We start from the raw sequence: 72,089 nt of genomic DNA on the forward strand, positions 1-72,089 counted from the left end.
CCTACATTTATCACTTGTTTTATGCTTTTATGTCCATCTAGTTTATCGGTTTACCCTTACTCTAGTTTTCCTTTATCGGAATGACATTCCTTGCATGCTGACATACTTTTACTGCCGACCTATAAACGGTTGAATATTTTCATTGCAATTGGACAGAGAAAGTTGGATCTCTACTAGTAATCACTCCAGTTAATTTGTGAAATAAATGTGCGTATATAAATTTCCTATATAGCTTAGTGAACGATTCAACTATATTTTATTTGAAACAGGACGTTTATATGTTTTACTCTTGTTTACACTTAGGTGTAACCCTGAAGATGTGGCTCTAACGCCATGAAACTAGTTGCTTCCTTAATAAACATTTATCATACTGAAGAAGCGATTTTTTGATCATAATACAGTTCTACTGTTGCGGACGCCCACAATATAAATTTTTCTCCTAGTACAACTGTTAGTTTTGCTAGGAGATGTGGGGGAAAGAAAAGTGTCAAACTGGCGTCTTTGTGTCACAATGTAATACAATTCTCCCGTGACAGTTTTCCATTCACTTGTCATAAATTGTCAAGTACAATTGAGCATATGCACCTTTACCACATGTAACATGCACTGCAGATACAAACAGAATCTCATTACGTTGATCTGAAATTGTTTTCACAATGAAACATTTTACTCTGCAGTGGAGTGTGCGCTGTTGCTAATAACATCATATGCAACATTACGTATAATGCTGAAGAGCGAAACTCACAACGAAAATGGCTACATACTTTCCCAAAGATGCTATACCAACAAGCTACACATGAAAACTTGATGAATCTAATAAAGCAGAAAAGAAAAATTAGCAAGAACAGCGCGTCTGTGTTCGACTCCACACTTTTATTAGCAGGTGAAGTTTCGTCCAAGAATACTGCGTTCCTTGATAGCAAACAGATAGTTGTGCTATTAAACTTTGAACAGTAACATAATAGTAGAACTGTAATCGGTCAGCTTTGATTCTTCTTATCTTAAAAATACGATCCTGAGGTACCAATTTCTGCCAAAAAGTAAAAAGTGTGTTCCGATTCCCTTCAGTACTTGATGACACTTACTGACTGAAATTTTTTCGTCAAAAGATAGTAGGAAGCCTGAAGAAGTCAGTGACTGATGCCACGAGAACTACGGAAATAAAAAATTTGACTGTGATTCGCGAAATTTTGGAATACAGCTGTTCGACACAACTGGCTCATCTGTGCAAAGCTGCAGGCCACCTGACAAAGCTGCAATAAAGTTTGGGAAATTCCGTCCGCCATTTATGGCATATGCGAGATATTTGTGAAAATGTCAACCGCACAGTTTCGCTTAACGAGACAACGGGCTGCCTTGCAATTGGCCCACTACACGCTTGTTGAGAGTTTACCATCTGGCATCGACATATCCACAGCAGAAAAGTGCCAACTTTCTGTTGGGAACAGTAACAGCTACACAACGCTCTGCTGTTTCAGTTTGAGAAAAAAAGTAGATAATGGACTTTTATCTTACAGCTCGAAATATTACTAACATTTCCATGGACGTTATGAAGTAATTTGTCGAGAGCTACAGAAATGAATTTGTTACCGACATACCAAAAGTCGTTTATATGAAGCCAACTACTATGAGATTCAGTATTTAATTATTGTTTGTACTATGCGAGATTTACATTATTGCAAACGATTTATATTAATGACTTACGATTTTTCTCATTGATACCACGAAACTAGTGCTACTTTGTACCCCGTTCTGCGGTTGAGTAACTGGATGACTTCCGTCAAAAACGCAGGGACGAAGTTATGTAACACTGACGAATGGCACGTGTCTATTATTAGTATATGAACAACAATCGCACGTCTTAGTCTGTGCAATTATTCAGGAAGGGCAAAACTATCATTCGCGCATCTTACTTTAGGAAAAGCAATATTTTTATCGTATAAATAGAAACTCTACATCATTATTGGCTGTTAGTTTCGTAACAGTATTGGACATAGAAATATCTGGAAGTGAATTCTAAAAAAATGCACATACTGAAGCTTCGTTTGTGAACCTGAGTTCTTACAGACAGAGAGTAAATTTTGTAACTACAGTCAATCGAAACACCTTACGATGAATGCTACCTTCGATAGAAGCAGATAGAGCTCCTGGGCTTAAAAAATTGTGAATAAAGATGGTAACCATGTTTTAGCAATACATCTTAATTGCCAAACGGTGTGCAGATTATGTTTTATTTCCGAACACGAACATCATCTTCAGTTTGTGTAATGAATGGTGTTCTCACTATAGAAACTGCCTATATTTATTACCAGAATGAGTGAAATATACAGTTTTTCTTGGGGTAGCAACGCCACTGCTTACGGAACGTATTATAATAGATATGGCGGAATGTGAACCATCTGTGTTAGTACAAATAGGCGCAAAACTATAGCGTTTGACATTGCGAGTACATGCTGTACAATTACGTAACAAACAAGCCATTGGATCAAGTGGCCGGAAACCGACAGAAACTGGTGTGTAATTATAAAGCGTGCATCAATGATTGGTTATGACGGCTGCCCTACCCCTCAGCGTCTTCAGGGCACCGTGCATCTCGTACTTACAATAAAACGTGGGGCGTGTTGTGGAGAATTCAGTTTAATGAACACTCACTAAATTGACTGTACGATTTACTTTTACCTGAAACAGAATGAACCTGCATAACCTCGTCCTTTTCTTCTCCCACCCCATTTCCATGGCGAATCAGCTCTGCTTAAGACAATTCGCTGAAAACATAAAAGCACAGGTGACTGGAAATGGAGTGAGAGAGTGTGCTCTCTACTACATGCGGGATGTAACACTGCGGTCAAGGAATACCACGCGTTCCACGTGGCGGGATCTAAACCATGAGAATTGCCTCGAAGCTTTTGAAATTTATGTTTTCAGTATACAATCTGAGAAATAACTGAGGTAGAGTTAAAAATGTTTTTAGAGAATCAAGGTGACTGTTACCACCCAAAGAAAATCTGAGTTCCTCGAAAGCTAGCTATGTCAGGCAAGACACTGAGAATCTGCGCAAAACAAAATGTTAATTGTTGAAGAAAAGTAAAATCATCCCGGGCCGATCGTAGAGCAGGATCTGAGTGCAGAAGTGATATGCAATTCATCTGATGCTTAATTTCTAACCACAAGTTACTGATGAATGAATCTAACACAGCCGCAACACCCTATGTCTCAGCAGAATAAACGCACAGGCTGGAGGAAGTATAGTATTACAGCATTAATAGGCTCTAAGTGTGGATCTGCTTACATTGTACTGCGACATAGTAAAGCTGTACCAGTATGATTAAGTGGGCTGCTTCTCTCTATCGTTAGTGAAATACCTCCTCAGAAAGAACTGGAATAAATAAACAAATGGTCGTGGATGAAAGCTGCGTTATAGTAATCATTTTTTTTTTAATTTTAATGACGACATCGCTCTACACAGCCTGACATTTCTAACGTGTGGCACTTCGCTGCCTAATTTCTGAAGATGCTCACGCTGGCCTAGTGAAACACGTCAAAATAAAAGTTACGTGCGACTTGTGGCTGCTTTAAAATTTCAGTGTAAATAAGTTACGTGTTTCATAAACTCCAAATTACTTGTTATATGGAGACAAATTATCTGCTTGAACCGTTGTCATAAATATACTGGAATCTAGAGAAGGTCGACGACCTTCAGTTTTAATGCCGTACTTTTCTGTCACGTAATAGGTCGAATAAAGGATTGTAGTTTATTTGAGCTTCTCCGTAAACACATTTGCCTGGATCATGATAGCGTACGTAGTATACTGTACTGGTCTGGTATGTTATAAAAAACAGCGAAGAGAACAGAAACGTAAATATGATGCATGTGCGAAAATAGCGGAAACAAAATATATGTTCGAGTCATTGAGGAAATCTTGTTGAAATCTACAAAAGGTTAGTGACCCTATGGCACAGAATCATTGTCGTAACATTTAATCATACTTTGAAACTGGCAAAAAGTAGTTTATTTAAGCTTGTGCACTGCATACCTCTGACTGGATGCTCCCACACAGTGCCCACAATGTACGTTAAGCGCCTAAAGGCTTACGAAAAATATCGAAAAGCGCGGAAACTTAAGTATGTGACGATTATTTCAAAGTTGCTTGTTGGAATAGAGGCGAATTATCTGTTGTAATAGTTGCGAAAAATTTGTGTGAGACAGCGAAAAATTTAGTGAGCTTACATCACAATATCATCGTCGTACCATTTAATCGGACATTTAACTTCAGAAAAAGATTGTAAGTCATGTGAGTCTGTATCGTACGTATGAGGATTACATGGAAAACTGATGTTCAGCGAGAAATAAATGTCTTGCGAAAAACTATTAATAACATGACGTTTCTTTTGACATTTTGACGATACTACTATATTTTCAGATTTATTAGTGATTTCTTTGTTAATATTTATGTCTTAAAATAGAAGAAATGCCTATATTGAACAAGTTTCCCGCCTTTCTTTAAAATTTTATCAGCCCTCAGAAAAGAAAAGTACCATTGTTCGCAAAGTGTTCCGTCAAAGGAAAAGTTAAGACACCCATGCTCTAGAGGGAATGTGTTAGTTGCGGCACGACTAGCTGACGAAAGCACGTGCCGCGGGTTGCCTACGCAACAGGAAGTGCGGCTTCCGAAGAGGGAGCGCTGCCGGTAGACCGAGCTTACTCACCGTCTCAGAGTAGCGTCTGGCGGCGGCGCCGGTGGCGGCGGCGGCGGCAGCTCCGTCGGCCTGTGGAGGCGGCGTCCGCTGGGGTCGCGGCCGCCGGACCGACTGAGGCGGCGGCGGCGGAGGCGTCGGCGTCTGTGTGAGACGCGCGCGCAGTGACAGCCCCGCGCCGCACTGCCACGCCCCTGGCGGCGTGCGCGCGCAACCCCCGCGTCTGCGCCGCTGCCGGCGCCTCCACCCCCGCCGCCCCCGGCGTCGGCGCCGCCGCCCTCCGTCTCCGTCGCGTCCTCCGTCCACGTCCCTGCCGCCGCGCCGTACGGCTAATTGGTCGCAGCTTTATGCAAGTCGTCCGCTCTTGTCTGCCACTATCGGCTCCTGCCACCACTGCGCGACCTGTTTTGCTCCTCTTTAGTTTAAGCGAGGCGTGTCGTATCACGTGACGGCTTAGTGGCTTAGTCCTTGCAAATAAAAGAACGAATTTTGTTCAGATATGTCAGCGGAATTCGATGAGAAACAATCACACTAAATGCAGTAGGTCAATAGAATGAATACAAACCAGAAGGTTTTCTCTTTTGTTATTCATAACATAGGAGATACGAAATGTCAGGTAAATAGATTCATCATAGTGCTGAAGGATGTGCGAGTGAATTAATAAAAAAAAACTATCAAATGACAAGTCCGGGCAGTTCAAACACTGCATTGTTAACAAAAGTAATTAAGAAAAGAATAGATTAGTTGAAGTGGGTTAGTGTGGTATCAGAAAATTTGAAGAGCCAACAGATACAATAAAATTTATAGAGTAGAGTGTATTGATCTGAAAATTCTGCCAGATAATGCTTGTGTTCCAGACCTGGACGCAACCGTAAACATTTGCTTTTCGCGAACAAGTTCTTCTGTAAATATTGGAAGAAAGGAGTTGTGGCGGAAATACATCCGTGAGGGTGATTCGTTGAGTCGTGCTCTTCAGTGGAGCACTCACTCGTGAAAGGCAAAGGTCAAAGATTCGAGCCCCGATATGGCATCCGGTTTTAATCTGTCACGGGTTTTCAAGTAGAGCAAAGGCAAACAAACAAAAGTGAGATACCTTACGCACTGCTGCGGCCAAGAAAACCTTTGAGAAGGTAAATTTGAATAAGACGTTCCAAATCGTAATGGAGAGCACGTTGAACACCTAATCTGCAGTATCTAGAAAGCTAAGTGGAAGGTCAAGGAAGATGCGTTCATGTTAGAAAGAGCGTAAGTCAGAGTTGCAGACTGTAGTTAGTGTTCGTTGAAGTGATAGGTTGAAGAGAAGATGAAAGAACGAAGGAAAATTCCATAACAGCAATGGATAGTGCAATGGATAAAATGCAAGTGTTACGTCCCTTGAAGGAATCATTTCAGTTACAAAAAAAATTATTTTCCACACTTGGCCAATATCGATATAAACACCATTTTCAAATGTGAACTGCAATCAGATATAAAAAATGTAGAGCTACTGTGGCACCCTGCAATAGCAAATTAATAAGCAAATGATAAGTTTTCCACAGACATTCTGGCTGAAATTAAGGAACAGTTGTAACCTGTATAATGGTTTTAGCAGACCATTTACCACAGCAATTTCTTTCGACAAATCTAAACCTAAGGCTACGAAGAGTGGATCGTCAAATGAAGACAACAGCAAGTTGCCTATCATTGGAAATTAAAACGATACAGCATTGGAATGAACGACTTTTCCAGTCGAGAAAATATAATGATCGTAACAAGTGAAATGTCTCTTGCCAGGCAGATTTATGACTAGTAGAATATGTGCTGAAGATCCTTCTTATAATAATAGAGAGGTAAAATCCCAAAAACATTCAAATATCGGAACATATAAAACAAATTAAACGAGATATTGGGAGCATCAATTACTCGTACATACATACGAAGCGATCAGCACAAGATTGATATAAATTTGTATCAGACCAAGTATAAATCAGAGATTCATTGAAATTTCATACTGTCTTCATCTCTGCCAGCATCATCTGTATTATAAACCTACTCCTGATATTTTCTCAAATTAATCGCCACGATTAATCTACTTCTCTAAATAGGAGAAACCTTCGACGCCTCTGCTGCTCCGGGATTCCCAGTTTTGATATTAAGCAAGTTGCTGTTCACCATTTTACCAGTCTTTATTGTCTTTACTATTGAGCTTAGTCTGTGTCCATTCTATTCAAAATTTCGGTTATGTCTCCATTACTTTCAGTCAAGGGAGATACATCGCCTGTGAAACTTTTCTAAGGATTTCGTAATCGATGTCCCTGCCAGTAAACTATCTAGAAGCAGACGCTAGCCGGTGAGCCTTACCTTCGAGAACTTTCTGCAGCCTTCTGCTTTTTCCGGCGGGCCGGGCAGTGTCGTGTCGCGACAACAATGCGAGTAAGTTGCATGTGTGAGAGAGCAGTAGTCGGGCAGACTCGGTCGAGTGACCATATCAAAGAGTTGTGAGACAGAAATACGTGAGGTTGGATTATGACGTGTTTAATGAAGCATTGAGGAAATATTTCGTTGGAACTGTCATGTTAGGTCGCCTGAGGCTTCTTTTAGAGTTCAAGAACTTTAAAATTTGTCAGTGTTGTCAAAGTGAATGATTGCGCAGTAGTTAGACGTATTTTGCATTGTATGAAGAGGAGGTTATCTTTTACTCCAGAGGAAGCTGACTTTATTTCCTCTCTAATTTGGTAGTAAACAATTACAGAAATGTCAAGTAGAGTCAGCGTGTAGACACTTTTTTCTGCGATCGCGGCTGAAGTAAGTCTCTCGACCCACAGTCCCATTGTAAACTATTAGGAACACGATCAGAAAGCTTGACGTTACATGGGAGGAGAGTTTACACTTTGCATTGGTGTACCTACTGTTGCTCACTTATTCTCAAATTTTCTTCCATTTTCTTCATTTCGAAAGTTAAATAACAGAAGTGATAAGCCGTATCTCTTCTACAAAACTATCTTTATTCATGATCACTAGTATTACTCCCAATTGCAACAATTGTCGCCTGTCGATTGCTGGGTCCCAATTAATCTCAATATCTTGAAAATATTATTCGAACAACCATTGTTAAATGCTTCTGCACATGCACAAAGGCTATGATCATATCCTGTTTCTTCTTTCTTCGATTACTAGGAGAAAATTCAGAACTTCTTCTCTTTTCTGAAACCAAACTTCGTTCCGAATTTGTTTTTCGTGCTGCGTTTTTGTTATTACTCTGATCAGCAGGTTAAAAGTATTTTGAGAAATTCCGAAACATGTCGTCGGCTCTGTCTTTATTTAATGCCAATCTGTGAGCGATGCACCATCAATTCTGTGGATCATCAGTTTTCCCTAATCAATCACCTCTTTTTCTATCGAGCGGCAGGAGAGGTCTACACTGTCGCCAACACCTAGAGCTGCAATTTACCTATAAGACGAATTTCTCATGTCAGCCCCGTAAACTTGCTTCTGCACATTCGAACTTACCTTTTTTTAACACCTCTACTATTTTTCCTGTGAATATGGTACTCTCAAAAATTGCAAGTGTTCCTGTCATCCTTTCTTCTTCAATCTTCACTTCATTTTGTTTCATTGAAAGAACATAGTTGGCTTGCGATCCTATATCTTCTTCTTCCACAGATAAGCAGGGATGTTCCCTGAATCTAACGTGGCCTCTTCTATCTCAATTATTTTCTAACTTTAATTTTATTGCATTCCATTAGGCTCTTCTGGAGCTTTCATTTAGGCCCTTGGATACTGTCTGTGTCAATTTCCACTTGATTTCCTCTTAAATTCCGCGTACAGTACTTCGTACAATCCTATTAATTTAGTCTTACATTACAGCCTGAAATATCATTGAAGAAATCTAATTTATAACTTCAGCTTACTCTACTTCTCTTACAAGAGCCTTCTTCTGGTATGGTTTTAGAAATGTGTTTGCAACAAACAGAAAAATCCTGCCATACTCCCTCCTCTCTCTTTATATTAGTGATGCTGGTATTCTCCAGCAATTTAATTTTCATTCTTTCGCCTACTGTAGTATGTCAGTCACAAATGGTTATAATCTTTCATAGCATTTCAGATCTGGAGCACCTGGTGAGGGGCAGAAGGGTGCAACTGTCTCACAAGTGAACAACGCAATTTAGCTATGACTTTCTATCTCATAGAGCGCAGTATAGTATCTATTTTCGCCTGTCATAGGTGGAACAGCCCATAAATGCGATGTTGTTACGTGATGTAATAACAAAAAATGGTTCAAATGGCTCTGAGCACTATGGGAATTACCATCTGAGGTCATCAGTCCCCTACACTTAGAACTACTTAAACCTAACTAACCTAAGGAGAGCACACACTTTATTTACGGTGCAAAAATCCGCGACGACACTTGAGTATCATACACCCACTCACTCTCTCTGAAGATGTTTGTTAACTTACGGGCCGGCCGGTGTGGCCGTGCGGTTCTAGGCACTTCAGTCTGGAACCGCGTGGCCGCTACGGTCGCAGGTTTGAATCCTGCCTCGGGCATGGATGTGTGTGATGTCCTTAGGTTAGTTACATTTAAGTAGTTCTAAGTTCTAGGGGACTGATGACCACAGATGTTAAGTCCCATAGTGCTCAGAGCCATTTGAACCATTTTTTTAACTTACGGTATAAAATAAATGCCAAACCACCAGACGAACAATACGATGGATTAACTATTTCTTGTACGTCAATATGTAACTATGTGACGTAATACCATGCTGTGAGGTTGATGCCCACTACGTATGACATGGAGCTACTGGACAGACTTTCACTAGAATTTAATAGTAGAACGCCACCATGGTAATTTAGAAACTGAACTGATATGACTCTTACATTGCTGTGACATTTAGAATAAGACGTTACCCCGATTAATAATAAGGTTTTGACTTTATTTCTGGCTCAAAAACCCGCGACGACACTGCAGTATCATACACACAGACTCTCACTGAAAGTGTTCGGGAATTTAGGGTACAAATGCCAACACCATCAGATGAACAACACTTTAGAGTAACTATTTCTTGTCCATCACTATTTCAGTGTTTTATAGCGGATATTCTAATAAAATATTCGCCAGCTAACGAATAGGAACTCAAATGCTGTTTATTTTTAATTCCATAATGCAAGCAGAAAGTTCCGCACTGGAGCATATCCAGACGTCGGGAAGGTTAAGAGACCCGTCGAAAGTTAAAGTATTGTAAGGGCCGTTCACCACCCAGAATCAACCACTTACATGACAGAGTAACAAACGTTGAGACATTCACGTCTACTCTAACCTAAAACTGTGAAGAATCGATGCCTTGGACGCACCACTCAGTCTCCACTTGACACCAGCAATGTTCCGCCACTGTCTGACTCTCATTGGCTGAAGCCCAGCCCCACCAAAACCACAACGTTCTTGTATTCTACAGACACTAAAGTAATATATAATAAAAATATGAAAATAAAAGAAATTTCATTGACATTGTATCGCACTCAGACCAGTTACAATAAATATAAGTAACAGTTTCTCATAAATAAATAAGCTAGCATTCATGCATAGGGACACTCACGTTAAATGTCAACAAAATGTCGTTAAATAATGTTTAAACACTTGTTTGTGTCCGCCTGACAGAAGAGTCTTTTGGCACTGTTTTCAGTAGTGGTGTCAGCTAAAACAAGCAATTGACCGCAATTATATATGTCTGCCTGACAGATGAGTCTTTTGGCACTGTTTCCAATAGTGATGTCACATAACACATGCTATTGAGCACTTCTTAAATTATCATGGTTTTTTTTGTATCGACTGTAATCATAATTAAATAACGTTTTCTTACAATAGTAACGTTGTTGTTGTTGTTGTTGTGGTCTTCAGTCCTGAGACTGGTTTGATGCAGCTCCCCATGCTACTCTATCCTGTGCAAGCTTCTTCATCTCCCAGTACCTACTGCAACCTACATCCTTCTGAATCTGTTTAGTGAATTCATCTCTCGGTCTCCCTCTACGATTTCTACCCTCCACGCTGCCCTCCAATATTAAATTGGTGATCCCTTGATGCCTCAGAACATGTCCTACCAACCGATCCCTTTTTCTAGTCAAGTTGTCTCACATATTTCTCTTCTCCCCAATCCTATTCAATACCTATCAATCTACCCATCTAATCTTCAGCATTCTTCTGTAGCACCACATTTCGAAAGCTGCTATTCTCTTCTTGTCCAAACAATTTATCGTCCATGTTTCACTTCCATACATGGCTGAAACCAATACAAATACTTTCAGAAACGACTTCAAAAAATGGCTCTGAGCACTATGGGACTTAACATCTGTGGTCATCAGTCCCCTAGAACTTAGAACTACTTAAACCTAACTAACCTAAGGACATCACACACATCCATGCCCGAGGCAGGATTCGAACCTGCGACCGTAGCAGTCGCGCGGTTCCGGACTGAGCGCCTAGAACCGCTAGACCACCGCGGCCGGCAGAAACGACTTCCTCACTTAAATCTGTGCTCGATATTAACAAATTTCTCTTCTTCAGAAACGCTTTCTTTGACATTGCCAGTCTACATTTTATATCCTCTCTACTTCGACCATCATCAGTTAATTTGCTCCCCAAATAGCAAAACTCCTTTACTACTTTAAGTGTCTCATTTCCTAATCTAATTCCCTCAGCATCACCCAACTTAATTCGACTACATTCAATTATCCTCGTTTTGCTTTTGTTGGTGTTCATTCTTTGAATAACGTAGAAGTATAAGAGGAATTCATACTGCATTCAGTTGCTGCGTTATTGAGGAGGATGCAATGTCCTGACGAACATTTATACGAAGAAGAGGATATAAAGCATAACAAATCTAGAGGAGATAATCCAGGAAAATGCTTGGAAAAATCTGCAATAGAGGAAAGGTTACATAAAATAGGGAGAGCATATGATATCACCAAAGACCTCTACAATAAAAAGTGTCTATCCAAAAATGCAAAAATAAGGCATTATAACATAGTAGTGAAGCCAGAACGCCAGTATGCAAGCGAGTGTCTGGCATTCAACTACAACTTCGATACATTATATGTACTAGAAAGGTGAATTATAAGGAAAATCTTAGGACAAAAAAAGAAGGTTGGAAACTAGGAAGTAATACTGAAGTATACCAGAATATAAAAAATATTTCAAACGTAATGAGAAAAAGAATACTGATGTTTTTTGGACATTTATTTCGAATGAAAGACAGTAGTTTAATTAATATCATTTTCAATTATTGGTCGGGTAAGATGTCCTCAACAAGCTGGGTCAACGAAGTAAAAAACGATTTAGAAAGAAACAATATGGAAACAGAAGATATAAATGACAGAGAAGCCTTTCGTGAAAAGGTATAGAAAATGGAAGCATTCCAAGGCAGGGTAGCTAAAAAGACTGGTTCAAAATTGTCTGAAGACAGAAAGCAACATAGTGAACAGATGAAAGCATACTGGAGGAAAAAAAAATAGTGAAGAACAAAGAACTGAAATTGGAACGTAGTCCTCAGATGGCCTATTCGTAAAAAAAAAATAAAAATAAAAAAATTATAGTTTTTAAGTTACAGGAAATATTATTGAATAGAATGTTCTCGGGTTTCCAACCGCGTCAATTGCGTCTGCATTCATACATTGGAAATATTATTGTTTCACTGTATGTGCCTCTGTCCTCCGAGATCATAAAACTATTCAGATTTGCTTTATTATGTAACTAATTTATTATGCAATGTCTAAGAATTTTAAGAAGACACATTTCAGACTGACATTTTGCGAATTCTGTTGCATTTTCTGTCCTCTGGATAAGCGAGCCCTCCTGTCCAAACTTTCCCTGTTCTGTGTTTTTCCCGTTTCCGGTCTAGCACTGCAAGTATTCGTACCTGGGCTACGAGGAACGGTGGCTCGGCTTGCACTGGCCATTCCGCGCCGTGGGGCCGCCATCTAGCTTTCCGCCACACAACAAAGTGACCTCACCACAGTCTAAGCGACCGGATCGTTTGCCCTCATACGTGTAACCCTGCACTATATGAAACTGTAATTTGAAATATGGGCGCCGTGCACGCCTTCCAGTTTCATAATTCATACATTCCACACAAGTACACGCTGCGCGAGTCACTTCTTTATGAAGTTAACGTGCTAGGTTTGATATAAAAGCGGCGATGATTTTTATGCTCGCCGTGCTTGTCATATCTTAGTGAGCTCTGATGTTTGGACCGTCGCGAGCCAATTAAAGGGCAGGCCGCTAAATCTTGTTTTTACGGTGCGGTCTGAACATGGAAGTCTTGCTCTTGCTGCTAGGTCCTTTTCAGTGCAGTCATCGTGATGTTTCGGTGTTCTGGCACATTGCTTGAGTAATGACCACAACATAAATCTTCGCGCCACGACCACTAGTGCCTCTTATGATGCACCTCCAAATATTCGACATTGTGCAACCATAGTGACCATGACCTTAAGGCGATGGTTTGTTTAGTGAAGTACGTTTTCGTAAAGGTAAACTTCAAATCAGACTGTCGTGCTGGGCACAAAGCTGTAGCGCATACCAACATAGTAAGACAGGCTGTCAGGCACGGGCCTCAATTTAGATTCTTTATCATCTCAAAGACTTCATACTCGCATGTCGACATCGTCGAACCCTTGCCGAAGTCAAAAGGCTTTAGATTCCTCTTGTCTGAGACTGACAGGACATGGGTAGAAGCCGTATGCACACATCACATCACAGCCAAAATAACCACACATGCCCACGTCGAGATGTGGATTGCCTACTTCAGCACTCCCGAACTGGCTACCACCGCTCAGGCCACCAATTTGAATTGGTCCCGTGTCGTCTCTATGAGATCACACACACGCAGACTCCTGCGTACCACCCGCCTCGTTGAGAGGTGGCACAGGGTCATGAAGGTGGCCCTGATGTGGCACTGCGTTTCCTGGATGGAGGAGCTCCTGTGTGTCTTGCTAGCCATCTGTTCAGTGGACAATATCTGCCTACGGGAGAGCCTGGCAACGGTAGTCTACAGTGATTTCCTTCTCGTACCTGCGGACTTCGCTCTGCCTACAGTCGACACAAAACAGGCGAACTTACCTACACTAGTGCACTGTGTTTAGGGACAGCCGGAACGTGCACATTCTGTCCCCCTTAACTTATTCGATCTCAAAAGTGTTTAAACACAAGGACTTCGTCATGTTGCGATACAACGATGCACGATTAGCTCTGCACTCCGCCCTCCTTATTCAGACCGTGCAGAGTTACAGGAGAATATGGGGTTGCTAGTAAAAATGAGATAGGAGAAAGACTAATTGAGTTCTGCAATAAATTTCAGCAAGTAATAGCGAATACTCAGTTCATGAATCACAAGAGGGGGAGGTATACTTGGAAAAGGCAGGGAGACAAAGGAATATTTCACATAGATTACACCGTGGTGGGGCAGAGATTCCGAAATCAGTTACTGGATTCTAAGGAGCATCCAGGAGCAGGTGTAGACTCAGATCACAATAGTGATGAAGAGTAAACTGAAGTTCAAGAGATTAGTCAGGGCCGGCCGTTGTGGCCGCGCGGTTCTAGGCGCTTCAGTCTGGAACCGCGCGACCGCTACTGTCGCAGGTTCGAATCCTGCCTCCGGCATGGATGTGTGTGATGTCCTTAGGTTAGTTAGGTTTAAGTAGTTCTAAGTTCTAGGGGACTGATGACCTCAGATGTTAAGTCCCTTAGTCCTCAGAGCCATTTGAACCATTTGAAGATTAGTCAGGAAGAATCAACGTGCAAAGAAATGGGATACGGAATATCTAAGGAACGAAGACATATGATTGAAGTTATAGTAACAGTTATTCTCCCGGGGGCAGGTTGGTTGGTTGATTCGGAGGAGGGGACCAAACAGCGAGGTCATCGGTCCCATCGGATTACGGAAAGACGGGGAAGGAAGTCGGTGGTGCCCTTTCAAAGGAACCATCCCGGAATTTGCCTCAAGCTAGTCAGGGAAATCACGGAGAACCTAAATCAGGATGGCCGGACGTGGGTTTGAACAGTCGTCCTCCCGAAAGCGAGTCCAGTGTGCTAACCATTGCGCCACCTCGCTCGGTCGAATTGAAGTTCTCTGGGGCTATAATGCTGATATAATGAATAGCTCAGTAGGCAGTTTAGATGAAGAGTAATGCATATCTCTAAAAAGAGCAATCACATAAGTTGGAAAGAAAAAAATAACGTAAGTGCAAAGAAGGTAATTGCAAAGAAACATTGGGTAAAAGAAGAAGTACTTGAGTTGATCGTTCAAAGAAGGAAGTACTAAGATGTCCAGGAAAATTCGGGAATGCAGAAATACAAGTTGCTTAGGAATTAGTTAAATAGGAAATTCAGGGAATCTGTGGCGAAACGGCTGCATGAAATATGTGAAGAAACAGAAAAGTCAAAAGAACATTCGGTGAAATTAAAGGCAAGAGTGGTAAAATTAAGAGTGCAAGGTGAATTCCATTGTTCAGTACTCCGTATAAATGTAATGTTCCAATGAGTATACTGAAGACATCTATGGAGGAGGAGAGGACGTGTCTAATGACTCAATAGAATAAGAAACAGGAATCGATATAGAAGAAATAGGGGATCCAGTACTAGAATTGGAATTTGGAAGAACTTTGGAGGTCTTAATATCGAATAAGGCAGAAGGGATATATAACATTCCACCAGAATTTCTACAACCGTTGGCGAAAGTGGCAACAAAATGACTTTTCACGTCGCTGTGTAGAGTGTATGAACCTGGCGATATACCATCTAACTTTCGGAGGAAACATCGTTCTCCCAATTCCGAAGTTTGCAAGAACCGGTAAGTGCAAGGACTGTCGCACAATCAGCTTAACAGCTCATGCATCCAAGTTGCTGAGAAGAATAATATACAGATGAATGGAAAAGAAAACTGAGGATGTGTTAGATGACGATCAGTTTGGCTTTAGGAAAGGTCAAGGCACTCGAAAGGCAGTTCTCACGTTGATAATGGAGGTAAGACTGAAGAGAAATCAAGACACGTTCATAGGATTGGTCGACATGGAAGAAGCGCTCGACAGTGGCAAAGATGCAAGATGTTCGAAATTCTTAGAAAAATGGAGAGAAGCTATAGGGAAAGACGCGTAAGGAACAGTATGTACGAGAACAAAGAGGGAACAACAAAGCAGGAAAAATAAGTACGAAATGCTCTGGTTAAAAGGGGTGTAAGACGAGGCTGTAGCCTTGTGCCTCCACTGTACAATCTGTACGTCGAAGAAGCAATGACGGAAATAAAAGAAAGCATCAAGAGTGGAATTAAAATTCAAGGTGAAGGGTTTGCTAATAACATCGCTAACCTCAGTGAATGTCAAGAAGAATTATAGGATCTCTGAATGGAATGAACATTCTAAGGAGTACAGAATATGGGTTGAGAATAAATCGAAGAGGAGAAATAATGAGAAGTGGCAGAAACAAGAACAGTGAGAAATTTAACATCAGATTGGAGATTATGAAGTAGTTGCTGTTAAGGAATTCTGCTACCTATGCAGTAAAATAACACCTGATAGACGGAGGAAGGAGAACGTAAAAAGCAGACTAGCACTGGCAAAAAGAGCATTTCTGGCCAAGAGAAGTCTACTAGTATCAAAAATTGGCCTCAATTTGAAGAAGAAATTTCTGAGAATGTAGGTTTGGAGCACAGCATTGCATGGTAAATAAAAATACGGACTTTGGAAGGACAGGAAAAGAAGAGAATCGAAGCACTTGAGATGTGGTGATCGAGCGATGTGGAACAGAGGTTACCGCAGTGGACTCGCATTCAGGAGGACGTCAGTTCGAAGCCGCGTCCTGTCATCCTGAATTAGGTTTTCCATGGTTTCCCTAAATCGCTCCAGACAAATCCTGAGATGGTTCCTTTGAAACGGCACGGTCGATTTCCCCATCCTTCCTTAAGCCGAGCTTGTGCCCCGCCTCTAGTGACCTCGATGTAGATGGGACGTTTAACTCAATCTTCTTTCCCTCCTACAGAAGAATGTTGAAAATTAAGAGGAATGAGGAAGTTTTCCGGAGAATCGGCAAGAAGAGGAATATGTGGAAAACACTGACAAGAAGAAAGGGCCCGCATCTCGTGGTCGTGCGGTAGCGTTCTCGCTTCCCACGCCCGGGTTCCCGGGTTCGATTCCCGGCGGGGTCAGGGATTTTCTCTGCCTCGTGATGGCTGGGTGTTGTGTGCTGTCCTTAGGTTAGTTAGGTTTAAGTAGTTCTAAGTTCTAGGGGACTTATGACCACAGCAGTTGAGTCCCATAGTGCTCAGAGCCATTACAAGAAGAAAGGATAGGATGGTAGGACATCCGTTAAGACATAACTGAATAACTTTCATGGTACTAGAGGGAACGGTAGAGAGTAAAAACTGTAGAAGAAGACAGAGATTGGAATACACCCAGAAAATATTTGAGGACGTAGGTTGCAGTTGCTACTCTGTTTGCACAGGAGAGGAAATCGTGGCGGGCTGCATCAAACCAGTCAGGAGACTGATGACAGAAAGAAAGAAAAAAAAAGAAACTGTGAGGATGACAAGCATAGAACGCCTACGGATTCGGCGTGAGTTGTGCAGGGCTTCAACGAACTTCCGCCGCCACCTCCTCCACCCGTCGGACCGTCTGAGAAGCGAAAACGCCCTGTCACTCAACCTCCCCAGCGTCTGGCACAGTACTGTATGTTCAGCATCACCACATCACACAGCACCACGAGAAATGGTCCAATCGCGCCCAGCACAGCGCCAGCCGTGACAACAACGGATTTTTTCGTCGAAGTCACTGTGTCCAATATTGTATGTGATAGGTAGTTCCCCCATACATTAACAATTTGATCGCCCTCTATGATACAGAAACATCATACTTTCATCGCTTTTGACCAGTAGTATGTTACTTCCAGAATGAATTTCCCCTCTACGGCGGAATGAGCTGCGATTTGAATCTTAGTCGCAGATTAAAACTGCGCCCGAGCAAGACTCGGACCAGAGACCTGTTGCCTTTCACGGACAAGTGCTCTACCGACTGGGCTATCCAAGCACGACCCACGAATTTCGTCAGTACCTCCTCTCCTCCCTTCCAAATTTCACGGACATGCTCCTGCGTACCTTGCGTGACTAGCACTTCTAGAAGAAAGAATAGGGCCGAAATGTCTTAGCCATTGCCTAGACATTGTTCTCAGGATGAGTTTTCACTCTGGCGCAGATTTTAAACTTCTTGTCATATTAAAACCAACTGCCGAACCGGGATTTAAACTGCCAGGATGCTTCAAATCATCACTCACTCCGCTGCATTAATTCTGAGAACAATCCTCCAGGCTTTGTCTACGTTATTACTCCGCACACCCTTTCTTCCAGGATTACGAGTCCCACAAGTTTGGAAAGTAGGAGAGAGGTAATGGCGCAAGTGGAGCTGAGAGGCAAGAGAGGTGGGCGGGGCGGGTGGTGGAAAGACTAAGCCGTTTTGGATATCTGAGACTGTGGAGGCAACAGGTCTCTGGTTCGAGTCCTGTTCCGCCACACAGTTTTAATTTGCCAAGAAATTTCAGCACGTTTCTCGATCAAGAGATTAACATATTAATTCGGCGTCCCACAGGATCGATCGAGGAAATAATAATTACGAGAAACGCCATAATAGGACTGGAAACGGACGGTCTGTAAAGCACGAAAACTACATTCATAAGAGGTGCAGCCTACTTCTTGGCGTATCGGAAGCTTGCTTATTTGGAATCGAAACAGATTATAAAATAAGAGTTTATCAGTAAGATTTAGATAGTTTTAAACTTCATGTAAGCAATTCAGTTGGAGATATTACCTTTCCAGTAGATGAAGTATAGTCAAGCATAGTCAGTTCACTTTCAAACAACTCTCCGAGAAAACGCCACGGCTGCGCTACAGCAAAGCGCATTGTGTGTCCGGGCACGTTTGTCGTACACATACGTCGACAGCACTCTCTATCAGATAACGTTCCTAACAAAGTACCACTTTGCGAACACAGAGTTGCAAAATTCTCTGACACACAAGTACCTACTGGTAGTACAACGTCAGAGGTTTATACGCTTCGCCGCTTCATGCACCTTGCAGCGAAGCTCTGTAGAACAGCATTAAGCCAAATGTCCCGAACTTTGAAATCAAAGGCACTGGAATCAGTTATTGGAATTACTCAGGCAGTCAGTAGTTTATGGCATCATAAGTGCATTCATTATCGAACTCTTCATCTCTGCGTAACTACCACAGCCTTCAGTCCATTCGAATCTGCTTACTGCATTCAAGCCATGGTCTCCTTCCACGATTTTAACCCCTGCCCCCCCTCCCCTTGCGCCAGCCCCCTCACCTGCAAACACTTTCTTCCGGAACCATACTGGCAATTCCTTGAGATCAACTGATGGCTTGCTTTTAGTCAAGTTTTGCCATAAATTTCTTTCTTCCTTCCACCTTCCCCCTAGCCCCCGCCACCGTCCCACTTTGATTCAGTGCCTCATCTTTAATTATTCGCTCTATCCGTCTTCAGCATTCATCAGTACAATACTCCAAAAGCTCTAATGTCTTGTTGTCTCAACTGTTTACTGTTCATGTTCCCCATCCAAGCAAGACTACACTTCAAAAAAATATCTTCATAAAAAAACTGTCTCTTAAATTTTTATTCGTTGTTAAATTCGTCTTTTTCAGAAATTTTGGCCAGTCTATATTTAAATCCTATCTACTTCAGCTGCCATCAGTTATTTTGCTGCCCAGATAACCGATCTACTACTTTTAGCGTTTCGTTTTGTTACCTAATTCCCTCTCTACCATTTGATTTAATTCGACTATACCCTCTCCCCCATGTTTTACTGTTACTAATGTTCATCTTTCAACCTGTTTTCCAGACACTACCGGTTCCGTTCAACTGCTCTCCCAATTCCTTTACTGTCTCTGGCAAATCTATATTGTAGTCGCCGAACCTCAAAGCTTTAGTTTGTTCCTTAATTCCCTTTAAAAATTTCTCCGTAGTTTCTTTAACAGTTAGCTGAGGGTACAGACTGAATAACATGGGGGACAGCTGCAGCCTTATATAACTCCCTGCTCAACTATTCACAATTCCTAGTAATTAATGGAAAGTTAACGAGTAAAACAAGAGCGATACCTGGCGTTCCGTAGGAAGTATATAGGCCTCTTGTTGTTCCTAATCTACGTAAACGATTTAGGAGCCAGTTTCAGCAGACCTCTTAAATTGTTTGTAGATGATGCCGTCGAATAACGTCTCGTAAAGCCAAAAAACGATCAAATATACTGAAAAATAATTTAGAGAAATGATCTGTAAGGTGCGAAAAGAGGCAAGTGAATCTAAATAACGAAAAACCTAAAGTCATCGACTTGAGTATTTAATCTGCTAAATTTCGGTTACACAATAAATCACACAAATCGTAGTGCTGTCAATTCAGCTAAGTACTTAGAGCTTACAATTTCGAAAAACTTACACTGGAACGATCTCATAGATAATGTCATGTTAAAAGCGAACCAAAAAGTGCGTTTTATTACTAGAACACTTAGAAGCTGCAACAGGCCTACTAAAGAGACTGCCTAAACTACACTTGCCAGTCCTCTTTTAGAGTATTGCTGCGCGGAATAGGATTAGAATCTGACTGGATTGACGGAAAACATCGAAATAGTTCAAAGAAGTGCACGTCCTTTTGTATTGTTTGTAACCTCCCCACAAAATAGTATAAATAATAATAATAATAATAATATGAGTATGTTTCTAATTTTAGTGCAATCCCAGAACAAAATCGGTTCCCATTTATAATCTCCGTACAGAAATGCATTCACATTTAATGTACCCACAAAATTCTTTTCTCATTTAATGTAAGCTCTAAACAGAAAAATTCTTAAACCTCATAATAAAAAATAAATTCAGTAACCTGGTAAGTTTTGGACGACAGCAGTGCTGCGTCACGGCCCTGAAAGATCATTCTGAATAGAAAAAGGAAAAATTTTTACCTCAATAAAGTCGCCAAATATCTGCTCTTCCAATAAATTTTTCCGACACAGCTCTGTGCAATGCTGGCCGATAGATTTGTCAGCCGGCCGGAGTGGCCGAGCGGTTAAAGGCGTTACAGTCTGGAATCGCACGACCGCTACGGTCGCAGGTTCGAATCCTGCCTCGGGCATGGATGTGTGTGATGTCCTTAGGTTAGTTAGGTTTAAGTAGTTCTAAGTTCTAGGGGACTTATGACCACAGCAGTTGAGTCCCATAGTGCTCAGAGCCATTTTTGATAGATTTGTCATTTATGAAAGGAAGCAACTGATTTTTCTTTTGCAACAATCGTAATGATCATGGATTGGAGAAATTAGTAAATTCTTTAAATTGAAATGAATGCTTGTTAAAAATTACTTTATATCACAAAGATTAGTATTAGGACATTTTTTTAAAACATTTACATGGGAGTTCAGATACATTACTAGATATGCGCGAGGCTGCTTTTTACCTTATACAATAATACTCAGGCTCCGGCAACGCTGCACCGCGACCGGCCCAGTCAACACGATACACTATACCCGACCAGACAAGCGCAGACTAGCCACTACTTACTGCTACAGCTACACAGTTCGTACTGCAGTCAACACTGCTCACTGATCAGAGATTCTCTTATACCTTGCCTACTGCAGGCAGCGCATGAGCAATACATCGAAATTACATCTGCTCGGACCTCTTACATAAAATTACATCTGCTCGGACCTCTTACATGTTGTGTCACAGAAAGAATATGCGAGTTGGGGTGGTAATCATTAGAACAAAGGCGTTTCTTGTTCCAGCAGGATTTTTACACGAAATTTCAATCATCACCTTTCTCCTCGAAATGAGAAAATGTTTTGTTGGCGACCGCCTATATAGGTATAAATGGTTCAAATGGCTCTGAGCACTATGGGACTTAACATCTGAGGTCATCAGTCCCCTAGAACTTAGAACTACTTAACCTAACTAACCTAAGGACATCACACACATCCATGCCCGAGGCAGGATTCGAACCTGCGACCGTAGCAGTCGCGCGGTTCCAGCCTGAAGCGTCTAGAACCGCTCGCCCACACGCCGGCTAGGTATAAATCCTCAGCGCATTAAAATAAGATAAATCAGAGCTCAGACGGAAAGATCTGACTTCTTGCTTTTCCCACGTGCTGTTGGAGAGTGAAACTGTGGAAAAATAGTGTGAAAGTGGTTCGATGAGCCGTCTGCCAGGAACTTAATTACACATTGAAGAGTAGTCAGGTAGACTTAGTTGAAGATGTACAAGTCTTGCTTCCCTTTGAAGACCTTCATCTTTTATAAGTGCATTCTGGTTCGTGTATAAGTTGCGAATGATCTTTCACTTCCTGTATTTTGTTCCTCCTTTGATCAGAATTACAAAAAGTCTATTCCAGCCAACGTTCTCAAAAGCTTTCTCTAAAGGTACAAAATTTATAAACATACGTTTGTCTTTCTTTAAAGTATCTTCTTAGTTTAGGGTGAATTTTACTATACGTGTTCCTACATTTCTCCGGAACCCGAACTGATCTTCCCAGTCTTTTCAAGCATTTGGCAACCACGTCGTATTAAACTGATGGTTTGGTAATTCGTGGTATCTTTCCAAAGGATCTTTATAATTTTGAGGGAAGTTAGTCTACTCAAGAGGCCTTGTTCCCACTGAGATCTTTGAGCACGCTGTCGGATTCTACTCGCTGCATCATGTCACCATCTGATCGTCATTTACTCTCTCTTTCCTGTCTGTAATATTCGAGTTTGTTTATTACGGAAACAGCTTCTTTTGACAGAGAATATTCCTGGGTGTTTATGGAACGCAGCCATAGCGGAGGGAAACAGACGAGCAATCTCCCGGCAGAATTTTTGTCGCTGCACATACGCGGTTTGTGTCTGACAAGAGACTGTCGCCGCAGCTCGTGCGTGCGCAAAAGACAACCTGACGAAGGAAGCACTCGTGATGCGTTCGTCAGGTGAACTGGCCGGAAAATGCATTTCTCTTGCTCTCAAGACACAAGTCTTCTTGTTCCGTTGGAATGACGTCTTGATCTGGAGGTAGGGTAACGGTATCTTTAAAGCTGCCCGCGAGTCAGTAGCAGAGGAGCGAGATCAGGAGATGTTAACATTCTAACATTAAAGAGGAAGGTCACACATTCCCCTCCAGCCATACTAATTTCATCGGTTTCTTTACATTACATCAGATGAATGGACAGGGGCGATTCCCTTTACAAGCTCATAGCGAAACAAACTAATATTTTGTCTCTAACGACACTGATGTCGACAGGCTGCGGATGCTCGGTATATTCGCTTTCAGACACTTTAGCGAATCCACCCGCTTAGCATTTGTATTCCGCAGCTCTGTTTTTCATGAGACACAAACAGAGTGCGAGGCAGCAGCTAGTGCGCCCCAGCTTCCAGGGGCTCTCTTTTCGCTACAACGCTAGTGTCTCACAGTTTCCGCCATCAGCGAGCTCCAAAATTCGTTCCATCTATCTTCAAAAGCATGAAATACCAGAAGTTGAACACGTGTCTAAAGAGAAACGAAAGTGAGAGAGCAAAGATGCTTTAAGTTTCGATGAGACTCCCTTGCGTTGCGGTACCGACAACCACGCGAGAGGGAGAGTGTTGACTGCAAATGCCGTCGTCAAACCCATTCCAGATTCTTTTAACAACTCCTTGCACAGATCGTCTGTTTCCTAGGTATGTTGCTGCTGGTGAATCAGCCGTCATTTTAGTCTACACAAAATTTATTTCAATGGTGATAAAGACATGAATGTCGCAGACTACGGATATCTACACTCCTGGAAATAGAAAAAAGAACACATTGACACCGGTGTGTCAGACCCACCATACTTGCTCCGGACACTGCGAGAGGGCTGTACAAGCAATGATCACACGCACGGCACAGCGGACACACCAGGAACCGCGGTGTTGGCCGTCGAATGGCGCTAGCTGCGCAGCATTTGTGCACCGCCGCCGTCAGTGTCAGCCAGTTTGCCGTGGCATACGGAGCTCCATCGCAGTCTTTAACACTGGTAGCATGCCGCGACAGCGTGGACGTGAACCGTATGTGCAGTTGACGGACTTTGAGCGAGGGCGTATAGTGGGCATGCGGGAGGCCGGGTGGACGTACCGCCGAATTACTCAACACGTGGGGCGTGAGGTCTCCACAGTACATCGATGTTGTCGCCAGTGGTCGACGGAAGGTGCACGTGCCCGTCGACCTGGGACCGGACCGCAGCGACGCACGGATGCACGCCAAGACCGTAGGATCCTACGCAGTGCCGTAGGGGACCGCACCGCCACTTCCCAGCAAATTAGGGACACTGTTGCTCCTGGGGTATCGGCGAGGACCATTCGCAACCGTCTCCATGAAGCTGGGCTACGGTCCCGCACACCGTTAGGCCGTCTTCCGCTCACGCCCCAACATCGTGCAGCCCGCCTCCAGTGGTGTCGCGACAGGTGTGAATGGAGGGACGAATGGAGACGTGTCGTCTTCAGCGATGAGAGTCGCTTCTGCCTTGGTGCCAATGATGGTCGTATGCGTGTTTGGCGCCGTGCAGGTGAGCGCCACAATCAGGACTGCATACGACCGAGGCACACAGGGCCAACACCCGGCATCATGGTGTGGGGAGCGATCTCCTACACTGGCTGTACACCACTTGTGATCGTCGAGGGGACACTGAATAGTGCACGGTACATCCAAACCGTCATCGAACCCATCGTTCTACCATTCCTAGACCGGCAAGGGAACTTGCTGTTCCAACAGGACAATGCACGTCCGTATGTATCCCGTGCCACCCAACGTGCTCTAGAAGGTGTAAGTCAACTACCCTGGCCAGCAAGATCTCCGGATCTGTCCCCCATTGAGCATGTTTGGGACTGGATGAAGCGTCGTCTCACGCGGTCTGCACGTCCAGCACGAACGCTGGTCCAACTGAGGCGCCAGGTGGAAATGGCATGGCAAGCCGTTCCACAGGACTACATCCAGCATCTCTACGATCGTCTCCATGGGAGAATAGCAGCCTGCATTGCTGCGAAAGGTGGATATACACTGTACTAGTGCCGACATTGTGCATGCTCTGTTGCCTGTGTCTATGTGCCTGTGGTTCTGTCAGTGTGATCATGTGATGTATCTGACCCCAGGAATGTGTCAATAAAGTTTCCCCTTCCTGGGACAATGAATTCACGGTGTTCTTATTTCAATTTCCAGGAGTGTATATACAATTCGGAGCATCGCTTGGACGATATGCATATTGGCGTATTGGATAGAAGAATCCGTCGGGACAGCGGCGACGAACACGCGAAAAAAGGAGGAGGTGGACGATAGCGACTTCTCACCGCATCTGGAGCCGGAAGAGATCTCGAAGGTCATTATAAACTATTCAGCCAGGACATTGTGACTACCTACCTAATAGCCGGTATTTCCAACTTTGGCTCGGATAACAGCGGCGACTGCCGTGACATGGAAGCAAAGAGGCCTTAGTGCGTCGCTGGAGGGCGTTGGCATCACATCTGCACACACAAGTCACCCGATACCTGTAAATTTCGTGGGGTGGGGGGATGGGTGAGGGGGCGTAAGCTCTGAAGCCACATTCAATAACATCCTAGATGTGTTCGATTTGGTTCAGATCTGGTGATTTGGGGGGCCAGCACATCAACTGGAACTCGCCGCTGTGTTCCTCGAATCACTCCGTCACACTCCTGGCCTTATGACATGGCACATTACCTTGTCGATAAATGCTACTGCCGTCGGAAAACAAGATCGTCACAAAGAGGTTTACGTCGTCTGCTGCCAGTGTGCGATATTCATTGGTCGTCATTATGAGTTGCAAAAGCACCACTGGATCCATCGATTCGCACTTGAATGTTCCCCAGAGCCACAACCAGCTTTTCTCCGTCCCGCAGTATAGGTGTCAAGTAGCCGCTGCCCTGGAAGGCGACACATTGGCGCCCTCCCATCGACATGATGAAGAAAGCAGAGGGATTCGCCAGAGCACGCAGCATTCTGCCACTACGCCAAAGTCCAGTGCGGATGGTCACATACCTATTTCGGTCGGGTTCTCCGATGTCGCGGTGTTAACATTGTCACACGCACGGATCGTCGGCTGCGGAAGTCCGTCGTTAGGACTGTTCAAATACACTTGTACTCTGCCCAGTATTAAAATCTGATGTTACTTACGACACAGTTTGCCGCCTGTCCTGTGTTACCAGTCTGCCTAGCCTACGACGTGCCGCATCTGTAGTGAGGAGTTGCCGCCTAAGCCCACGACATCTGGACGTAGTTTGACCTTGGTTTCGCCACGTGTTGAAAACACTCACCACAGCTCTCCTCGAACACTCGACAAGTCGTGTAGACGGGCCATCACAATCTACCCTCGGTCAAACTCAGTCACATCGCGCGCCTTCCCCATTCTACACACAAACAGCACGCTCACTGATGCTACATGGACCGTGCATGTGTCTCGCGAGCAGTCACCCCTCGCCAGGTGACGCTGCTATCGCCTGGACGGCTTTATATCGATAGCAGGTGGGTGGTTATAAAGTTCTGGCTGATTAATGTATTTGGTCTCAGAGTTGTATAGTGCTACGTAGCGGTTCTGGATTGTTTAGCATTCTGTTATGAAGGTAAAGCCTCCTGCAACCACCTTCATAGCAACAGTCATGATAGGACTCCTTGCACAAGAATACTGTCCAGGAAAGGTTTGTTCTTTGACGGTAAAAGAACATATCGGCGAAGGACATGGTACAAGGAAGCCGTGTATGTGTCGATACACAGTTTCTAGGAACCGCTGTGCAAGTACATCTACTACATAATCTGTCTGGCTGAGGCACCACTACAGCTGTTGTGACCCCATAGATACAGTGATCGGCCCCTCTCCCTATTACGTTAAGGAGAAAACTTGGTCCTCTCTTTGATCTTTAGTCTGAAGAGTGGTCGGAAACATCTCTCCACGCTGGTCTATCCCCTGCAGGTCCCTTCATCCCTGCATGACTACAACAACCTGCACCTTTCTGAACCAGCTTATAGCATTTGAGCCTTCGTCTTTCTCTACAGTTTTTAACTTCCACACTTCCCCTGTACACAATCGGACCAATCCTTGATGCCTCAGGGTATTCCTAACAACCGAGCCCTTATTTTACTCAAGCTGTGCCATCAAACTCTCTCCTCGGAAACTCGCTTCCGTACTACTTAATTACTTATGCGACACAGACATCTCTCTTCAGCATTCTTTTCTAGCTTGTGTTCTCTCTTTTCTAAACCGTTTATCGTCTACTTCTCAATTCCGTACAAGAGACACCTATTTATTTATCTGCTATTTCCTTTTGGTCTGTTATCTATATAAAAGAACAGACCGAATGTTGCACATAAATAAATCATACAATATTTTAACATGATTTCAAATGTGTTAGTGTAACTAAACATTAGGATCAGCTCCAAGCAAATACCTTCATAAATCTTAACACTGGAATTTATTTTCTCACAGATCTCTTTTTTTCAGAACTGCTTTTTCTTCTACCGCCAATCTGCATTTTACATTTTTCCTGTATTGGCCATCATTAGTTATTTTTCCGTCAAAATAGTAAACTCCGTCGACTGCTTTGTCTCATTTCCTAACCTAAGTGCCTCACAATCTCCAAACTTAACTGGATTACGTTCTGTTACTTTTGTTTCACTTTTATTGATATGTCACATGTAGCTCAATAACTAGCATTCTAAATTATAAATGGTGCTGTGGGAGTTAGATTCTCATAGTCATCAAATTACACTTTCTATTATAATCCTTTTATCTTCAATTGCTAAACGCAAGCCGGCCGCGGTGGTCGAGCGGTTCTAGGCGCTTCAGTCCGGAACCGCGCGACCGCTACGGACGCAGGTTCGAAAATTGCCTCAGGCATGGATGTGTGTGATGTCCTTAGATTAGTTAGGTTTAAGTAGTTCTACGTTCTAGGGGACTGATGACCTCAGATGTTAAGTCCCATAGTGCTCAGAGTCATTTGAACCATTTTTTGAACTAATAGAAAGAAAACGAGAGAATCCATTATAACAGAAGTTTCGTTTTCGAAAATCAACTACTGAAAAATTGTCGTACCATGCGTTCATTCTTTAGCGTCCCTAAACATCGTTACAGAAGTATGTCTTGTGGATTTTTCCAGTATAAGACAATTTCTATATCCACAATGATATCACCTAAAATACACTAACTGGGAAAGAAATACCATATAAAGCTTAGAGGCTAATAACTTCAACAATGACTATCCAAGCATAAGACTCTGAAATCGCTTCAGAGCGTCTAAAATAACGCAAATGAAAATCTTTTTCTTGTGGTCGATTCCCATGTAACCTCCCCCTCACTTATCGACCTTAATGACAGAGAAAGATTAAACCGCGTGTACCTAATGGAAATTTGGGAAAAGCAATCGTCACCGAAGTTAATTTGTCGGTAAAGAGGGAGGAAAGGGTTACATCTAAATGAAAGGAAAAATGCAAATGAAACTGGTGGAAATTAATTTTGAAAAGGGGTAAAGTTAATAAAGAAAGTAAATGTGCGGCCGTTACGTTAACAATTAACTAGCGGTAATTATATATTTGAGATTTGGGGGAAATAACGGTCGCCAGTCCTAAGGACAATTACTATAGTAACTGAAAAAGAAAGGTTATTACACATATAATTAGCACTAGAAGCGTGGCAACAGAAGGTTGACACGTGTAGTGTGAAAACTGAAAGTTTGTCACAAGTAATAAATTTCGCTACACTCTGACTTAATTTAGCAAAAGAATTAATAAAACCGGAAAATCGAAAGTTAATTTAGTGACTGAAGTTAAAAGTGAGCTTTCTTTCTGAAGCACATGGAAATTCAGTAAAATACGGTTAGCCTTGGACTACCTCAACAATCATTTCAAAAGCTACTTGAATCTACGCAATTTAGAAATAAGAGATTTAACTTTGAACTTGAATTAAATGAGTCTGAACAATTAACAATAGTACAATTTAGTACGTACCAAGCTGAGCTGCAGTCACAGGTAAGCTAAAATACGGTAACAAAACTCGCACTCTTAATTTGTGCTTGTGTAATCTAAATATTGTAGCCAGCTATGAATACCTTAACTGAACTTTGAAATTAAAGCAGTGAAATCGAATGATGCTGGCGTTTGAATTTCAACGACACTCGGGTTCATTCCGGAAAAGGAAGGGACCCTGCTTGGTAATGCAAATGGGACAATGAGCAACAAAGGTTCATGCTACGTTGCTGTAATTTTGTGATTTGAACAGTTTTAAAAGCTGAGGTCTGCCATACAGTTCTAAAACTTTACGTGCTTCCAGTTTTCCTTGTTGGTTGATTGAAGGTTTGAAGCCGTCGATCGCGGAGGTGGCGACAGTCACTCATTGTCGGCCGTCGCTGTTGCAAAAGCTGGATGTTGGTGCGCCTCCTTCTCGACACGGTCACCAGGCGAAACGGGCTCTTGATGTGCGCCAGCTAATGCTTCCCGTCCGCGACACCATGTCAGAAACTATGATCGCAAGTCAAGCGCAATTACATGCTGCCAAACCCCGAAAGCGCGGCAACTCGCGGGAGCTTCACACAACACACCTGCTCCACTGCACAACCCCAGCCAGACCCCTCTGCTCTGCCCGCGCTCCACGCGGCAGATTTAACACTACCAAAGATCCTATACACTTTGGATCTCCACACGACCTATCGATGTATTCGTTCGACAGCATAGTTTTCCCTAGACAAGACCCAGCGTAAAATACAAATAATATTTACAAAACAAACCAATTATACATCGACATAGATGCATAAATGTATATACAGATAGTAAAACAATTACAATATATAAAGGCACAGAAATGTCATATATTCAGGTAACAAAGTAAGGAAAAAATTTGTAGTACAATAGATGGAAATAGGAGGATATGCATTTCCGGCGTTACACGTGCTCCACATTGTCTGAGGATGTTCGTGTAACCTAAACAGACTCAGAAAATGTCACAAAAAAGAAACAGCGGAAATGTATATGCTCAAAACTTCAACAAAATTTAGCATTCGTCTAATCAACCATAAATCATTTTTTAGACCATAATAATTGAGTGGAGACACTCCTACTCTTATTCCAGTCTGTCATCTTACACAAAAGAAAACAGGTTGACAACATATTAAAATTCATAGAAAACATAGAAAATGGCTTACCTATTCTAAAATCATCAAAATTCCTAACAGTATCAAGAAATGGAATTCTATTTACAAAATTAACCAGAGTACATTGTCATAAAAAACAGGTATATCAAAATACGCAAATTAATAATTAATTACATAGAATACACATTTTATATAACCTTTTCATAATTAATATTCTCGTCATGAGAGTCCACTTAACGCTAAACAAGAAAATAATATACAGTAGATCGACAAAAACATAAATATTGACAACAGAATTCTTTCACATAGGCTGTTCGGGAAGAAAAACAACTCCGCCTTCCGTACCCGCAAGTACAAAGAATGCCGACAGCGGTACAAGAGCGGACAGCGACCCAAGAGCCGACAGCGGCTCCGCCTCACCAGTATTGTTGCGCCCGCCTGTGCGGCACGCTTGATCTCACTCGCCCTTGTAACGGCATTTCCAGAACGTCCGTTTCACTGAATTCTTTCGGAAAAACTCACTCCCGAGTAATCTCAAGGAGTCCATTAACACTATCGCAGTGGATAACTCGACACTGTCCATCATCACACGCATGTACTAGCCTGAAACTTAAAACTGCGTCTAAGTACATCGGCAATGACTAGTAAATTACATGTTTATGAAATCTTACAGCTAGTTACAAAATCATATTTACATTCCTTAATCTACTGTGACTCAGCTGAAAACTTAAACTACCAGCTTGGATTTTTCAATTGGTTACTAATCAGTTACTCTTAAATAATTTAATAAAAATTAATTACTAATTAATGACAACTTATTTAACGACCTCTAGGTCAGGCAAAAGCATCGCAACATGGCACATCCTTAAATCTTACACTCTATATTTACATACTGTACAAATTACCCTTTCTGTGGTATTAATCAATCCTTGGTTGGTACAATTTCAGGTCTACAATGTTCTGTATACCTAATAGCTTTCCAGAGCTTGGATACTCTAAGCAATAAGCATTTGTGTGATGTATACAAATGACTTTATATGGTCCATTATAAACAAATTTAAATTTAGAGATTTCATTGTCTATCTCGCTCGATTTCTCATCAGCTTTTACAAGTACTAAGTCTCCGATTGCAAACTTAGCAAAACGTGCTTTAGCGTCATGACGACGTATGCGTACATCGGCTCTTAGCTTCATTACTTCTCGCAAACGAACTTTTTTCACACCAATATTAATGTCAATCTGTGGAGGGAATTTGATTATCTCTTCCACAAGTCCCGGTTTGTCTGAAAACACACTCTTATTCCTCATTATTACTTCATACAGGCCTCGTCTTTGTTTGTGTGTTACGTTTGATACACTGTCTACAATACTTCCCAATTCACTTTCTACATTATTGTCAATGCCGAGATTCCTCACGTTACAGTAGTTCAAATTCATACCTACGTCAATACCATCCGGCCACTTAACAATGTGTATAGGCTGGTATTGACTATGCACACCGTCTCCTGCCTCGTCAAAACTAAGTACTATTGTTTTATCTTGTGACACACATGTCAAAGTTTTGCTTTCGCAATTAATCACCGCACGGTACTTTAGTAGCCAATCTAACCCGATAATTACTGCTGTAGTTAAGTCTGGCACGACGACAAACTCTTGCTCAAATCGTGCCCCACATATCTCGAAGTTGACAAAAACCTGTTTTGTGACCGGTTTACTGGCCTTCCCAGTAGCACCGATAATTTTAACTCCTGTTACTGGCATAACTACGATACCAGGTCTGTCTTTCAGCAACTCAAATATTTTCCCAGATACAGCACTCAATTCTGCACCGGTGTCAATCAACACGTTTAGTTGTAGGTCGTGCATATTAACAGACACTACTATCTGTCTACTCTTGTCCTCGACTGTTTCTTTATTTTCCCATAATAAATCCTCGTCTATATCCAGGTCATTCCAGAAACAACCATCCGGCTTTGATCCTAAATCCGGCTTATCTGGCGGCTTTTTCAGCCTCTGTTCACATACAGTGTTAATTTCAACACGTTTGTCCTGAGGCTTAGTCTGTAGCTCCGCCTCCAATACCGAAACCTTTTCCTGTAACTCGTCAACTAGTGAGTGTTGCTTTGCTATCAATTCACTAATTGTCACCTTCGTCGATTCCTCTTTGGTCAGATTGATCTCATCCGCCAATCTACCTGGAGGAATGTGCCCAGTAGTATCTGCAATTACTTCCTCTGGATCTGCGCAACCCACGCTGCTACCGTTTGACCGTATAACGTCAGCTCTAACCTCATACACGCTGTAATCTACGTGCTTTTCTACCAATCGTGTCCGGCTATCACTAAAATTCTCGTAATCTTTCTCCTCAATACTTTCGCAATGTTTAAACTGGAGTTTTGCGTCGGATGGGTCGGCCACCTCTAACACTATAACTTTCGGTAAAGTCTGCCGGTCAGGGCCAGAACTTTCCGTTACTACTTCAACATCCAACTCTTGCGGTATGAAACACGACGAATCTTGCTCGTGCTCCCCATTAACATCAACTATTTCTGGTAAAGTCTGCCGGTTAAGGCCAGAACTTTATATCATTTCACAAACACTATCTTCCTGCGGGACGAGACGCGGAAAATCCTGCACGCGCTCCTCGTAAACACTTCTCCCATACAGGCCCCTATAATCTCTTAGTTCGTCGTATAAGCGACCGAACTGCCTTAACCAGACCTCATCCCTCTCTGCATCCCCTCGCTCGATGACGGACGTTTTATCCGACATCTGATCTTCTCTCAACACTTGCGAATCATTCTTAAACTCAATCTCCAGTTCCGCTGTCGGTGTTACAGCTGCCGATTTCCGGAACACTGCTTAAATTGTTCTCACTGACAGTGAATGTATTTTCTGCTGCCGTGTCTACAGCGTATCTACTACTTGTGGGCGCACTCCTTTCTCCTAACACTGGCACACTCTCCCGCCGTTGATTATTCCATACGGAATTTTCATAACGACGACACCTCTGTTTTCTACTGTTATTGGGCCGCCAAAATTTCTCCACGCCCGGTCAGCCCCTCACCGACGCGATTAATGGTTTCCCTGTCTCGTCCCAGCAGATACGCTCCCCGGATGCTGCTGAGGCGGCTGATCACACCCTCTGGCGTTATTACTATTCTGCGAAGCCCGTATCACGGTAGTATGGTACTGGTTTCCGTCATTCCTGTTATTATTTGCATTGTACCGATTGCCATTACGGCCCGAACCACTATTGTTATTGCTGCCAAGATTGCGGTATGCATTATTCCCATAGTTATCATTGTTGTGGCTCCTGTGGCACCCGTTGTTGTTACCACGGCCTCTACCAGTATCGCGATTATTGCGCTAATTGTCCTCGTCCTCAACTCTTTCCAGGAAATCATTGATTGTCCTGTAATTGCTTCCTACGTAGCGTTTTGTATCATCTGGAAGCTTCTTGTAGAGTTCCCAGACTATTTCGGATTCCGTGCGGCGATCACGTAAATATTCCAACTTGCGCATCCAGCCCTCACAAAACTCCTTCATCGAGCCGCGCGAATTCGCATCGAAAGGCCTCGATACGACAAATTCGCGCCAGACACTTTGTTGTTTTTGCTCTGACCAGTATTCAACTAGAAACAAATTTATAAACTCGCCAAAAGTCAGGTTCGTAATGTTGAGGTTTAAGCCCCAACGTTTGGCATCACCAGCCAACACATCAATAACCGCATTAATTTTTTTCTCATTAGTCCATGATCTGGGTAAAACTCTTTCACAATTTTTAATGAAATCCGTCGCATGTATACCGCCTTTTTTCAAGGGGTCGAACCGCTCCTCTTTCGTCAACAGTTCCGAACTATGTGCGCAGTTTGGCACAAAGCTCTGTTTTTCGTCAAGTTTCTTCTCTAATTCGGACACTCCCGTAATTACTTGGCAAGTGGTTGTCGCAAGCGTTTCTACTTCCCTTTTTTTCTCTTCGCAGGTATTAGCCTGCTTCGTCACTTTAGTATCTACTTCGGAGACTAAAGCCTTTAAAGTTTCCAGCTTCTGTTGATCCTCTTTTTTCACTAATTGAATTTGTTCCGTCACCTTATTCTCGATGATCGGAGCAACTGCTTCTCCTACACTTTTCTCGACTCTGCTAATTTCGGAATCAAAACGAGTATTTATGCTCGCAATTTCCGCCTGAACTCCTATCATTTCCTGTTTAAGGTTACCGATTTCGGTATTAATCATAACAATATCTTCTTTGATTTATCAACTTTTGTGTTAACAACTCCAACATTGTTGTTAACAACATTAATAGCTTTGTTCTGGTTGTCTAGCTTCCTGTCAATTTTTTCAGACTGAGCTATAATTTCTGCCAATTGGCTCTTGATTTCATTAATCAAAACATTCAATAAATCAGTTAAATTCACGGACACTACCGGTTTTACTTCTGTAGCTGGTTCCTCTATATATGTTCCCCCGTATTCGTCATCAAGGGGTACAGATTTGATTTTCGCTCCGATTCCGAAACATTTTCTAAAGTTTGGAATTCCATTTCTGCTCTTTGTTGCGTTTCGGCGGTCGCGTCTTTCATGCTAGCCCCCTGCCCCTGAACAATGGGTTCCGCGGTACGTGTTTCCCACTGTTCGACCGATTGTTCCATATCCAAGTCTACCAAATTTTGGTAATTGTTGCCTTCACTCATTTTAATAATTTTCAGTATAAATGCCAAATCTCAAGTATAATTAGGGTTACTCCCACTACTTATTCTCGCTGACGTGTCGACCATTTCGTAACCAGTACTTTATTACGAGATTTGCACAATGCAAAATTCGTGTCCAGAACAACCTCACATTTGAAGATTGTCCTGTCACCAGGTCGCCACGTGTAACCTCCCCCTCACTTATCGACCTTAATGACAGAGAAAGATTAAACCGCGTGTACCTAATGGAAATTTGGGAAAAGCAATCGTCACCGAAGTTAATTTGTCGGTAAAGAGGGAGGAAAGGGTTACATCTAAATGAAAGGAAAAATGCAAATGAAACTGGTGGAAATTAATTTTGAAAAGGGGTAAAGTTAATAAAGAAAGTAAATGTGCGGCCGTTACGTTAACAATTAACTAGCGGTAATTATATATTTGAGATTTGGGGGAAATTACGGTCGCCAGTCCTAAGGACAATTACTATAGTAACTGAAAAAGAAAGGTTATTACACATATAATTAGCACTAGAAGTGTGGCAACTGAAGGTTGACACGTGTAGTGTGAAAACTGAAAGTTTGTCTCAAGTAATAAATTTCGCTACACTCTGACTTAATTTAGCAAAAGAATTAATAAAACCGGAAAATCGAAAGTTAATTTAGTGACTGAAGTTAAAAGTGAGCTTTCTTTCTGAAGCACATGGAAATTCAGTAAAATACGGGTAGCCTTGGACTACCTCAACAATCATTTCAAAAGCTACTTGAATCTACGCAATTTAGAAATAAGAGATTTAACTTTGAACTTGAATTAAATGATTCTGAACAATTAACAATAGTACAATTTAGTACATACCAAGCTGAGCTGCAGTCACAGGTAAGCTAAAATACGGTAACAAAACTCGCACTCTTAATTTGTGCTTGTGTAATCTAAATACTGTAGCCAGCTATGAATACCTTAACTGAACTATGAAATTGAAGCAGTGAAATCGAATGATGCTGGCGTTTGAATTTCAACGACACTCGGGTTCATTCCGGAAAAGGAAGGGACCCTGCTTGGTAATGCAATTGGGACAATGAGCAACAAAGTTTCATGCTAAGTTGCTGTAATTTTGTGATTTGAACAGTTTTAAAAGCTGAGGTCTGCCATACAGTTCTAAAACTTTACGTGCTTCCAGTCTTCCTTGTTGGTTGATTGAAGGTTTGAAGCCGTCGATCGCGGAGGTGGCGACAGTCTCTCATTGTCGGCCGTCGCTGTTGCAAAAGCTGGATGTTGGCGCGCCTCCTTCTCGACACGGTCACCAGGCGAAACGGGCTCTTGATGTGCGCCAGCTAATGCTTCCCGTCCGCGACACCATGTCAGAAACTATGATCGCAAGTCAAGCGCAATTACATGCTGCCAAATCCCGAAAGCGTGGCAACTCGCGGGAGCTTCACACAACACACCTACTCCACTGCACAATCCCAGCCAGACCCCTCTGCTCTGCCCGCGCTCCACGCGGCAGAGTTAACACTACCAAAGATCCTAAACACTTTGGATCTCCACACGACCTATCGATGTATTCGTTCGACTGCATAGTTTTCCCTAGGCAAGACCCAGCGTAAAATACAAATAATATTTACTATACAAACCAATTATACATCGACAAGGATGCATAAATATATATACAAATAGTAAAACAATTACAATATATAAAGGCACAGAAATGTCATATATTCAGGTAACAAAATAAGGAAAAAATTTGTAGTACAATAGATGGAAATAGGAGGATATGCATTTCCGGCGTTATACCCATTTTTCCGGAAGGTTGTAATAAATGGTTAATAATCCGCATTACGCCACTCTTTAATTGACTCCACGTTGAAAGTATAGTAGTCAAGTACAAAATAGGCTAGAATTTCTGTTACACTGCTACAGTCAAATCCATGTCGTGTAATATTCAATGGCAACAGTACTCTTCGCACGAGTTCTGGCAAAAAAAAAAAAAAGAAAAAATCACGGCCATATATGAATACTATGTATGGCCTAACGAGGATTGGCCATTTTCTATATGTATGTAGCCTCTCTAATGTCCTAATGTCACCATACCACCAGTGCCGGCCCCTAACGCCAAGTAATCGCACTAACACTACTAATAACGTAAATCCCGCAGTGCAGTACCTATACGGTAAACAGTTTTCTGTCTACACTGGCTCACTTAGTGAAAGTTTAATTGTAACCATCTTGTATGAAAATCTTTCTTTGGCTTTATTAATAGAGTAAATATCCAAGCAGTAACAAATTTTAAATGCTCTTCTGGGCGGCACTTCTTATAATGTTTTGAAACAAACCATCTTGTGAATGTTCGAGATTAGGCTTAATCAGAAGCTTAAATGAGGCCGTGTACGTCATGAGCAAGCCCGTGACCACTTGCACTAATAATTTACTGCCCATCTCAAGAAACGGTTACACCCAGACCAAAACAGATCCACTAACCAATTCAGTCTCTGCACTACTTCGTATTAAGTACTCGCTCAGGCGACTAGTCAGAAGAAAACACCACATTCAAAGAAGCAGCTCCAAAGGTTCTTGACGTATTCAATGCCTGGGTAATAATTCAGTAGCAATATAAGTCAGAAAAAATTCAATAGTAGAAAATCTGTGATAGATTGAAGTGTACTGGAACGCCCTGCTAAACCAGCAGGACAGGACAGGTAGTTTAAATTGTGGAAAGGGGCCAAAATAAGAGGCTGTCAGTTACACTTGAACATACAACTTTATTATTTGTTCAAACATTACAAGAGAACAAAAAAAATTACTTTAAACACACAGATTTAGTCTTTGGGACTTAATTACTGGATGAAAGATACTTTAATTTAAAAACGGCTGAACGGCAATAACTTAAAACGCAAGCAAGATCAGAAATTTAAAAGGTGAGCCTTATCTTACAACAGTTCTTTATTTAGGCTGAAGGCCCAAAGAATCTGAAATTTTCAGAGCAAATAATTTGAATTCAAAATCGTCTGAAAGCCCAACACTTTAGGCTAAGCAAAACTAATTTTTTTCAAAAAAACAAAGGCCTTACGTAAAACGGTTCTTAACTAGGCAAAACTCAGCCGGAACAGAAATTTAAAATGCAAAGCCCTATCATAAAACAGTTCTTTAGTTAGACTGAAGACCCAAAGAATCAGACACTTCAAGAACAAACAAGTTAAATTCAAATCGGCTGAAGGCCTAACACTTAAAACTCCATAACATTATTCTTTTTAAATACCAAATGTCTTACGTGAAACAGTTCTTTAATTTAAGCTGAAGGCCTTAAGAGCAAAAAACTCAAACTCAAATCGGCTCAAGGCTCAACACTAAAAATTCAACAACATTAAAATTTTTAAAATGCCAAAGGCCTTACGTGAAACAGTTCTTTGAACTAGGCTGAAGGCCTTAAGAGCAAAACAACTCAAACTCAAAATCGGCTGAAGGCCTGACACTTAAAATTCAACAACATTAAAACCTTTAAAAAGCCAAAAGGTCTTACCTGAAACAGTTCTTTAAATTAGGCTGAAGACCTAAAGAGTCTTACGACTTAAGGGTAAAACAAATTTTTAAAAAAGACGGCTAGAAGCCATACAAGTACAAACAACAAGAACAAAAAATAAATTAAAAGAAGGCAGTACACCCAAGGGCGCTCAGATGTTCGAGGGTCGACCTGGAATTGAAACACCAACGCACACTTAGGTGAGACAGGCAGTCAGGCCAACCATCCACGATCCAATGACAACCCAACTGACCGACAGTCAACAGGCCCACCGACAAGATAACTTCCACTTCACCTGACCAGGGCACAACAGGGAGTTCAACGGAACAACGTAGAAGATATTGGTGCCCACAACCAATCATACATGGAGCTGTCAAACTACACACCGTGCTGGACAGCAACAACAAGATAATGAAACTACACTGCCTGAAATTTACGTCAACGGCCAGGGCAGGTAACCGGAACGATAACGGCCACAAGGCGGGAGATTCCGATGGTGCACTTCAATTCAAATAACCAAATACAGTGAAACTCCACCGGAGGTGGCTAGAAATTTCCAACTTGAAAACCACCTTGTTGCTCGCGGGAATATCCCAACAGCCCACGACGAACTCCAAACAACACAATGTGAACGGCCTTGACTTGCTGGTAGATTAAATCAAAACTCAACTTTCATGTCCAGGGTCGGTGAGCCACAGACCTCGTAGCAATGTGAATAGCCCCCACACACTCCAACACCACATAGAGACATGCCAGCGGGCCCGGCCAAACTACGTCCCGCGGAGAATTCCTCGCTGCTCCACGCCAAACGACCAACCGAACGATCAACCAACGGTCTTCCTGCTCCAATCTCCCTCCGTCGGACAGTTCATGTGTGTCGCCAGCGGTCGGCGAGCAATGGCTGTCCGCGCCTCACCGGCGCTGCGTCCCGACTGCTCTGCTGGTCCGTCCAGAACTGGTTGTCAGACACACGACCCGGAAATACTATCGGTCGCTCCAGAGATGATAAGACAGTGCACTTATCAATACGCGCTGCTGCTGCCGCTCACGGGCAAGTGAGGCAGGAAGTTAGTGATACCAGTAAATGGAATAAGAAAACAAGGAGGCAGTACCGTAATAGAAGGTGACAAACAATAAATGGGATAAGCGCCAGCCGTGCACGGCTTTTGTACCAAAGCTTTTTTCTAGCCCCAGCACAATAAAGAAAACAAAGAAAGCGAAAGGACATTTCAAAATACGATACAAATTACAAGCGGTATGATATTGTACTATATCTGCATCTAGGAAAGAGCTTTAACTTTCTTTAACCTGAATTGAAACCTACGAGGCACATAACGGGGTAATCGACTTGAGGACGAAAACAGGAGACTGTGACCGAGAGAGAGACAGAACACGAAACAAATTAATCGTTTCACCTCTATTGTTTTGAAATATTTCCTTCTATATCTCGTCGTGTCGACGTTCGTAATCACCTGCATTGCACATTCTAGCCTTGGACATCTTCTGCACGTGTTATCCTCCAATGTTTTTCTCCATTGCCAGATGAAGGAGCCTTGAATGGCCTATAGCGAACTCCACAAGCCGCTTTTCACATATCGACTCAACGGTTCAAACCCTGTTAGGTCTCTCGTACTTTGCAAACTGCACAGGGACACTCCAACATACTTTTACCGCGATAAGACTCCTGACAGAATGTATACTGTGGAAAACGTATTAACCACAATGTAAGAGTTGTATCAGTCTCGTGTTTCACCCTAGAACAGAGAATACGATATAATTAAACGCCGTGGTAGACAAAATCGTGTTCCGAATCTGAAAGCTGCGGAAAGACAAATCTGTGTTTAAAGTCCTTGTCAGGAAATTTCATTTTTGTAACTTCTTATTTCGGTCGGTAGGGTAGTGTCGCTAGCAGTCCAATTATTAATACGTTATTCTTGCATTTATACTGCGGATGTCAATTTGCTTTCCGCTTACTTTATTTCCACCTAGAGACGTACGTTACGCACCATTGCTAGTGAACTTGCATCCTTCTTAATAAGATTCTATCTTTATAGATTTCTCACTCTTTCTGCGCCCGCTTAGTTTTCATACGCAGATACACGCTACATATACGAAACGTCATGCACAAGGAAGCCGTATTAAATGGGAGTGATTTCATATGTAAATTTTCAGATATTCATTTTGCGCCGTATTTAAATTAAAAGTGAGCATAATTATCTTTCTGTGACTGAACTGTAGCAGCAAATGAAATCTGCATCCTAAATGTTAGCTTTATCTTGAATTTCAGCTCCAGGAGAAAGGCGAGAGATGACCGTTATTTCACTGAATATTACAGTGAATTAATATCTTTTATACCCTGTCCTTAGTCTCTGGGCGAGATTCAGTCATCTTGTTGCACTTTCATAGATTGAATTCGTTTTAGAATTCATGGCACAGTGTCACGAATATTTCTTACAGAGTATGCATTAAATCCCATAGTAACTCAATTAGGTCACTACACTCATTCTCCACACAGCAGTTCTTCTATTCATTTCTTTCTTAACGGACATGACTTTTTAATATGTTTATTCACCTAAACAAACTCAATAACCTTTTATTTCACAACCGTTTCCAAATAAGAAACCGTATGATGCCACATAGTGGTCGAGCCTCCGGATTTGCATTGGCGAAGAATCTAAATCTACATCTACATCTGTATCTACAAACATACTCCGCAAGCCAGCTTACCGTGTGTGACGGAGGGTACCCGTACCACTACTAGTTCTTCCCTTTTCAGTTCTCGCAAATAGAGTGAGGCAAAAGCGGCTATCTGTATCCATCCCTATGAACACTAATTTCTCGTATCTTATCTTCGTGCTCCTTACGCGCAACGTGTGTTGGTGGCAGTAGAATCGTTCGTCAGTCAGCTTCATATGCCGGGTTTCTAAATTTTCTCGAAAAGAACGTCGCCTTCCATCCAGGGATTCCCATTTGATTTTCCGTGTTACGTGTTGTTTGAACCTACCAGTAAAAAATCTAGCAGCCTGCCTCTGAATTGCTTCGATATTGTATCTGCTACGAATTTCAAACACTCGAGCAGTACTCAAGAATAGGCTACACCAGCGTCCTATATGCGGTCTCCTACTCAGATGAACCACTCTTTCCCAAAACTCTCCCAATAAATCGGATTCGACCATTTTCCTTCCCACCACAGTTCTCACATGCTCGTTCCATTTCATAGCGCTTTTCTACCTTAAGCCCAGGTATTTAAATGACTTGACTGTGTCAAACGAGACCCTAGTAATACTCCAACCGAACAATACAGGTCTTTTCTTCCTACTCATCCGCATTAACTAACATTTTTTCACCTTTACAATTAGCTGCCATTCATCACACCAACTAGAAATTTTTCCTAAGTCGTCTTGCATCTTCCCACAGTCACTCAACTTCGACATCTTAGCATCAGCAACAAACAACCACAAATTGCTGCCCACTCTGGTCGCCAAATCATTTATGCATGTAGAGCACAACAGTGGTCCTATCACACTTCCCTGAGGCACTCCTGACGAGATACCCTTGTCTGTGATGAACACTCGTTGTCGGGGCAACATAATGGATTCTATTAGTTAAGAAGTCTTCGAGCCACTCAGATATCTGTGAACTTATTCCATACGCTCGTACCTTCGTTAACAGCTTTTAAATACCCGCTCGCCTGTCAGATTTGGGATTTTTGTTGTTTCTTCAAACCGAATTAGGTGCCAGTATGGTTTTTGAAAAGGACGCTTCCAACTTTCTCCCTCGTCCGATACGTGCTTGCGCTGTATCGCTAAGGATTTCTGTGGCGACGTGACGTTAAGCCCTAACCTTCCTTCCTCCTTTCCTTGTTTGAAACTAAAACCTCTCAGCAGCTCAGTTACAGCTGTACTGCAATGATGTAACAAACATTAAAAAAGGCAAGAAGATGGTTTCAAGAATCAATGATTCCGGGACAAATATAATTGCGAAATATCACCCAAATAATTCCGAAGATAGCAAGAGCAGGTAAGTTAGTTAGCCACTTAGTTACATGTTCCATAGACCATTTGAGCGATTCATTTATCGAATTGATGTGGAACGAGTCAGTTTACAGGATATGTATATAAATGATCAGTCACATTAAAGTGACCATCACCTATCTTCCACACAACTTTCAATAAACACTAACAATAAACAATAACAGTGGAATCATAGTCTTCGTGCGGAAACGGAGCGATATGTCTGACGTTCAAAAGGTCGTGCTCATTGAACATCGGTCCAAGGGTGGAAGCATTTCCGAAACCACTAAGTTTGTAATCTGTTAGCGAGCGGCAATGGTTAAATTATATAATGCATGACAAAATGGTGCTATACAAAATTGAGGTCGAGGCAACTGTGGGGCACCTTGGCTGGGGTGAACGAAGGGTGCAGAAATGTGTACAGGCGAAGGTACGTGCAACTGTTGTGAACAACTGACCATCCAGGTGAACCAACAGTGTCTCCTCTACGACTGTTCAGCGAACGTTGTTGCTTATGGGCCTCCGCTGCAGCTATCTGGTTCATGCACCCATGTTGCTGTTCATCGGCGATGAACACTGGAATCTGTACGCCAGTACCGCATCTGGACGTCCACTGCAGGGCGACAGGTGGTCTCTTCAATTGAGTCACGTTTTATGCTCCATCGGACAGATGACCATTGGCGTGTAGAGTGCGAAACGTTCGAAAGAAAACAAGGAGGCAGCGTTAAGATCTGGGGAATGTTTTGGTGTCTTTCCCTGGGTGATCTCGTCATTTAGGAAGTCACAGTGAATCATGCATCCATCCTTAGAGACCTGCCCATCCCCACAAGCAGTTTGGTTTTCCTATGCTCGATCGCATCATTCTACCAGCAGCACGATGCAACTTGTCACACAGCTCGCGCTGTACATGCGTGGTTCAAAGAGCACCAGCATGCGTTTACCGTACTCCCCTGGCCAGAAAACTCTCCGCATTTAAAATGTATCGAGAATCTTGGGGAACGCCTCGATCGGGCTGTTGGTGCCACGGATCTTCAGCCAAGAAACGCAGTGCAGCTGGCCACTGGACTGGAGTCGACATGGCTCCAGCATCTCTCTCGCTGCCTTCCAGAGCATTATTGAAACTCTTTATATGTGTATCGAGGCGGTCCGCCCTGCAAAAGGTGGTTATTCAGGCTTTTGACAATTTATCACATTAATATGACTTGACGGAGTATGATTAATGTTAGCATCAATAAACACATTAAGTTTTTAGTTCTACTCATGCAACTACATTTAAAAACAAATTTGTGACTCTCTTTCTCAGGCTACCGGTTGTTGTTGTGGTCTTCAGTCCAGAGACTCGTTTGATGCAATTCATCATGCTACTCTAGCTGATGTAAGCTTTTCATCTCCAAGCACCTAAAACAACCTACATCTTTCTGAATCTCCTTAGTGTATTCATCTCTTGTCTCCCTCTACGATTTTTACTCTCGATGCTGCCTCCCAATACAATTTTGTGATCCCTTGATGCCTTAGAACGTGTCTTACCAAACGATCCCTCCTTCTAGTCAAGTTGTGCCATAAATTCCTCTTCTCCTCAATTCTATTCAGTAACTCCTCATTAGTTATGTGATCCACCCATCTAATCTTTACCGTTCTTCTGTAGCACCACATTTCAGAAGTTACTATTCTCTTCTTGTCTAAACTATTAATCGTCCATTTTTTACTTCCATACATGACTACACTCCATACAAATACTTTCAGAAAAGACTTCCTGACACTTAAATCCACATTTCTTCTTCTTCATCTTCTTCTTCTTTCGATTGCGCCATTATCACGCAGTCGCAGGGTCAGCATGGTTTAGTACGGATTTGGCAAGGTTAATTTTAAGGGGTGGCTGGATGCCCTTTCTGCTGCCACCCTGTAACCCCCCCCCCCCCCGGGATGGAAGTAGTGTACGCCAGCTGCCTGTTGTTAGTGTGATCGTGTGATCCATGCAATAGTGCAGACGTGTTCAGATGTCTGCAAGTCGTGTAACTGAGGTGGGACGTGGGGACCCGCCCGGTATTCACCTAGGGGGATGTGGAAAACCGCCTAAAAACCACATCGGCCCTCGTCGTTAATCCGTCGAACAGATTCGATCTGCGGCTGACGCGCCAACTCCAGTCCAAAAAGCAGCACATTAGCGCTTTCGGCTAACCTGGTAGGTACACTTAAATCTATACTTGATGTTAACAAATTTCTCTTCTTTAGAAACGCCTTCCTTGCCAGAGCCAGTCTACATTTTATACCCTCTCTACTTAGACTATCACCAGCTATTTTGCTCCCCAAATAGCAAAATTCATCTACTACTCTAAGCGTCTCACTACCTAATATAATTTAATTCGCCTACATTCCATTATCCTCGTTTTGCTTTTGTTCTTGCTCATCTTATATCCTCCTTTCAAGACACTGGCCTTAAGATGACGCTGACGCAACGTCGAAACTAATCATCCAATTTCTATATGGATGTACGAAGACTGTCCATTCCGTTGAACTCCTCGTCCAGGTTCTTTGCTGTCTCTGACAGAATTACAATATCATCGGCAAACCTCAAAGTTTTTATTTCTTCCTACTCCGAATTTTTCTTTTGTTTCCTTTAGTGCTAGCTCAATACACAGATTGAATAACATCGGGATAGGCTACAACCCTGTCTCACTCCCTTCCCAACCACTGCTTCCATTCACCTTGAAACTAATAACTGCCATCTAGTTTCTACACAGACTTTAAACAGCCTTTCGCTCCATGTACTTGAGCCCTGCCACCTTCAGAATTTGAAAGAGTATTTCAGTCAACATTATCAAAAGCTTTCTCTAAGTCTACAAATGCTAGAAACGTAGGTTTGCCTTTCCTTAATCTACCTTCTAAGATAAGTCGTAGCGTCAGTATTGCCTCACGTGTGCCAACATTTCTACAAAATCCAAACTGATCTTCCCCGAGGTGGACTTCTACCAGTTTATCCATTCTTTTGTTAAGAATTCGTGTTAGTATTTTGCAACCGCGGCTTATCAAACTGATAGTTCGATAATTTTCACACCTGTCAAAACCTGCTTTCTATGGGTTTGGAATTAGTACATTCTTCGTGAAGCCTGAGGGTGTTTCACCTGTCCCATACATCTTGCACACCAGATGGTAGAGTTTTGTCAGGTCTGGCTCTCCCAAGGCTGTCAGTAGTTCTAATGGAACGTTGTCTACTCCTGGTGCCTTGTCTCGACTTAGGTCCTTCAGTGCTCTGTCAAACTCTTCACGCAGTATGATATCTCCTATCTTGATCTACGTCCTCTTCCATTTCCATAGTATTGTCCTCAAGTACATAGCCCTTGTACAGATCCTCGATATACTCCTTTCGCCTTTGTGCTTTCCCTTCTTTGCTTAGGACTGGTTTTCCATCTGAGCTCCTGATACTGAAACAAGTGTTTTTCTTTTCTCCAAAGGTCTCTTTAATTTTCCTCTAGGTTGTATTTATCTTACCCCTAGTGATATATGCCTCTGCATCCTTACATTTGTCCTCTAGCCATCCCTGCTTAGCCATTTTGTTCTTTCTGCCGATCACATTTTTGAGACGTTTGTATTCCTTTTTGCCTGCTTCATTTAGTGCTTTTTTATAGTTTCTTCTTTCAACAATTAAATTCAATATCTCTTCGGTTACCCGAGGATTTCTACTAGCCCTCGTCTTTTTACCTACATGATCCTTTGCTGCCTTCACTATTTCATCTCCCAAAGCTACCCATTCTTCTTCTACTGTATTTCGTTCCCCGTTCTTGTCAATCGTTACTACTGGTTACTAACTAAAAGTTCGTCGATGAAGTTGCTGATGTTGACTGGTTGGTTGGTTGGTTTGTTGGTTGGTTTGGGGGAGGGGACCAGACAGTGAGGTCATCGGTCCCATTGGATTAGGGAAGGATGGGGCAGGAAGTCGGCCGTTCCCTTTCAAAGGAACCATCCCGGCATGTGCCTCAAGCGATTTAGGGAAATCATGGAAAACTAAATCGGGATGGCCGGACACGGGTTTCAATCGTTGTCCTTCCGAGTTGCTCAGAAGAAATTATTTAAATTAGATTTAAAATTTGCTTTACTATCTGTCAACATTTTATGTTATTGGGCAAATGAACAAGGACTTCTGTTGCTGCATACTGAATTTCTTTCTCAGCCAGTAAGAGCTTTAATAGTGGGTATTAAAAGTCATTTTTCCTTTTTGTGTTGTAGATGTGGACATTACGCTTCTTCTTAGATTGTGATGGATTTTTTATGAAGAATTTCTTTAGCGAATACATGTATTCTGATAGGGCAGTTAAAACGCCTAGCTCCTTGAAGAGGTACCTACATGACGTATGTGAGCGAACACCACATATTATTCTTACTGTACGCTTTTGTACAACCAACAGTTTATTTCTCAGTGTTTATTTATCCCAGAAAATTATTCCGTAAGATATTATTGAGTGTAAATACTAAAAAATGTCAGAAGGTTAATTCGTGTGTTCCCAAGAGTAGCAATTATACAAAGAGCGAAACTAGCTGAATTTAACTGTTTCGGAAGCTCAGTAATACGCGTCTTCCAGATCAAGTTTTTATCAGTATATACACCCTAAGTTTGGAGCATTCTACCCTCAAGGTTTGAGGCATTCTTTATTATTTACTTGCTCCTGCAAATGTGCTACATCATTTGTTCGCATGACTTCATTTATTATAAAGAACTTCTAAACATTCTGCGTGGTGTCTGTTTATTCTATATCGTGTCTCCCTACCACTTTCGCGCAACGACGCTCTGAGCGTGTTTTTTAGGGAATTGACTAGTTTGAACCTGGGACCTGTTGCTGGTAAGGAGACGCCAGACCACACATGACATGTAGAATTCAGAAGAGTTCAGTGAGACTAGCGATGATATAACCAAATACTTAATGACTTCAGAGTCAGCTCCACTGCACTCCCTGTAAAAGAATCTTAATACTAACAAAATTTAGTGGAAGGGGTTCAAGGCTTTCCTACTTTTAGTTAGCTGGTAAAATAACGTCGAAAAAGCAGTTAAGTTTACCATTGGAAATTTTATTCTACTCACAAAACATTGTTTATAAATTGCACTATTGATAAAAGGAAATGTTTTAATACAGAATGGTAAAAACCAACTGCGTTCAATAAAAATGTGAACTAATATTCCCTGAATGGAAGTTCTACAATGGATCGAAGGATGACCTATGCCATATCACATCTATAACTAGGTTTAAATGAAGTTTCACAAGAGAGAAAATTAACAAAATGGTCTACAGTGACCCTCAATTATCTTTAATTACTTATCTAATTTGTCGTAAATTACAGTCGCTGATGTGGCTTTTCAATAACTATATAACAGAAAAATCATCGCGGTTTCAGATGTTTACTTCAAGTGGCAAATGTGAACACCATGAGCTTTAATTGACGATCGACACTAGTATTACGCAAAAAGGGGATGTAACAGATGAGACTTCTGCAGTTCTGAGTGAAGGCTTAAGCACTCAAAGATGCGGCATCGCGTGCGTTCATTACCTTGTCGGTGTTCGTCAGGGGGCGGCGGGCAGCACAGCTCTGCTCACCCCGCCGTCTCTGAAGCAACTCCTCCTTACTTCTCCTTACTACAATTTACCGAAGTTGGTTTAAAAAAAAAACTATCTGGCTGTGTTTTCATCTGACGGATCAGGGTATCAATGTTAACCTTAAGCTCCGCCTAGAAAAATTCTGTCCATCCAATGAGAAACGTTATACTTTTCGTGATGGGGCAATGTTTTTAAAGTTTGCAATGTAACAGAGACGCGGAAAAGACTCACGCTAAAACTTGCAGCTGGTGTGGTCCTTTAGTGTTATCATAACATCTGTACTGTTCTTTTGGAGGGCTCTATCTTTTAACATGGGCTGGGGGGTGGTCTTGACGTAACAGAGACGCGAAAAAGTCTCACGCTAAAACTTGCGGGTGGTGTGGTCCTAGCGGTTAGCTGGTGACCTGGGTGTCTGTCCGTCCCTTATCGTAGGGCCTTCCAGCTTAACACGGTTCTGCTCTCGGCTTCTGTTCTCGTTTCTCCCCTCGGAACTGCGTCTGTCTCACGGTGGGAAGGTATGACATGCATTTAGGCATTCTTGTGTTAGTCTGTGGTATTCCATTTGCTCACTCGTTACTCGTATTACTTTGGTTAATTTAATGTCACGATTTATTCGGAGCTATGTGACATACTACTGGATTTGCTTATCATGTCAGGGTTTCCATGGAAGGTGTTGGATTTGCCTGACACCTTACATATCACCACCCTTCGAACTTAATTTTTGTACTGAAGTTAGGCAATGATTGAATCGTTGTCTAAGTCAGTCAAAAATTATTTCTTTATCTAAATTTTGTTTCCTACTGTTCTGTCACGTTATTCTGGTTCTATGCTAGTTTGTATTATTAATTTATATTTTTATATTCTTCCAAATTATTCTCAAAAATGACAAGAGAAGAATATTTTATGCTATTATTAATTTTTAATTATTTTCTTTCTTTATTTAAGTGTGAAGTTTGTTTTTTAACAAGTTTGTTATCGAAAGTGAGGAGTCTTTCACATCGATTTTCTTAGAAATATATTTTTTTTATAAATGTAGTGATTAAGTAAAATCTATTCCTAACACATTTTCTAAGTATCATGTACAAGTAAAATGTTTTTGTTTCTAGACACTCATTTCAACAATGTTACACTAACAAATAAGAATTATTTCCAAGAATTGCTTTGACAAAGAAATATACATACACAAGTATTGAGATATTATCCTAACAAATGGTACAAATGTTAAAAAAAGGGAAAACATCCAACAAGATAATTTATTATCCTTTGTTTTCATAAGGAGAAAATAAGTAAAATATAGTTATTCTTTAATTTTTATGAGGAGAAAATAAGTGGCATACAGTTTTAGTGTTTATTATGCCTTACTTTTGTTCTTTGTATACTGTCCATTTCAGAACTAATGACTTATTTTTATCGATAGTCTATTTTTACTTAAGTCCATAGTCAATGTTATTTTGTAGTTTATTAGCTGTCTGGTGTGCTTAACTTATTTAGTTTTTCACACGTTTTTTTTGCACAATTCCTACATCACATAATTTGATTTCACACATTCACACAATCCTATGAATGTTTAAGCATGAGGTTGGCGAATGTTTTTGCATGAAGGTGATGGGCTTGAGCGAGATGGATGCGGGCAAGTATTTGATGTACAGCTTGGTTCATTGTTCCTTGTTGGCTTTGCAAGTGTGTGTTGCTGTTGTGTAGGTCCCATAATGGAATGGAGCTGTGAGTGCAGAATCTCGTGGTTTACTGGCTTTGTATGTGTGAAAGTCATCGTTATGTGTAGCTGAAAGCTGTTGGTCTCACTGTCCTTTCCCTTCTCTCGACGCTTCTGCCTTGTAGGAATCGTGTCTTGCTAATTACGTCCTTTTCTTTCTTGATACATCTCGCGTTGCAACTTGTGGGTCGTTGCATCTGGTCTTTTCTGGAGTTTTTACAATGGTTCTTACAAAAAGTTTTACTTATAATCATCTAACATATGTCTAGTACATACATTGTTTTACGCCTTCTTAAAAAGTTTTACAAATTTCGGCACCCTTTCCATGTTACAATTCTAAGATATTTTGACTCTTAACGTATACAAGAAACTTCAAATTCGTTTTTCATTTTTGTGTAGTGTTGTGGTGTATAGCATTTCAGTATTTCATGCTGTTAGACTATCTACACTTTATCCCTTCACCTTAATCTATGGTACTATTGGTGTTATTTTTGTTTTTGTTTTTATTGAAACTGCTTTCTTTTTCCCACCTTCCTCTCTCTTCATTCTTCTTTCTCCTGACGACCTTATCTGCAACATAATCTTGAAATATTGTGCTGATTATTTACCAGTAATAAAATTAATCTTCAAACTTGTACTGAAAGTGTTTAATACTGTCAGTCTTAGGTAAAAATACCTCTGCTTTATCTCGTAAAATACCCTCTAATTCTCTTTTACTGTGATCCGAAATACCTTCAACTTCTTGCAATTTTTCGTCGATTTCTTTATGGACTTCTAACATGAGTTGAGGCGATTCCCCCTTTTGTGCATACCATTCTAATTCTTCATCCTCTTTATCTCGCGTCATTCTTAATTGTTTGTTTATAACTGGTATTTCTTCTAATTTTAGCTTTTGCTCGAAGAGAAGTGTGACATTCCCGAATGTTACGCTACCTTTCCCCATATCTATTATCGCTCGTCTCTCATTTAAAAAATCTGCACCTATAATCAAATCTACAGTTAGTTTAGGTATAATCACGAAGTTGGCTTCGATCTTTTGACCTTGGCACGAAAGAGTTAACCTTGTTTGTCTCGTAACTTCCACAGCATTGTTTCTAATAGGACCTCTTACTTTAATCTTACGTGTTTTCAGAACTGGCAATTCCTCATTGGCATTACACTGCATGAATAAATTTTCTGAAATCACAGTCAGTTCACTTCCGCTATCAGTTACAATATTGACTGGGATATGCTTTACCATGGCCTTCAGAAATGGTTGAATTTGAAAGGGTTGGTTCTGTTCTTCTTCTTGCATCAACAAATCCTCCACTGAATCATACATGAGTCTTTTTAGGAATTTCCCTTGTAAATTCGAACTTTCTGTAGGATAAGCTTCGACTGCTACTTCTCTCTCTTTTATTTCCTCTTCTCTATTTCTTCCTTCATTTACGCTTTCTTCAACACCCTCTACTTTTTCCTCATCCTCATCTATCTTCTCCTTCTTCGTCGCTACTTCCACATAATCGCATCTAAATTCTCTAATTATCGCTTCATAACTTCCTTCATTATATACGTTGGGTTGTGTGCCCACTCGTAACTTATTTTCAACTTCTGTCGACTGCGCATTATCCTCATTGAATTCGCTTTCCCTGGTTTCCATCTCAAATAGCTCTGCAATACTCATTACTTCGTCCTTTCCTCCTACATTCGTTGTGCATGCCTCTGGTAATTCATCTTCCTCGTCAGTATTCTCTCAATTAATTATTTCGTCCCAACGCGATATTGTTATTTTCTTGTCTTCATTTTCATCTGGTCCCCGCGGATTTCTTTCTTCCTTCTTCTCTTCTCATGATAAGATTTTTACTTCTCTGTTCAAGGTGCTGCAATTGTCGTGGGTCGGTGCGTCATTCTCGTTAGCATCGGCGCTTAGCTGTCAATTCGAACGTTTATCGGGGTTTGGTGGTCTTACCTCCACCTCTTCTATCTGTATTCTCTTTTCTTGTTCAGCTTGTTGATAGTGGTTTCTTTGTTGATAATTTGTCGGTCTATTAGTTCTCCTGTACCCGTTCCGGTTGTCGTTATTCCCTCTGTAATAGTTGTTGCCGTTCTTGGATGAATTATAGTTATTGCCATATTCTCTTCTAAATCCATAACCGGTTCTTTGTTGAAATCTATTGTCGTTTCTTGATGCAAAGTTATCACATGGTTCGTAATTATTGTTTCTTCGTACTGTGTCTTGTGGATTCCACTGCTTTTTGCTTTCGTTTTCACGTGCGCTTCGTCTTTTTCTTGCGTCATCTTCCGAAAATATGAACTCTAGTTCCCTTAGAATACCTTTAAATGCTTCGACGTCATTGCCTCCGCGACCTACTAATGATTGCTGGTATGTCAATGGTAGCTTCATCGCGCATAATTTAATCAACTCTCCGTCACTGTATGGTACATCTAAGCATTGATTTTTCTTTGCCATTAATTCGAAAAATTTCACGGGACTCTTCTCTCCTGAATTTTCAAAATATGGGCTCTGTAATAATTCGTACTTCACTCTGTTCTGTGCTTCGCTGGACCAATATCGTGAGAGAAACTTCTCTCTGAAATCTTCGTACGATCGGCATGTCGCTGCAACATTCTGCATGGTTTCTGCGACTGTTCCTGACATGTGTGCACATATAAAGTCTAATTTGTGTGCTAGCGTCCAGTGTTATGGTAATCCTACTCGGAATTGATCAATAAAAGTTCGTGGATGTAATGAGTTTCCTTCTAGAAAGTGTTGAAATTTTCTGACTGTGAGGAAATGATCGTTGTCGTACTTCGTCATGCTTCCATATGAAATTCGCGATTCTTCGCCACTTTTGTTTCTGATCATTTCTCCCGTCGTTCTTTCCGGTTGTGGTAGATCCATTGGATATTGTCCACTGTAACTTTCGCCTACCCTTGCGTAGTATCGTTGGAGTGGTACGCAATAATTTTCTTCCATCGGTTGTGAACGTGTAGCTGAATGCATTGCACTGTACTCTTCGTGACCTGGCTTTCCATTGTCAGGTATTGGTTCGGTATCTTGTCTGGCTAATGTTGCTGCTTCATTGCACGATCCAAACTGTCTTGAAACATACATTTATGGTTCCGCATGTGTTTGTGATAACGTTTGTACATCAAGAATTTCGAAACGTGTTTGTTGCTGTCCGGGCTGTCTGATTTCACGTATCTTACTTTCCGCCTGTGATTGGAATCGCAAATGTGTAATATCTTCGTTAATTGCTTGTTTTTCCGGTGTTGTTACAGATACGGATGTGGTTGCAGACTCTGTGCTTGTTCGATCCTGTTCACTACGCTCTTCAATGGTTTGCAACAACTCTGTTCGCAATTTCTGAAACTGTCGCTTCGTTTGCGCTTCTATTTTGACTATGCGGTTATCATACCTTTTCAGCGCTGCTTTCGTGATACGTTTGTGTAACACACTGTTTTCAACAATTTCACGCGCTGTACCTGCTGCTTGTCTAGTAATTACGTTTATCTGTTTCTCTAGTTTCTTGACTTCTCCCTGGGAGTTGTTACGTAATGTTTTGATCTCGTCCTGAATGTCATTAAGCAATGTTTGTACGTCCGCTTGTACCTTGTCAATGTCTGTTCTCCATTGATTGTGACCTGTTATTAAGTTTCCTACCACTTCTCGAGATTCTTTTGCCTCGTCTTCAATATGACTTAGGTGCAACTGAATTTTTTTGTTTTGTTCTTTAATCTCACGCATTTGTCTCGTGGTTTCTGCATTTTGTTTCGTCATTTCTGCATTCTGAATTTTAATTTGGTTCGCAATTTATTTATTTTCTCTTGTCATGGTTTCCGTCATTAATTGTAATAATTCTGCCAGATTGGTGGGTCCTATTGCGTTTTCTTCCGACGTCCTACGCTCTGTGTTTTCGCCCAAGTGTTGGTTTGCAACCGATTGCATTGAACTGTGCTGTGACACGTTTCTGCTCGCATTCCTTGTACTCTGTGGTGAGGGAGCTCTGATTACTTGTACTATGGGTCCTATGTATTCAAGACGCAAGTTAGAATCCTCATCGACTGTCTCTCTACTTGCCTGCTCCTCTGTCGTATGCTGACTTATGTTTTCTTTGCCTTGACGTACATTATCCTCGTTATGGTGCGTTATATGTCCTATTTCCCGCGATACTGCATCGTCTGTTGTACTGTCCTCTATTCTCTGTCCATTTTCATGCTGGGTCTCTACCTCAATTCGGTCAAGGTCTCGATCTGTCATTGCTAATCTTTCTGAATCCCTTATTTTCTTTTTTAAAAGCAATTCACGCGCCCTACTTCGAGTCAACATGCGCTCATACGATCTCACGCGTTTCATAAACTTTTTTTTCACACGACTTGATAAACCATTCACTTACTTGTTGGGTCAGAACCAACTTGTCAACTATGTATCCGCCACCTGTGCGCTTTCATTGAGGAGAAAACTTAATTCTAACAATATTTAAAATTCATAACTTAATTATGCTGTTGTCTCTACTAGAATGTCTATCTATTGAATACTTTATTACTATCTATCGCTGCAGCTACTGTTTTCGACAATTTATAACGTTCAAAAAAATTTTTCTTTTTATTAAGAAAATTTTTCAACACGATATTTTTCTGACCTAGTTAGGCGTGTGGTCGAACTTCAATCATGGTATTTTACCATCCTGGCAGGGTCGCCATTTTCTAAACATTCTGTGTGGTGTCTGTTTGTTCTATATCGTGTCTCCCTACCACTTTCGCGCAACGACGCTCTGAGCGTTTTTTTTTTTTTTTTTGGGAATTGACTAGTTTGAACCTGGGACCTGTTGCTGGTAAGGAGACGCCAGACCACACATGACATGTAGAATTCAGAAGAGTTCAGTGAGACTAGCGATGATATAACCAAATACTTAATGATTTCAGCGTCAGCTCCACTGCACTCCCTGTAAAAGAATCTTAATACTAACAAAATTTAGTGGAAGGGGTTCAAGGCTTTCCTATTTTTAGTTAGCTGGTAAAATAACGTCGAAAAAGCAGTTAAGTTTACCATTGGAAATTTTATTCTACTCACAAAACATTGTTTATAAATTGCACTATTGATAAAAGGAAAGGTTTAAATGAAGTTTCACAAGAGAGAAAATTAACAAAATGGTCTACAGTGACCCTCAATTATCTTTAATTACTTATCTAACTTGTCGTAAATTACAGTGGCTGATGTGGCTTCTCAATAACTATATAACAGAATAATCATCGCGTTTCGGATGTTTACTTCAAGTGGCAAATGTGAACACCATGAGCTTTAATTGACGATTGACACTAGTATTACGCAAAAAGGGGATGTAACAGATGAGACTTCTGCAGTTCTGAGTGAAGCCTTAAGCACTCAAAGATGCGGCATCGCGTGCGTTCATTACCTTGTCGGTGTTCGTCAGGGGGCGGCGGGCAGCAAGCTCCGCTCACCTCGCCGTCTCTGAAGCAACTCCTTCCTAATTTATCCTTACTACAATTTACCGAAGTTGGTTTTAAAAAAAACTATCTGGCTGTGTTTTCATCTGACCAATCATGGTATCAATGTTAACCTTAAGCTCCGCCTAGAAAAATTCTGTCTATCCAATGAGAAACGTTATACTTTTCGTGGTGGCGCAATGTTTTTAAAGTTTGCAACGTAACAGAGACGCGGAAAAGTCTCACGCTAAAACTTGCAGCTGGTGTGGTCCTTTAGTGTTATCGTAACATCTATACTGTTCTTTTGGAGGGCTCTATCTTTTAACATGGGCTGGGGGGTGATCCTAACGTAACAGAGACGCGAAAAAGTCTCACGTAAAACTTGCGGGTGGTGTATCCCTTTTTGTGTTATCGTAAGATCTATACTGTTCTTCTGGAGGGCTCTAGCTTTTAACATTGGCTGGGGGGTGCTCCTGACGTAACAGAGACGCAAAGAAGTCTCACACTAAAACTTGCGGGTGGTGTGGTCCTAGCGGTTAGCTGGCGACTTGGGTGTCCGTCCGTCCCTTATCGTAGGGCCTTCCATCTTAACGTGGTTCTACTCTCGGCTTCTGTTCTCGTTTCTCCCCTCGGAGCTGCGTCTGTCTCATGGTGGAAAGGTATGACATGCATTTAGGCATTCTTGTGTTAGTCTGTGGTATTCCATTTGCTCACTCGTTACTCGTATTACTTTGGTTAATTTAATGTCACGATTTATTCGGAGCTATGTGACATACTACTGGATTTGCTTATCATGTCAGGGTTTTCATGGAAGATGTTGGATTTGCCTGACACCTTACAAACTGAATGTTCAGAGTCACTTTTCTGAGAGCCACTTTGTAGTTCTTTGGAAAAGATCGTTTACAATATCTTCTGTTGCTTTCTAGTGGTTTCTATCACAACAGTAGTGTTGTCTGCAAAAAATAGCAATTCTGCTTGTTGAATGTTAAGTGGAATGTCATTCACATTCATAAGCGATAGGAATGGATCTAAAATTGAATCCTATATGAGTGTAGTCCTAATCGACTGCATCGACTGCACAACGACCAGCGCACCGCCTTGAAACGACATTAAGAAGGTGCTGAATCACGTGCCAGTGGAAAGAACGTGCAACGCCACACCTCCAGGAAGACAGCGTCCTCTGTCAACGCTGATTTAACCAGCTGTCTATCGCTGGTCGGCTCCAGTTCGGTCGCAGTCTTCGAGAGTATCAATACTAAGTAATAGGAAGCCGATACTTAGCTTAGCCCAGAGCACTAATGCGCTGCTTCCTGGACTCGAGTAGGCGCGCCGGCCCCAGATCGAATCCGCTCGGCGGATTAACGACGACGGCTGGTGTGCCGGCCAGCCTGGATGTGGTTTTTGGCGGTTTTCCGTATCCCACTAGGTGAATACCCGGCTGGTCCCCACATCCCACCTCAGTTACACGACTCGCAGATATCTGAACACCTTCGCACTATTCCATGGATTACACTAGTTCCAGACACTTGGGGTACACTAATTCTGTCCCAGGGGGTACAGTGTGGCGGCAGGAAGGGCATCTGGCTAACATTGCCCAATCTGATTAAGCATGCCGACCCTGCCTAACTGCGGGAAAAGGCACAAGTGAAAGAAAGAAAGAAATGTGATATGTAGCGATCATTGTGGATTCCTGGTGCTGGCCATCACAACTTCTCTCCTTCCTTGGGTGTGTTGGTGCTGACTCCAAAAGTATCCAACGCGACAGTATGACTCCCTTTGTGATTTCTCCCCAGTTACTAAAAGTTTCTACGCCTCCAGCATTGTTTGAATTATTCATGATAACGTTTTACATTTTGTTTGTTAAGTATGATTGACGCCAGTTGCGTGTAAAGCCGTCAGTTCCAAATAAAACTTATGTTTTCTTCTGGGAGAGTAACATGATCTACACATTCCTTCAGTTCTGTAGCTCCTTGTCTCTAACAACATAACGAGAGCGGCATACAGAAGAATGGAAACGAAAACTGAAGAGGTGTGAGATGACTATCACTTTTGTTTCATCAAAGGTAAGGGTACCAGAAATGAAGTTCTGACGTAGCGCTTGATAATGGAAGCAAGACCTAATAAAAATCAAGACCCAAGAAGCAACAATAAGGATGAAAGACCAAGAACGTAGTACATATTTGGATTACGAAGGGTATAATACAAGGGCGTAGTCTTTCGCCCCTACTATTCAATATGTATATCGAAGAAACAATTACATAAACAAAAGCAATGTGCAGAAGTGGGATTATAATTAACAGTGAAAGGATAATAGTGATAAGATTCGATGACGGCGTTGTTACTCACAGTGAAAGTGAGAAAAAACTGCAGGACGCCTCGAATCGATCGAACAATCTAACGAGCACACACCATGGACTGAGAATAAACGAAGAAAAACGAAAGTAACGTATAGTAGGAAGAATGAGATAAGCGACAGAACAGGGACTAGGAAGAACGCAAAGTGAAGCATTTGTGCTGTCTTGCAGCAATGTAACACAGGATGGACGAAGCGAGGACGTCATACAACGTACACTAGCTCAGGCAAAGTGTCTCCTAGTCTCAATCAGCAGCCTTAATCTGAGGTATCTGAGGTCATCAGTCACCTAGACTTAGACTTACTTAAAACTAACTAACCTAAGGACATCACACAAATCCATGCCCGAGGCAGGCTCTGAGCACTATGGGACTTAACATCTATGGTCATCAGTCCCCTAGAACTTAGAACTACCTAAACCTAACTGACCTAAGGACATCACACAACACCCAGTCATCACGAGGCAGAGAAAATCCCTGACCCCGCCGGGAATCGAACCCGGGAACTCGGGCGTGGGAAGCGAGAACGCTACCGCACGACCACGAGCTGCGGACGCCCGAGGCAGGATTCGAACCTTCGACCGTAACAGCAGCGCGGTTCCGGACTGAAACGCCTAGAACCGCTGGGCGACAACGGCCGGCGGTAATTTCTGAGAACGTGAGGTTGGAGCACAGACGTGACCCACGGACTGTGTGAAAACAATAAGAAGAGAATCGAAGCATCTGACTTACGGTGCCGCAGAGAGATGTTGATCATTAACTGGGCTGGTATGATGAGAAATGAGGCTTTCCACAGAGTCATTGAGGAGAGGAACATGTGTCAAACACTAACGAGAAGAAGTGATAGGATGATAGGACATGTGTTAACACATCAAGAAATAACTTCCATGGTATCTGAGGGAGCTGTAGAGGGTAAAGTACTGTAACAAAAAAGATTCGAATACGTCTAACAAATAAATGCGGACGTTAGATATAAGTGCTACTCTGAGGGGAAGAGGTTGGCATAGGAGAGAGTTCCGTAGCGGGCTCCATCTAATCAGTCAGAAGACTGACGACCAAAACCAAGAAGAAAAAGTAGAAGAAGAAGGCATGCGCCACTGAGTGCATATGAACAGGTAGGCCTACTACAGTTACTTCTTAGCCACTTGGAATGACACTGCCGTACACGGCACTCACATGTATGCAGGGTGATTTTTTCCACCGTATACAAACTCTTGGGATTAATCGGTGAGATGATACGGAGCAAAAAAGGTCTAATGAACTTATGTCCGGAAATTCAAGGTTTCCTTGCCAGTGACTATTTATTCAACCATACTTGGCTACAGAGACTACGGTCTAATATGCGCTGTACCGTGCAGACACAGCTACAGTATGTGTTGAAAATGGTTTCCATGTGCCTCAACGCTTGAATGTACGGGCCGTAGCATGTTCTCTCTCTCGTTCACATCGGCCAGGCTGTATCCGAACAGTCTCAAAGGCAGCATGAATACGCTGCTCCATTGTCTCCACATCTGGTATGGGCTCTGCATACGCGTTACTTTTTAGATGGGCCCATAACCAGGAATCGCACTGGTTGAGGTCCTGTGAACGAGTAGGCCATGAACTGGACCCCCCTTGTCCGATCCATCGATCAGGGAAGGCACGATTGAGATACGTCCGGACGTTAACGCTGAAGTGGGCTGGAGAACCTTCATGTAGCAGCCACATAACCCATCGATTCATCAGTGGCACTTCTTTCAGTAGGGAAGGCACAGTTACCTGCAAAAACATCGATAGATCCAGTCTGTTAGGCGACGTGGAAGGAAGACGGGTCCCAAAGTACGGTCACCAATTATCCCGGCGCAGACAGTCTGGCTACACCGATGCTGATGATTCACTGTGATCACACCATGGAGGTTCTCCATACTATAGCACAGATGACTATTATGAAAGGCAAAGAAACCATTCCGCGCAAAGGTGGCCTCATCTGTGAAAAGGATGGATGACAGAAATCCCGGAATCTTGGTTGCCTGTTGAAGAAACCAGTGACAACACCGCTCCCGATGTGGAAAGTCTGTCGCTAGTAAGTGCAGCATATGCTGTAAGTGATAAGGATAGTAATAACTGTCATGGAGAATGTTCCACACGGTCGTCTACTTGTATTGGTCCCTGTATTGGTGGGCCATCTGCTTGGTACTGACATGGCGGTGGCCGTCCACATTGTTAATGACATTTCCCTCCAAATCTTGTGTCCGAACATACCAGGTACGTCCTTCAAGATTTCCTAATTCCTGAAACGACACTGTCTCAGACAAACGGCAAAACACTGTTGCAAACATTGAATGCTGTGGTTGTTGACGGTGGGGATAGGTCTCCTGATACAACCTTAACTGCCAGCCGCCCGTTACCATTTGCCTTTCCGTAAGTAAACGCCATGTCGGCAAGCTCTAGATTCGAATAGGGAATCATTGTGTACAACGGTGTATCACATCCACTACAAGGTGAGTCAGCAAGAGAAGTGAATCGGACACAGCATCACCAATTACTATGGCACGAGAGGGCGCTAGGGCATGACGTACGAGGAATAGTATTACCTTCTAGGAAGAAATCATGCATACTGTAACTGTGGTTGCATGGTACAGCGTGTATTAGGTCGCTGTCTCTGTAACGAAGTGTGATTGAATAAATGGTCTCTAGCATGGAAACCATGCATTTCCGGATATAAGTTCATTAGACCCTTTTTGTTCCGTATCATCTCATCGATCAGTACCTAGCGTTGTACACAGTGGAAAAAAATCATCCTGTATAAAGAACACTGAGGCGGAATCATGGATGATAAAACAGCGAACACAGAGATTTTGCTGTATTTTACACTACTGGCCATTAAAATTGCCACAGCACGAAGATAACGTGCTACAGGCGCGAAATTTAACCGACAGGAAGAAGATGCTGTGATATGGAAATGATTAGCTTTTCAGAGCATTTACACAAAGCAGGCGACGGTGGCGAAACCTACAACGTTTTGAATGAGGACAGTTTCCAACCGATTTCTCATACACAAACAGCAGTTGACCGTCGTTGCCTGGTGAAAAGTTGTTGTGATGCCTCGTGTAAGGAGGAGAAATGCGTACCATCACGTTTCCGACTTTCATAAAGGTCGGATTGTAGCCTGTCACGATTGCGGTTTATCGTATCGCGACACTGCTGCTCGCATTGGTCGAGATCCAATGACTGTTAGCAGAATATGGAATCGGTGGGTTCAGGAGGGTAATACGGAACGCCGTGCTGGATCGCAACGGCCTTGTATTACTAGCAGTCGAGATGACAGGCATCTTATTCGCATTCCTGTAACGGATCGTGCAGCAACGTCTCGATCCCTGAGTGAACAGATGGGGACGTTTCCAAGACAACAACCATCTGCACGAACACTTCGACGACGTTTGCAACATCATGGACTATCAGCTCAGAGACCATGGCTGCGGTTACCCTTGACGCTGCATCACAGACAGAAGCGCCTGCGATGGTATACTCAAAGACGAACCTGGGTGCACGAATGGCAAAACGTCATTTTTTCGTATTACTCTAGGTTTCGTTTACAGCATCATGATGGTCGCATCCGTGTTTGGCGACATCGCGGTGATCGCACATTGCAAGCGTGTATTTGTCATCGCCATACTGGCGTATCACCCGGCGTGATGGTATGGGGTTCCATTGGTTACACGTCTCGGTCACCTCTTGTTCGCATTGACGGCACTTTGAACAGTGGACGTTACATTTCAGATGTGTTACGAACCGTGGCTCTACCCTTCATTCGATCCCTGCGAAACCCTACATTTCAGCTGGATAATGCACGACCACATGTTACAGGTCCCGTGCGGGCCTTTCTGGATACAGAAAATGTTCGACTGCTGCCCTGGCCAGCACATTCTCCAGATCTCTCGCCAATTGAAAACGTCTGGTCAATGGTGGTCGAGCAACTGGCTCGTCACAATACGCCAGTCACGACTCTTGATGAACTGTGGTATCGTGTTGAAGCTGCATGGGCAGCTGTACCTGTACACGCCATCCAAACTCTGTTTGACTCAATGCCCAGGTGTATCAAGGCCGTTATTACGGCCAGAAGTGGTTGTTCTGGGTACTGATTTCTCAGGATCTATGCACCCAGATTGCGCGAAAATGTAATCACATGCCAGTTCTAGTCTAATATATGTGTCCAATGAATACCCGTTTATCATCTGCATTTCTTCTTGGTGTAGCAATTTTAATGGCAAGTAGTGTATAAATCAGTAAATTTGAAACGACCAGAACGTCTGAGGACGTACGGGTCTCTGATATTACACGAAATCTTTAAGTCACAGCAAAAACTAGCGTCTCATGGAGCTCTAAAAATCCCATGACAGTAGCTTATCCGAGCACCAGCCGTAAGGAGTGTACGCGGACCGACACTGGCGCTTGTGCAGTCGCGGGCTGTTTTAACGACGCGCCGCCCGCACCGCAGCGCACAGCACGCGGCCCGGCAGCTGCGCGGCGGGAGGGCAGGTGCTGCCGAGGGCTGCTCCGTTCTGCTTTGCTGTTCTGTAATCCTGGGACGCGGGGACGGCAGCTGCCGCCCGCCAAGGACACCCGCCGCGCCACCAGCTGCCTGCCGCATTCCGCTTCCTCGTCTTCTGCGAGCCGTGTGGCGTGCTAGAGTCACTACGTGGCAAACAGTGCAGAACGGGGATAAACATCCACTGGTGTAACATGGCGGAAATCAGACGTCTCAAGAGATTCAACATATTTGCTTCCTTTCTTTATTCCTGTTTGAACTTTAGTCTCCAACATCAAATTACTAACGATATAAATACATCATCATCATCATCATCATCATTATCATTTAAGACTGATTATGCCTTTCAGCGTTCAGTCTGGAGCATAGTCCCCCTTATAAAATTCCTCCATGATCCCCTATTCAGTGCTAACATTGGTGCCTCTTCTGATGTTAAGCCTATTACTTCAAAATCATTCTTAACCGAATCCAGGTACCTTCTCCTTGGTCTGCCCCGACTCCTCCTACCCTCTACTGCTGAACACATGAGTCTCTTGGGTAACTTTGCTTCTCCTATGCGTGTAACATGACCCCACCATCTAAGCCTGTTCGCCCTGACTGCTACATCTATAGAGTTCATTCCCAGTTTTTCTTTGATTTCCTCATTGTGGACACCCTCCTGCCATTGTTCCCATCTACTAGTACCTGCAATCATCCTAGCTACTTTCATATCCGTAACCTCAACCTTGTTGATAAGGTAACCTGAATCCAACCAGCTTTCGCTCCCATACAACAAAGTTGGTCGAAAGATTGAACGGTGCACAGATAACTTAGTCTTGGTACTGACTTCCTTCTTGCAGAAGAGAGTAGATCGTAGCTGAGCGTTCACTGCATTAGCTTTGCTACACCTCGCTTCCAGTTCTTTCACTATGTTGCCATCCTGCGAGAATATGCATCCTAAGTACTTGAAACCGTCCACCTGTTCTAACTCTGTTCCTCCTATTTGGCACTCAATCCGTTTATACCTCTTTCCCACTGACTTTACTTTCGTTTTGGAGATGCTAATCTTCATACCATAGTCCTTACATTTCTGATCTAGCTCTGAAATATTACTTGGCCAACTTTCAGTCGAATCTGTCATCACAACTAAGTCATCCGCATATGCAAGACTGATTATTTTGTGAACAGAATGAGATTTTCACTCTGCAGCGGAGTGTGCGCTGATATGAAACTTCCTGGCAGATTAAAACTGTGTGCCCGACCGAGACTCGAACTCGGGACCTTTGCCTTTCGCGGGCAAGTGCTCTACCATCTGAGCTACCGAAGCACGACTCACGCCCGGTCCTCACAGCTTTACTTCTGCCAGTATCTCGTCTTATACCTTCCAAACTTTACAGAAGCTCTCCTGCACCGGGCGTGAGTCGTGCTTCGGTAGCTCAGATGGTAAAGCACTTGCCTGCGAAAGGCAAAGGTCCCGAGTTCGAGTCTCGGTCGGGCACACAGTTTTAATATGCCAGGAAGTTTCAAGTTGCTTATTTTGTGTTCACATATCTTAATCTCACCCAGCCAGTCTATTGTTTTCAACATATGATCCATAAATAATACGAACAACAGTGGAGACAGGTTGCAGCCTTGTCTTACCCCTGAAACTACTCTGAACCATGAACTCACTTTGCGACTGCTACGGTCGCAGGTTCGAATCCTGCCTCGGGCATGGATGTGTGTGAAGTCCTTAGGTTAGTTAGGGTTAAGTAGTTCTGAGTTCTAGGGGACTGATGACCACGGATGTTAAGTCCCATAGTGCTCAGAGCCATTTGAACCATTTGAACTCAATTTACTGTCATCTCTAACTGCTGCCTGACTATCCATGTAAAGACCTTTAATTGCTTGCAAAGGATTACCTCCTATTCCATAATCTCGAAGAACAGACAATAACTTTCTCCTAGGAACCCAGTCATATGCCTTTTCTAGATCTATAAAGCATAGATACAATTCCCTGTTCCACTCATAACACTTCTCCATTATTTGCCGTAAGCTAAAGATCTGGTCCTGACAACCTCTAAGAGGCCTAAACCCACACTGATTTTCATCTGATTGGTCCTCAACTAATACTAGCACTTTCCTTTCAACAATACCTGAGAAGATTTTACCCACAACGCTGATTAAAGAGATACCTCTGTAGTTCTTACAATCTTTTCTGTTTCCATGTTTAAAGATTGGTGTGATTACTGCTTTCGTCCAGTCTGATGGAACCTGTCCCGACTCCCACGCCATTTCAATTATCCTGTGTAGCCATTTAAGACCTGACATTCCACTGTATTTGATGAGTTCCGACTTAATTTCATCCACCCCAGCTGCTTTATTGGACTGCAATCTATTGACCATTTTCTCCACTTCCTCAAATGTGATCCTATTTCCATCATCATTCCTATCCCATTGTATCTCGAAATCTAAAACATTACTGATCCTATTTTCACCTACATTGAGCAACTCTTGCTCTCGTTTGTCAGTTAGAGGTGGGACTCCGTCACCTCCAAAGGCCCGAGGCATTTTGCTCTGATTGTTGCCAGCATCATATTCAAAGTACCAGGGAAGCACGCTGCGAGCCTTACTTGCCCCGAGTCCCATTGAGTTTTACCCCTAACGGTTGAGGGACTAACCGGTGGATTTGGGAGTCTTTGCCGTATGAGCACAAAGGTGACCACGACTCAGAATATGTCCGAGATGCCCAGCCTTATTCCAAAGTAACTGGTATCCCGACTGTCGGGACCACTTACTTGGCCACTCATACGTTGCCCGTGGTTCATGAACTAGGAACCCACACCGTGAACCACTATAAATACAAACAAGGAAAAAATCACTTAAAATGAACCACTATAAATACATATAAGGAAAAAATCACTTAAAATATAAAATACATTCACTTGTGGACGTTAACGCGACATGGTTACATTTAATATTCGTAATGAACCTATTCCTTCTTCTTCTCCTTTTGGAAACAAAATGTAAGCTTTTATACACAAGAGACATGACTTCGTTCGCTTTTAGATAAAAACAGTAGTAGCAACAGCTAACATCGGATATTTAAAAGCACTGCTATTGAAAAGAAGCACTTCACTGGCACTAAAAGTAGAAGGAAGTGCCTTGTTAGTCAGTTTTTGAGTGAAAGGGGTCGGTTGTTGAGGAGGATAGAAGGGTGGTGGTATAAGAATGCTGAGAGGGCGTAGGAGTGGCTGTTCGGATACAAGAGGGAGTCGAGTAGAGGGTGTATCAGTGAGGCTAAAATGTAATGGTTGATAGGGGTAGGGAAAATGGCCAGAAGGGGAAAAAAGGGTGTTGGTAAATATGGTGACTGGAGGTAGAAGGAGCCCGGCAAGATGGAAAGTGGATGGGGTGGAATCAAAGTTGGTAGGGACGGTAAATGTCAGGATGGATTTTACGATATGGGAGGGGGAGACAGTAGAAGTTCCTCTGGGAGAGTATATGGAGCGAGTGCCAGAGTGGCGTTGGCGGGATGACTTGTTAGAGGCACCGTAAATGATCCTTGTGGGGGAAGGTAAACGGAGAGGAAGGCGAGGCAGAGTGCATGGCGCTCAAGCATCTGGAGCGGCTTATCGAACTTGAGAGGTGAGGTGGGGAGGAGTGGAAATCCATGCATTATTTGTGTAGCAAGGGATGTGTCAGATCAAGGTTTTGTAGGTGTTCTGGACAGTGAAGTCGTGTAATACCCAAGTTCGATCAGTTAGTAGTTTTACTCTATCGTGGACTTTCTGTTGGATGGTTGATAGTTAAGGTTACTATGATAGTTGACGGTCAGTGATTACTCCAACGTATTTTACTGTTTTAGTTAACTTGATAGAGCGGTTGTAAATGATAAGGTAGAAGTCATGGAGATGGAAGGTGCAGGTCATGTGTCCGACTGCCTGAGTTTTTTAGAGGCTGATGCTCAGAAGCCACTTGAGGACGTAAAATGATTAGAAGCAGATTTGGAGGGATCGTTGGGATTCTGTAATGAAGGCTACAGAGCGAGGAAGTCGTGTCATCAGCATACAGGAGGAAGTGAATTTGTGGAGTTGGTTTGGGCATATCAGCAGTGTAGAGGAGATAAAGGATTTAAGAGAGGATGATCCTTGGGAGATGCCAGCAGTGGGATGGGAGGTACATGATTTGGTGTTGTTAATAGTGGCAAAGGATGGGCAGTTAGAGAGGAGGCACGTAGTAAGGTTCAAATGGTTCAAATGGCTCTGAGATCCGTGGGACTTAACATCTGAGGTCATCAGTCCCCTAGAACTTAGAACTATTTAAACCTAACTAACCTAAGGACATCACACACATCCATGCCCGAGGCAGGATTCGAACCTGCGACCGTAGCGGTCACGCGGTTCCAGACTGAAGTGCCTAGAACCGCTCGGCCACACCGGCCGGCACGCACTAAGCCAGAATATTTAATTGGAAGTGCGTAATTCTGCAGTTTGAAGGGTACACTGGAATGCCATACATGGTCATAGGCTTCTTCAAAGTCGAGGGAGACAAAAATAGCGGATTTATAGACATTGAGCTGATGGGCTGGGAGATGGGTGAGGTGCAGGAGCTAGTCATCAGAGGAGAAGGCGAGACAGAAGAGATACTGGTTAATTGGAACGAGATGGTGTTGATTCAGGTGTTGATGAATATGTCAGGATTCGAAGATCTTGTTGAACACTGAGGTGAGGCAGATGGGGTTACAGGAGGAGGTGCCAGTAAGCGGCTTGTGCAGTTTGAGGCAAAGTGAGATTTTGTACATTTTCCACAGCTCAGGTTAGAAACCTGTGGAGAGCACAGTGGTATAAATCGTTGGCCGCACGCCGTAGCCGCCTGGTCTAAGGCGTCTTGCCACGGTTCGTGCGGCTGCCCCCGTCGGAGGTTCGAGTCCTCCCTCGGGCATGGGTGTGTATGTTGTCCTTAGTGTACGTTAGTTTAAGTTAGCTTAAATAGTGTATAAGTCTAGGTAACGATGACCTCTGCAGTTTGGTCCCCTAGAACTTACCACAAATTTCCAATAAATGGTTGCAAGGGAGAGTGGAGACAGCGCATTCTTTAAGGTGTCGATAGGTAATGCGGTCGTGACCAGGGTACGTGTTGCGTTTTCTGTGAAGTACCTGTTTTATGTCATTGCTGTGATTGGAGTGTTTAATTTTGTTCAAATGGCTCTGAGCACTATGGGACTTAACATCTGTGGTCATCAGTCCCCTAGAACTTAGAACTACTTAAACCTAACTAACCTAAGGACATCACACACATCCATGCCCGAGGCAGGATTCGAACCTGCGACCGTAGCAGTCGCGCGGTTCCGGACTGAGCTCCTAGAACCGCTAGACCACCGCGGCCGGCAATTTTGTTTGGGGTGTGTTGTCTAATTACTGGAAGCTGGCACCCAGGAGATGGTAGGGAATAGAGAGCATTCAAAGCGGGGTCATCATCGATTGAGAGGATGTCAGAGAGGTAGGATGCAAATTGGTCAGCTTTGTTGAGGTTGTCAGGTAAGGGATTCTTACAGTGGAGGAGAGGGTAGTGAGGGATGGTATCACTGCCAGTGAATCAGTGGAATGTTTTCCAAACTTGGAAGAGTTAACAAGAAATGTTGCATTGAGTCTGATGCTTGTCTGGCGCCAGTCCCTGCGTTTTTGACCTTTGAGTAAATTTCTGATGCATCGCTATCCTTGACAACGTGGCTTGACAATAAACAAACACTGGAAGCAACGCGATACTGTGCTGAAAAGCTTTAAAGGAAACTTTCCGGACACGAAAAAGTTCAGAAAGTATGTGTTGTTGGTCATCTGACAGACTTAGTGGAAGCCTGTTGACGAACGTCAGTATTATTTAGTTTGTGTAGAAACGCTTCTCTGTGACCACTGTTCTTTTGGAAGCGAAAGCTATATGCCAAATGTCTCCTGACGCATTGCACCCGTGGTCTAGGGGTAGCGTCTTTGATTCATAATCAAAAGGTCATCAGTCCCGGTTTCGAATCCCGCCGTGACTTAGAAATTTGATTAATAATCAGCATTGGAGGCTGAAGACTTCCGGCATACGAAGTCACTCTCATTGTGCCAACGGCCTTGTCAAAGAGGGCGGCGGAGCGGACAGAGGTTCAGAGCACTCTCTTGTCCTAGAGGTGGAAAACTGTCCATAAAGGCGGAAGAATTAGCAGTGATCAAAGCATGAAGATACAGAAGGCAAAGCACGTAATGTGTATCCACAGGACATGTGGCCTGTAACTGAAGATGTGTCATGATGATCTCTCCATTGGTAAAAGATTCCGGAATAGTCGCCCATTCGGATCTGCGGGAGGGGACTGCCAAGTGGGAGGTTAACATGAGAGAAAAATTGAATAATCAACGGAAGGATAACGTTCTACCAGTCTAGGCGTGGAATGTCAGAAGCTTGAACGTGGTAGGGAAACTAGAAAATCTGAAAACGGAATGAAAAGGCTCAATCTAGATATAGTAGGGGTCAGTGAAATGGAAAGAAGACAAGGATTTCTGGTCAGATGAGTATAGCGTAATATCAGCAGCAAAAATGGTGTAACAGGAGTAGGATTCGTTATCAAATGCCTCTAACCGAGCGAGCCGGCGCAGTGATTAGCACACTGCACTCGCATTCGGCAGGACGACGGTTCAATCGCGCGTCCGGCCATCCTGATTTAGGTTTTCCGTGATTTCCCTAAATCGCTCCAGGCAAATGCCGGGATGGTTCCTTTGAAAGGGCACGGGCGGCTTCCTTCCCCGTCCTTCTCTAATCCGATGAGACCGATGACCTCGCAGTTTCGTCTCTTCCCTCAAACAACCCAACCCAACCCTCAAATGGCTCTGAGCACTATGGGACTTAACATCTTAGGTCATAAGTCCCCTAGATTCAAAATGGCTCTGAACACTATGGGACTTAACATCTATGGTCATCAGTCCCCTAGAACTTAGAACTACTTAAATCTAACTAACTGTAACAACTAAAACGGCTTCTGACACAAAATGTAACAGTTCTATTACTAAATGTGACACTTCTGCTACTAAATGTAACTGGGTTTTCTCTTTGGATGCTGTCAATTGTCAGGATGAGCATTCTAAAGCATTCTGTCAGGGTGAAAATATTAAATAAATTAACTTTTCTCTCTTAACAACATGTGGGCAGGGTGGGTTCTTCCTTGGCTCGGGTATGAGGTCGAATGAAACATCATTTTTACATAAGATAACTTTTATTGAAGATTTGTACAACTGTATCTTACGGGATGTTCTGGTTCGGAGAGCGGCAGCTGTGTCGTTTGTGAAGTCTTCTGCTGCGGCAGCGGCAGCGGCGGCGGCGGCGGCGGCGGCGGCGTCTGATTACGCGTAGCGGTGTGTATCTCGTGTCGCCGTCTCGCCCAGTTGACTGGAGACGCGCAGCGCGAGGTGGCCCGTTTAATTATTGCGAGCGAAATCGTGCATCGGATGATACCTTGGGTGTCGCGTCCCAGTGTTTCTCTTCTCTAAGCGGCGGCGTGTGTTCTGCGTCGGCCAGCGGAGCGGCGCGGCGGGGGAAGGCCAGTGTGGCGGACTCGAACCACGGACTCCCGCTTGCCAGTCTTCGGCTGTCAGGTCTTCATCCCAGCTCACAGGTGACTACTGATGTGAGGCCGTCTCCTTCCCGTCCTCACGAGTCACCCGGGTATGTAAAAACCAGACTTCCAATACCTTTTAACTTCTGTCTTCTGGCGCCGCGGCTACTGCTTGCTATTCCATTACAGCGGCGGACTTGGTGCGTCTGTGCATGATGCAGTCTCTTCTTGCATGACGGTCTTCAGCACCGAAACTGACTGAAAACTTCTTCGTCTTCTTCGTCTCTTCTCTCCGTCTCCGTCTTCGTCTCCGTCTTCATCTCCGTCTCCGTCCCCGTCTTCATCTGTCTGGCTCACTGCGTCTCGCGTATTTATTCACTTCAGTTTACTGGAGGTGAACGACTTCACGGTCATTGCCTCGTCTGTCACGTTGAAAAGCTTCTCGAAGAATCTTCTTAACGTCGGTCATTGGCTCTTGGGATGTAGGCGAGGGCCTTTGATCACACGTGACGGCTGAGAAACACGTGAGCCGGTCATTGCCTCTTCTGTCACGTTGAATAGCTTCTCGAAGAATCTTCTTTACGTCGGTCATTGGCTCTTGGGATGTAGGCGAGGGCCTTTGCTCACATACGACAACTGAGAAACACGTGAGCCGGTCGGGCGATGCCCTGACGGCTGAATCGACAGCGCCCGCTTATGTGGAAGTTGCTGACTTCAGGGTCCTTGTCTCTTCTGTTCTGCTGTTCGGCCCGCTGTTTGCGAGTATGTAACTCTCTAAACTAAACCAAGTTTTTCATTTATATTCTAATTTCTAGTTCACTTTGATTTCACTAATTTATTTACTTAAGTACCACTCAACATTCCTCCACCCTTCGGAGAAATTCGCCCTCGAATTTACCACTCAACATTCCTCCACTCTTCACACGGCAAAAGCACTAACATAAGCAATGAAAACTCTCGACTTAGAAGATTACACACGCTTCACATTAAGTATGTTGAAAATACTTTATCACTTTACTAAAGCACTGTACGCTCATAAATCACATAGTTCACACATAAATGGTTGTAATAAGTGTAACAAATCTTTATGACAATGAATAACAAAAATAGATTATTCACTTTGAAAGTTACCTAGCAACACCTGTTTAATCTACCCTATATGAATGCAAGAATATCTATTCTACAGTATTGTTTATTTTAACAAGAGACTGTTTAATAAAGAATGAAGTACAATAAACAAAATTAATACACTAGTGCTGAAAAGTAACTACTGAAGTACACTAGTTAAGAGTGTGGTATAAGAAAACTGTACAAAGTAGAAACACCAACACAAAGGTTCCAGATATACCCGTTCCTAGCATTATAATTTTAGTTTTGCGTTCACCTTTTAATTTTAAGACATGTTTCATCATAAAATCGGCATCAATTTTGCCTTGCTGCGAGTTTATGAACATATCTAATGACTTCAGAAGGGAACTGTCAAGGGAGTCATTGAGGTAGGACAGGTTTTGTGTAGGAAATGTTTGCATGGCGTCTTCTGAAAAAAGCAAACAACATGGTTATGGACCTACCAACCTAGTAAAAACAAAAACCAAGAAAAGAAGGAATATATTGTTAACTACAAGATCTACATGTTTCTACGTTCAACTTTTCTTTCTTAAAAAATAAACCATTATAATTTATTAATTATTTACATTTGTATACCGTCCACACTCTACTAAGATTGAACTAGGACATTCGCACCCTTGATCGAAGATTGTATGGTGCCATGTCTGTATGCTGTGCTGGCGTGGCCACTCTTTTTCCTTTTCGGGTACTTCCTCCACCCTTCGGAAAAGCAGACACTATTGTTGAAGGAATTACATCTGGAGCGCCCTTAAAAGGTTTTAAACGACTTGCATGCACAATGGTAGTTCGGGTGGGCAGTTGCAATTTAACGTTGACTGGTGACGTGATCTCAATAATTTGATAAGGACCTCTGTAGTTTGTTACAAATTTCTTCGTTTTTCCTTTCGCTATGTAAGGAGTTGAAAGCATAACCCACTGACCGATTTTGTAATTTGGATATTTAGCTTGGGTATTACCTAATCTTTCCTGTCGTTCCAAAGCCTTTGTATTAGATTTTTGAACCTTTTTCCATACATCCTTCATCATTCGACTGAAATCTCTTACTGTTTCTCCGACTTTTCCGTTTTTCTGCCTGATTACATAAAAAGGGGACGGCATTTTTCTCCCATAGACCACTTCATAAGGTGACATGCCAGTTGCTTCATGCGTTTTGGCGTTGTATACCGACACGATTATTGGTAAATACGTATCCCAATTGGAATGTTGTTCGTTAATATAATAACTAAGCATCTTGCCAATTGTCCGATGAACTCTTTCTGTGCGCCCGTTGCACTGAGGGTGTAACGGAGTTGTGCGTAATTTACGTATTTTTAGTAAGTGGCAAAGCTGTTTCATTAATTCAGACATAAAATTAGATCCCTGATCTGTGATAATAGCTTCAGGTACGCCAAATTTAAGTATCCAGTTGTTAACTAAAGCTTGGGCAACTGTATTTGCTTGCTGATCTGGGAGACTCACCATAGCTAGATAGCGTGAAAAGTGATCTATAATTGTAAGAACATACTTATTACCAGCAGGTGTTTTATGAAATGGCCCGTAGAGATCCACTCCGCAGATTTGATATGGACATGAAGCCTCGGGGAGCCTCTGTAAGGGTATTTTTGAACGAGAAAGTTCAGCTCGTTGTGCGCACGCAATGCAATTACGAACGTACTGCGCAACATCCTGCTTTCTGGTTTGCCACCAAAATCGCTCTGCTACACGTCTTTCGGTTGTCCGCTGTCCACCGTGTCCTGCAAGGATATGATCGTGGGCCTCTG

The sequence above is a fragment of the Schistocerca nitens genome, chromosome 6 (genome assembly GCF_023898315.1).
Source record: "Schistocerca nitens isolate TAMUIC-IGC-003100 chromosome 6, iqSchNite1.1, whole genome shotgun sequence".
Taxonomy (NCBI): Eukaryota; Metazoa; Arthropoda; class Insecta; order Orthoptera; family Acrididae; genus Schistocerca; species Schistocerca nitens.